The sequence below is a fragment of the Xiphophorus maculatus genome, chromosome 10, assembly GCF_002775205.1.
Source record: "Xiphophorus maculatus strain JP 163 A chromosome 10, X_maculatus-5.0-male, whole genome shotgun sequence".
Classification (NCBI taxonomy): domain Eukaryota; kingdom Metazoa; phylum Chordata; class Actinopteri; order Cyprinodontiformes; family Poeciliidae; genus Xiphophorus; species Xiphophorus maculatus.
The window spans coordinates 17,418,283-17,468,845 of record NC_036452.1 but is presented as its reverse complement, the minus strand read 5'-3'; the positions used below and the strand labels follow the sequence as shown (position 1 = coordinate 17,468,845).

Genomic DNA, 50,563 nt, shown 5'->3' with positions numbered 1-50,563 from the left:
AATATAATGGCCATTTTAACACTGGATATGGATTTCTAAAAAAATAAACAATATTATTTTTGTAGGAGGGAACCCCTGGAAACGGAGGAAGGGCTACTTATGTCGGCCTGTTTATTTAGATCCCCAATCTTTAAACTTAATTAATTTTACAAGTGTACATTTCTGCTGTTGGCTATATGTGGGAGTATGAAGGTAGTACTGATGGGGTGTCAGACTAGCTGCCTTTGTGATTGTGAAAAATTGTGGAGCTCAAAGGAATTTTGTTTGATTTACTACAATTAACATTTTGGTAATTTACAAATGCTATTGGAAACATATATTTTTAAACTTTGATACTTTTAAATATTAAAATTGTGTAAGCAGTGATTTAAGTGTAATAATTATGAATGGATAACATGTCTTATCCCTGGCTATTGTTAAGAATGATAAATTGTACCTCAGCATCAAAGATTTGTGAGGATGGGTTGTTATATAAGGGTAAACTGAGTAACTTGTTGCAGTTTTATTTTATTCACACTAATGGAATAATATTAGATTACAGGTGTTTCATTAGCTATTAAGACATCCTAAACACACTTTATAGCTCTTTAATTTATGTTTCCAAATGTTTAAGAGTTTATGGTTAGGGGTGAATTACCAATAAGTCTAAATTTGATTTGTTGTCTCTAATGATTGATTGGTACCAAGGTGAAGCTGCAAGTTCATTTGTCTGAGTGACGATGGTCCATACATGTTTGATCATTGAGTTTTAGAGTTTATTGTTGTGGTTTTTATGTAAAATTGTATTTTTTGCTGTTTTTTGTGACTAACGATAAGCTATATTTGTTTTATCTCTTAAATCCCGTCCTTATTGTATAATCATACACAATGGCATAGCAATAATATTGTTCATTAAATATATTCAAGGAAAACAAACACATTCACAAACCTGGGTTATTGTATTGTTGGTATTTCAGTGTTGTCTCTAAACATTGCTTTGGACTTTTGTGAAGGTCTGGATACTGAATTGTAGCTTTTTTTGCTTTGTTTCTTTCCTTCACAGCCCATACCATGGCGCTTCCAGCAGATGGATCCCCAATGTTGGAGGGACATCCAGATAATGGTAAGGATCACGGTAAGGTGTGGTCAAATGAAGCCGAGGAAGACGAGGTAGGTAATGCCGGTACTGCCGGCTCCAGTTGTAGCTCTTCTGCTAGCTCTAGTGGTAACTCTTCTACCAGCTCAAGTGACGACGAGGCTGATATTGAAGACCAGGATGACTTTAAATCCCGGCTTTGTTTTGTCAAGGTCCTTGTAGGAAAGCTTCATCTGTCATTGAAACATCACAATTCGACGGTTGATCAGCGGGGCGCCGCTAAGAGTAGTTCAACAGTGGACCGTGCAGGTGCTGCGTCACAGCTGCTTGAGATTCTTCCCCAAAATTTCAAATACAAACAAGACATTGGGGTAGCTCAGAAGCCTCAAGAAGACAAGGCTCCCTGTACTTCACTTGAATTCGCATCTGGACTTGACAAACAGGAAGAGCCCATTTTGCGTCCAGAGAACCCCAGACCTATCGGTACCTCGCAACATCATCAGGTAGGTTTGGAAGAGGGCGGGGCTTCTTTGACTTCCGGCCGCACCAGGAGCACTACACAGACGGTGGATGATGTGAAGGAGGATGACCCACCATCAAAGCCTAGTTTTGGTACAGCGTTTCCTTCCAGCTTTAAATTCACATCTGAACTTGACAAACCAGAAGAGCCCATTTTGCGTCCAGAGGACTCCATTTCTATCAGTGCCTCGCCACAACCGCTGGCAGGTTGGAGAAATTTAGTGGCTTCTTGTACTTCCGGCCGTGCCAGGAGAACTACAAAGAAGGTGGATGATGTGAAGGAGGATGACCCACCATCAAAGCCTAGTGATCAGGTAGGTTTGAAAGAAGACGTGGCTCATGCGACATCTGTGACTGGCATAAACGGAAAGAGGACAAAGGACAGTGATGCTGAAGAGCAGCCCCCAGCCAAGAGGAGTAAGGATACTCTTGCTGAAAAGGAGCTCACTGCCAAGAAGACCGGGAACAGTGTTGCTGAAGTGAAACTCCCTGCCAAGAGGACCAGGAATAGTGACGATGCTGAACAGGAACCCTCTGCCAAGAGGATCAGGGAGAATCAAACTGAAGATGTGCTCCCCTCCAAGAAGACCAGGGACAGTGTTGCTGAAGAGAAGCCTCCAGCCAAGAGGACCAGAGACACTGTTGCTGAAGAGGAGCTCCCAGCCAACACAACCAAGTATAGTGATGATGCCGGATGGGACGAGATCGTTCAAAGAATCGGCAGAAGGATGGCATGGAGATATGGTAAAGAATGGGAGAACCAGCCCATTCCGTCAACCCCTCTGTTCATTCCCTACCAATAGACAGACCATGAAGATCCCGTTCTGTGATCCCCTGTCCTCAGTCCCTCACCAAGGACGTCGTGTGAGGATCCTGGTCTGTCATCCCCTGTCCTCAGTCCCTCGTATAGAATGGCGTGTAAACTTCCTGTTTTGTTATCCCCTGTCCTCAGTCCCTCACCAAGGACATCGTGTGAGGATACTAGTCTGTCATCTCCCGTCCTCAGTCCCTCTTGTAAAATGCCGCATAAATGTCCTGTTTCGTCGTCCCCTGTCCTCAGTCCCTTACAAGGGACGATGCATGAGGATCCTTTTCTCTCATCCCCTGACGTCAGTTCCTCACCATTGACGCACTGTGAAGATCACGTTTTGTCACCCCGTGTTTTCAGTCTTTCACCATCAACACACCGTGAAAATCCAACTTTGTCATCCCCTGACTTCCGTTTCTGGATTGAGACTGAAAAGGACATAGAAGAGGAACCAACACCTTCAACATCTGGTGGAACGACAGCAAGAGTTCCAGACACGTGGTTTAGACCTTGCCACGTTTTAAGTGACTCTGATTAGATTGGGATCCATAAAAACTGAAGACCTATTTGGGAAGTCACATTAGGACATCATCATTTCTCCGTTTTTTTGTTTTTTTTAAATTAAAGCCAATGGGTTTCTAGCAAGCCTGTGGAAGCGTTAGGCAGCGCCTTGCACCGGGGCTGTTCTTTATCCCGCTGCTAGATGTAGCATTTTAGATGGTGAGGATCCTGGCAGGTCTGAGGAAGCCTTAGGTAGCGCCTTGCACCGGAGTTTTCTTCATCTTTGCGAATTCTTCTCAACTCCCCCATGTTTCAGGGTGAAATAGCGGTTCTTCCCCACGCTGTGCTCTCCGATATAGTAAATTGTTCTATCCTGTTCCTCCACTAATCCAGTCTCCAAGTTTTTAATCTTTCAGGTTTTAGCTGCTCATCGCTGGATCCTTTCATCGTCGTCCATGTGGTTCCTGTCCTTCTGGACCCCTTGTTTTTCACGCTGCTCGTAAGTTTTTCCACATTCACATGATACTGCTTGCCTCCTGCTGGTGGTGGGGACCATCAGCTTTACTAAATAAAAGTAGAAATAGAAATTCACCATTAGTAATTTAGAAACTGTTCAACCATGTAGAGTTAAAGTTTACATTAAGTAAGGAATGCTTGCCTGACAACATGTTGTATTAGAAACCAAACTAAAGCATCAGGACAATAAGAAATTAGAAGACAAAGGAGAACATAGACAGAATTTATGATTGAAGGATTTAATTAAAAGTTTTTATTCAGAGAGACACTAGAGAACAGGATCGGAGGAAAGGAAATGGAGAGCATGTGGAGTAAAGTTTTATGTAGATAAACTATTAATCTCATGAAACAAATAGTTTATATGGCTAACAGCATGTTCATGTGTTGCAACACAGCAGAATCACAAAAGATGAATAGACATTAAAAAAATACCCGAACTAGTCTCTGGTCCAGGTTCAGACTTCTCAGATCTCTGATTGTCTGATCGTCCCAGGTTGGATCTCCTCCGCCTGTAATCCTCCACCTTCAGCACAATCAGTCAGGAGGAGGAAGATAAGAGAACCCAGTTGACAAAAAAAGTAAGAAACTTATTTTCATTTTAAATATGGAAGAAATTGAGGTCAAATTTCAAAATTGTTCTTCCTTCTGTCCACGTATATTCTATTTGTTAACCCTGTTGTCTTTTCTCTGGATTTCATTTCTACATCAACTCATGTCACATGACATGAGTTGACCAACAATTAAAGCAGAAGACCAGCTCCGCCTGTAATCCTCCTCCTTCAACACCACCAGTCAGGTGGAGGAAGATAAGAGAACCCAGTTGACAAAAAAAGTAAGAACATTTATATCTACACAACATGACTAATCATTTCAAATATAGCTGCGGAGGGCTGAGCTGAAAGTTAGAAACTGTCTGCTGTCCATGCATATTTTCCTCCTTAACTTTATCTTCTCTCTTTATTTCATTTCTCTGTGAACTCATGTGATGACTGGAGTTGACCAACAATTAAAGCAGAAGACCTGCTCCACCTGCTGATCTACTGGTTGTAACAGCTTGTGGGAAAGGTGAGGACATGATGATGACTTTGATCAGAAAATCTCTTTCAATAATCTGTCATTTAGAGAGAGATTAAGGAATGTGTGTCTGATCATGTGATGATTCCCCAGCATCACTGGACCAATCAGGGGAGAGAAGACAGAGAGGACTGAGGACTGAAACGAAAATACTCTGCCTGCCAAAAAAGGCAGACGATCCAGTGGCCCCAGGTTTACACACCATCTGTTGGTACTAAATACATTTTTTACAACCTTAACTTTTCTATAGTTGAGATTATTTTCTTAATTATTCAAGAATTGAAACCTTGGTTTTCCTTCCTGTTAGATCATATAAGCAAATAAAAGAAACAAATTTTAATGTGCAAAAAGTTTATTTACAGTGAGCAACGCTAAAACACTTTTATACATACAGTGCAGTAAACAATTCTCATTAAATTCCCCCCCGTTGTGACAGGTTTGAGGCAGACAAACCGCTGGGGAGATGGACCTCAGCTGACACCATTACTCTGGATGTAACAGGTAGGTGAGCAGAAACTGAAGCTGCTGAGACATCTCAGAAAAGTTTCAGCATTTCATAACGTGCGTTGGACTTTGTGTTTCTCAAGTTTGTTCTTCTGTTTCCTCAGCTCGACTCTGCTGTCAAAACATCAATGACTCGAGAAGCGGACAGCGAGATTTCTGGTGCCTGGCTGGAGACGAGATTCTGATTATTCAAGAGCCAAAACAAAATGTCAGAATAAATAGTTAGAAGGCAGATTTGTTTTCTATTTGTTGTTGTTTTCATTATTAATGGTCCACGACACAAAATGTATCACTGCTGTAACTCTTGACTTTAATAAAATGTTCTTCTTTCAATCTGTTATTTCTGAAGTCTTTTTTTTTTTTTTACCATAATCATTTTTGGAAACATTATATATTAAAGGAACGCCCACATTTTTAATAGAACTTCATAACTGATCAAAGCACAAACTGGAGAACAGGATTCAAAGAAATGTATTTGTTTTAGTAAGTGTTAATTAATTTGTAGTTACATAAATACAAAATTCACATCTTAAAAACTAACACAAGCCAGTCACACTGAAGAAGTTTCCTGATGTTGACCTTCGACCCTTAGCTTCAACTGATTCACTGTAAGGTTGCGTAGAAATGTTACCCAGAGAACACTCTTTTTCCTTCGTGGATTACACATTTTTCAATTTCCCAGAGGAAAATCCATGTCTTTGTGCAACAGATTTATTTATTTATTTATTTGTTTTTTGACTCGTTTAGTTTTTAAATTGAAACTTTTATAACAAGTGGGTTGTTTCAAGGACAAACAACCCACACAACAAAACGGGTTCTCGTTTTTTTGTGTGTTTAAATGTTATGTAAGGCAGCACACGCGTGTCACCCAATTACTTTGTGTGGCTCTAATTACATACAGGTACAGCAAGAAGGATGTGAGGCTTTAGGTTCAGTGCAGAATTCAGTTTTATTTGAAAGTACGAGCTTTTGACCAAAACAGCTCTGGATATGAAGACTAAATAGAAACAAAAGGGAAAAAATTATTTAAAAACCTGGATGTTATTCAGAATTAGATTTTTTTTAAATCAACAACATATTTTTCTGTTTTTTTGTTTGTTTTTTTCAAATGTTTTTGCAAACTATTTTTCTGAAGCTGATTATGTAATTTGGATCAATAAAGTATTTTTGAATTTAATTTTTCTTCCAATCCATGTTTTGCGACAGAGAGAAGTTTTCTCATTTATAGGTCCGAAACTGACAAAGTTAAGAATGACAGCAGAAATATAATGTCACACCAGCCGTGTAAGTTTTAAAAATGTCATTGGGGCGTGCTGTGGTGGCGCAGGGGTTAAGCACAACCCACATATACAGGCCTTATTGAAATTAATATAGTAATGTTCGAGGTGGGAACTTCGGAATAAGCGTCTACTCCATCTTGCGGTCCAACCGGAAGTCCATGTTCCTGTCTTTTGACCTAATGAACACCGCAGATGTTTTCAAGTCTTTGCTATTGATAGCCTACATGAGGTACTGTAGTTTCCTGCTCTTGCTGCACCTTTGGTAACCAACGTGGCAAATGTACCGTCTCAGAGCTGAAGTCTTCCATCTGTCGGCCTCACTTTAAAAATGACCATCTACGTACAAGCAGCACGTTTTACTTGGATCTATTTGCTCAGATGGGATTTCAAAGCCTGGTGTAATGGTAAATTAAGACTTCTTGGTAATGTTGGAGCTTTTCATGCAGCAAAAACCAAGTGAAAAATCCTTTATAAATTTGATGGGTCCTTGTTATAGGAGCTTACATTTAGGCACTGACATGTCTGTTTGCATCCAGCTTCGTCTTCACTCAACAATAACTGCACGTGCACTAATTGTCCCCATAAAAGACTTAAAAAAAAAAAACTTTAACTAAAACCACAAACTCAATATTTAATAATTACACTGGAATGATTTCACTTCATTCTACAGAGGCAGAGACACTGAAAGGTTCTAATTTAAGCTGTAACGACACATTTTTTCACATCTGGACTACATGTAGAATGTAAAAAAAATAAAATTCAATAACATGATCCTATTTCTTCAGTAAACAACAAGTTACTATTTAGCTCACGAATCAAAGTAGTTTTACTGACAGACAGAAGAAATTCAGACAGGTGCAATAGCGACATCTGATGGATGAATGGGGAGACCGCAGCTTTTTACAACTACTGGATTTGCTGAGGCAGGGGATTTGATACGCTGCTGAGTTCCTTCCGAGTTCAGTGACTGAGTGGGACGACTCTGACCGGCTGCACTGCCTCTGACCATTTCTCCAGTATTTGTTTGAGTCCAAACTTTCGCCCCGCCTCTTTCATCACGTCCTGCAGAATTGCTGGAGATCCCTTTCTGGGTTCCTGGAAACTTCTGATGACGCTTCAATCCCATCCCAGTTCACTGTGCTGGACGGATCTTCATGCTGATGGCCTTGAGGGAGTAGCCCCTGCCCTTCCAGGACGTCCACTCCACTCCGATGGCATAAAGAGTGCTGTCGGCCCCCCAGAGGTACACGCCGTTTGGGTTCGCACTGTGACAATCGGAGTACCAGAACCCTGCAAGGAACGATCGGGCGCAGTTGTTCACCCAGGTGTCCTGATCTTTATCGAATGTCGAGAACTTTTGTCCACTGATGTGACTCAGAGAGTCTCCTGAAGAAACAGAAAGTCACATTAGCACATTATTTTCTTAAATTACAAAGTATCTTGCAAAACTGTTTGTTTCTTGGTAAAACAAAAACAGAACATAATACTTTTGGAAATACTCTTCTGATAAGGCGATTATGAATCCAAGCAAATAAAAAGTTGTTCAGTAAGCATGTTTTATTTTTTTTCTTTACAAAATAAATGGTAAAATATTAAACTTGTTGATAGATAAATAAAGTGCCAGGTTTTTTTTCTGCAGGTGTTAAAGCATCATGTGTGCGTAGGGTTTGGCCTCACCTTGGCACTTAGACAACAAATCTGAGTGCCACACTGCAGGACAGGACACATTTAAAAACTACAAAATCTAATAATAAAATAATTTATCTTACCAGAAACAAAACAAAAAAGTCTGTCTTTACCCACCTGCCCCTCCGTTAGTGAATCCAGTCAGGTGAAGTCTGTAGCCGTCAGACTGTGGGCCCACGGAGAACGAGGTGTAACAGGCATACGACTTGTTTCCATCGAAGTCCTCCATGTCGATCAGCAGCTCTGTTCTCCTCTTAGTCAGGTGGAAGACATTTTCCAGACCTTGAACACGACAGAAACATTGGAGAGAGTGATCTCTCGGAAATTTTTACAGCTTCTCTCTAGTCTCTCTAGTCTTCATAACTGCTGCGTTGGCTTCACGTCTCACCGAGCCAGTACTCTCCCGCCGCGTTCCCGAAGCCGAGCTTGTACTGATCCCAGGGCCTGTAGAAGTTCACGGAGCCGTCCATCCTCCTCTGGAAAACCTGCGGGGAGGTGAGAACGGTGATCCAGCTGAGCACAGCTCAGTTTCCCCCTGATGAGCTTTGATGGATTTTGAGTTGGATTTCACAAATGGATGCTAATAACAACATCACCTACAATGAGTTCAAACAGTGTTTAAGTGTTTTTGTTTTGGGGTTCTTGTAAACTCTGACTATAGATGGTGAGACCACAGATACATTTTTTGTTATGAGCTCAAAATTATTTCCAATAGTTTCCCTTTAATGAAACCAGTCGGCTACAGGTAAGAACCCTATCTAAAAAAAAAAAAAGATAGGGATTCAAAATGCGTACAGTTATATTTTAACAGATGACTTTGAATTGAATTCCAAAGGAAGCTTTCGAAACTTCTAAAATAATGAAAAGCAAAAAATAAATTAAACAGCAAAAAGAAACAATCCCTACCGTCCACTTTCCTCCCAGAGAGTCCATGTCGCAGTAAACCTGCAGATACAAACATAGCAGCTGATTGAACCGGCATACTGATTCAGCTGCATATTGAGCCTCTGGTTTCTGATTTTTCGCAAGGAACAAAAAGAAACAAAGCCTGATTGACCTCCTGCTGGACTCTTGAACCAATGCTGTAAAAACAATGAGCCCCATTATGATACCAAGCATCAGAGCTCATAGATTCCTATCAGGTGACATAAATTTGATGTTTGCGATATTTTTTAAATCAGGGTTGTTGTTTAAAAAAAATAAAAGTTTACATATTAAAAATCACCTATCAATATTGAGTGAAAATGTGAACTTTAACATCGGGCATTAAGAATCAGAATGTGATTATTAGTTACTGACATCCCAGGAGGTTTGAGCGTACCTGGACTGCCGACGTGGTTCCGATGGGATAGATGGTGTAAACTCCGCTGGGTCGGCTGGTGTCTTGGATGTAGACGTCATTGCAGTCCAGAGGAAGGCTGAGAGCTGAGCAGCTGGTCGCCACGGGAACCAGAAGGAGAAGAAACAGCTGCAGCAGAGGAACAGCTTATTCACGACAACTCTGTAGAGTTAGAACTTTTCTCAAATCAAGCAAATGAGGAACATTCAAGAGTCCTGCGTTAACATCATAAACTCACCTTAATGGTCATTGCTCTTCTGTACGGACATAACATATGATGCCTGTCAGGTGGAGTTCTGCAGCAGTGGAGTCTCACCTGCTTTTATAACCGGCACAATGAGTTACTAATTCATGAAAGTCCCCTATTTGGAAATCAGAGAGTTTTTCTTTCGAATGTGTTGCGCAACTGATCTGGTAAAGTCACAGCAGTACACCTCTCTACTTCTCCTTTTTTTATTTTAAAACACAGTTTCCTCAAACCTCAATTCAGCTGTTGCTACTGAACTTCATGTGTTTAGTAAATTTAGCCAGTTCATTTTACTAACTGTAACTACCTGTTTGTGTTCCTTATTTACCTGTCCTATATCTGGCCACTACCTGAACTATACTGTTGACATCAAATCTTTATTAAATCTACATGCAATGATTTTCCTTTTCATTGAAAGGACTCTGGACCATTGTTTTAGGATGTTTTTGCCCCTTTTTTTACTTGTTAATGAAATCACAAACATATTTATATATAATGTAAGCCGCAACTCAAAAACATGGGGCTGCCAGCATACAAAGTTCTTTAAATCTTATGCTACATTATGTTACAAAGATTATAGGCCAAATCTTTTAGTCATTTAGTAATTAAATACACTGTATTCATTGGAGACAACAAAAAATCAGAAAATCAATGCAACAAAATTGTATTGTGGAGTTGCAGAAAAATCAGGAGAACAAGTCTAATATTTAGGAGAGAACAAAGCAGCTTTATTTTAATATCTGCGCAGATGGGAGAACAGCTACAGTGGGTTCCGCTCTTCGACTTAGAGCTGAACGTCCTCTCATTATATAGGATACATCGCACATTACATGATTACACCCCCTGGCTCAGAGTGAGACAAAAAAATCTATAAATTGCTTATATGTGAGTTTTGCTTGAGCAGGTTTGCATGCACATTCACACCTCAACTACAGAAATAGGCTCTGTGTTTACTGTGGACAAGATGCCCTTAGGTCTTAGCAAAACATAGTAGATTGACCTTTGGATAACTTCTGCTTTCTTTCTGTACCATGATAGGTTGCCTTAGCAATGTCTTACATCTCTAACCACTGAACATCCTATTCTAACTTATTTGCAGAGGCTCAGAAGAGCATATTTCCTGTTGAGCGGCAACTGAGTGCAAACCTTTAATAAAAACATAAAGTGTACATTTTAAAATGATTAAACATTGTTAACTAATTTTTACTTCACAGCATTCTTTTTATTAAATTTCAAAACATTAGACTACAAGCATTAGAACAGTAGCATGAATGAAGTAATAATATAACTTTTTAAATTCAAAAGCAATCATGTTGTTCAAAACTAGTCAAACATACACATTACGTGTGTAGGAAATTAATAAAGAACGCATAACTGTTAATCATTAAGAATCAGTAATAACAAAAGTACAGGAAAAACTGAATATCAAACACCACAAAAACTACAAACCCCCACCAAAGCTGTAAAATAGTAAAAAAAAAAAAAAGAAATCATAACATGAAATCCATAACTACGGCAACATCATATGTTTTTCCAAGCACCACAAAAACTATAAACCCCAACCAAAGCTGTAAAATAGTAAAAAAATAAATAAATCATAACATGAAATCTATAATTATGGCAACATCATATATTTTTCCAATGTCAATCATATATAAAATCATGGAAGGTCACAATTATGTTTGACAATACACTGTTATCTATCCCATAGATGTGGTAAGTGAACAAAAAAGCATTTAAAACATGAAGATCATCCAATTGTAAGCAAAAAGATGCAAGAAGTTCTTTATTGCAAAAATAGTAATTGTTTTAAAGTTGTACAGTTAATGATAAAGGAGACATATTATCGAAAATGTTCTTTTTTGCCTGTTTTTGTCCTTTCATTTGGGTATCTACTGCTTACAGAAACAATCCAAGAGCAAAAAAACAAAACAAAAAAAAAAAAACAGCCATTATTTGGCAATTGGTAAATGTTTTACTGGTGTCTGAACCGTTTCAGAAACATCTGCAGTACAAATTCCATTATTGATAGCAACTCCAGGCCTTGCCAAGTCCCTCACCTGAAAACCCAACTGGGGTTCCATCCACTTCATTACAAGAAGAATTATTGTATGTTTCTCTGAGAGAAAAGTCACCAAAAAAGAATGACTTTCTTTAGATTTATTACTTGCTTTATGGCAAGGAGAGAATGCATTCAGTTACACAGACTGCAGGTCAGAACCTGTCTGCTGGAGAGAAAAAGATTTTCTCACCTTCACTTACTTATTCTCAGCTTTTAGTCAAACAGGCCTTTTTAAAATGGTCACACTTTAACATGACAGTAAAAAAACTACTGAGGAGGGACAAATAAAACTCTAACTACTGTTTCTATGGAAACAGTAGTTATTCTTATTCTATTTCAACATGAGGGTCAAACATAAATTATGATCAAAACTCAAAAAAGAGATGTGAAGTCTGGAACTGATTGATTGATTGATTGATTGATTGATTGATTGATTGATTGATTGATTGTTGTAAATTACCTAGTAAACTTTTGCTTTCTTTACTCACACCTCTGTTTAAGCCATGTTTTTCTGTTTCAAACTGAACCAAATGTCTTTACAGACGCAGTTTCAAGTAGCCGTTTTTCTTGCAAATTTTCAGACATGGGTAAACGGGCTCAGAGAAATTGAGAAACTCGAAAGTGTGAATGTGATCCACTTTGTCACCTCTGACTACATAATACGACAAAGAACCAGTATGACAATTCAGATACACGCCAACACAGGACAAGCCGGTGTTGGGAATAGGTTTTTTCGTGCAGGTTCCATTATGCTCTATATAGAATTTGGGTTGTCCTCTGTGGTTTTTCCACCTCCAGCCCAAAGACCAGCTCATTGTATTTTGACCAAAGGCAGTCCATTTACTATAACCTCCTTTCCTGTGTATTCCTTTGTAAGAAATACCAACAGCGCTATCTATACCTTTGACAATGTTCAGTTCCACCTCCCAGTAGTGGAGCTTTGTCAGACTTTCTTTGAACATGAGCTGGTAGACTTTGTTAAATCTCAGGTGGTTATCGGGATATGACTGCCTGTCTCCGTGTGTCACACTCTTGGTTCCATCGAGAATGAGGTTTGGGTGTGCTGTGTCTGGATCCATATTGAGGCTGCTGGCATCTGAGGGGGAGAAAAACAAACCTGATCAAGGTTCAAAAAAGGTCTGTAGAGTTTTTATTTGATGTGTAACCTCATACTTTACACATCTGCTCAGGGACAATATCTAAATATTTATTTTCTAAGTAATCTTCAGTGCAAGAAGTGAAGTATCCATTTGGCTTTCATGTACACTGTTGCTAAATAACAGCAAATTCAAGTGGATGCTCAACATTGTCACAAGACCCAAACACTCTGGGTCTTGTGTTCAATGTTCAATGTTCGAGGTGTCACGTGACAAGGCTAACCAGGCTAACAAGGCTAATATATGTCATATATATTTTTATGTTGTTATATGTTACACGTTTTGTTAAATGCCACGTCTCTTTCTTCTCTTTGTAAGGCAGTCCGCTGCTCCTCTGCCATATCAGATATAAATCCCTAGCTCTATTCTGAGAAAACTTGTGACGCTCAGATAAATTTGATTTTACATTGGTCTGGGAAAAAATTAAAACAATGAACAGTGACTTACACCACAGGAGATCTCCTCTTCTTGTTATTTCTTTTATTTTTTCTAAACCAACTAAATTGAGTCTTTTAAAATCTTCCGTGATCAGTCTGTCGTTCCTGTAGTGGTAGATGGTTGCTCCTTTGTACATCTTGTTTTCCTTGGCTGTTACTACAAATCTGTATTTTGCTTCGTTCTTCAGACCTGCCGCAAGTTCACGGATCTCTGTGGATTTTTCTCTTATTCTTGTTAATTCTTTTTCCTCAGTGGCTGGACTGACATTCCCTGTGGCCTTGATGTCCATTGTCTCCATGTACTCTGCCATTTTCTGAAGATAAGGATCTGACTTTTCCAGAGAGGTAAAAACGAAGCAGAGGACATCCTCTACTTTGGGGCACAGAAGCTCCTCAACAACGTCAGACTCTTTTGGGAGGATCTTTGTTCCATCCATTGCCTTAATACAGGACTTGATCACATTTACTTCTTTTTCCATGTTTGCCATCCATTTATTTAATTTGTCTGAATTGAACGGAGACTGTTCTTTCTCATCCAAGATTCTCAACAGCTCATTCTCGTCTTCCTTTCCTGCCCTGATGCCTGGAATCTTCTTTGCAATTAGATCTTGAAGCATCCCTTCGTACGTGCTACACTTTTGCTTGAAACTTAACAAAATTGTGGAAATCTGCGGGAATTGATAGCTGTCTGCCAAGCAATCATTGCATCTCATTTTCAAGTTCTGAAGCTCTACCATGGCATTTTGAGCCTTTTCCAAAAGCCCAGTACTCAGTTCCATTTTCACCTCGGAAGCTGATGGATCAAAATTCTTCAGAGGCATCAACCAGACCTTCAGTGGAACACTGTGCTCTTTCTTTGCACCTAGTAGAGTTGGGAGATTGACGTAAGTCAGCAGTGCATCCTGGAATGATGTAGGGTTTTTTTCTGGAATCAGGTCTCCATAGAATGTGCAGGAAAATGCGTCAGCCACAGCTTGTTCTTCATTAGACAGTTTGATGTCAACTTCTCCACTCACGCTTATTCTGGGGAACTTGTTTATAGTAGCTTGGAGGTTGCCCTCAATCTTCTGAAGGGTTTTCGTGTCCATCTTGTTACTGTCCAACACAAAGAATGCATTTGCACCGTAAAGGATACCAGTGACAACATGAGTGGCCAAACACTTCATGTCATCAGCAATCTTCAGCTGCTTCTTCATTTCATCAGCCGATATGTTCAGCTGCTTGAAAGTGGTGGTGGCTTTGTACTGGAAGGTTATGCGGCTTTGATTGTGGGATTTCTTCTTGTCATTCAGATACTTTGCAGATCCTCCGACTTCAATCAGACCGCCCAGAAAACTGGCTTTTAGAGAGGCATTCACATCCAGCAGATTAGACTTCATGTCCAAGGAATCGGAGGAGGTGATTTTAAAATCACTGCTATGCTGGGAATTTTCCATAATCATGTGTTGTAGGGTCGATTCATCCCACAGAGTGACACCTTTAAAACATGATATCAGAAAACAAATTAGAAGGAAACACAGTTAAGGTATTTAAGCAAGACAAAAACATATTCTTGCTTCTCTGTTGGGTTATATGGTTTTCCAACTATAAATTGTTTCTTAGGGAAACAATATAACTTTTTTTATATATATATAATTTGTCCACTTCTGAGCTTTGAAGAAAATATGTTGTTTTGGGGGGGAAGGGGTCTCTGGAAACTTTAAACAGACTTTTCGGTTAGCTGTATATATTTTAAGGCACTTTTTAAAAAATCAAACACATGTAGCCTATAGGCGTAACCTCAAGCTGTGAGACTCTCTTCAGCCTACCGGCATCATCAATTACCACGCAACTAGCCCCAGCCGATCACCACAAGAGCTCGACGACTGTTTTAACTAACATTATCTGCATCCAACAGCTTTACTTAACACAGTCGGTTAGTTTGGCGGAAAAAACTGTGTAAAGTTCTTTACGTTTTGCTAGTTTGCTGTCATGATTCTAAAACACCGGAGCAGCTCTGCACAGCAGCAGCTCCTTCGCTGCTGCACAGGTGTAAACCCAGCACGAGCATTTTAGCGCAATGCCCCCTAATGCCCGCCCATGCCCCCTGGTTGTCACCATGTTGGTGTTGAGCTTTCATCTTCCTGCAACTACAGCAATATCTCTCCAAACCCAGCACAGTTTGCATTACTTTACCAAAAAAATGAGCAAGATGTTTTTCATTAAAAAAAACCAAACAAACAAAAGAAACACTTTATTTGGGACACAGAGTAATAAGCACTTCCAATTCTAGTGTCTACTGATTTTATTTAAATGGTCAAGAATTAGTAGTCATAACTGGCTACCTCCAGCTTCTCAATGTTTTGGAATGGCTGTCACATATACAGTATCTTGGTCCTTCCATTCTGCGGACAACATTTGCAGAAACTTTTTTGCCCGTTTCATAAAACTTGGTAGCCCTGAATCTTGTGCCAAGCGTCGAGCTATTCTTATTTTTTACGATGAAGACATTGGTGTTTCAGGGTTTTTTCACCATGGTTTATTCTGTCTGTGTGAATAGGAGAAATGGGCAAATCAATCCAAAAATATCCATATTACCAATATCAGTATTAGTGTCAGAGCAATACTAGCATAAGATTGATATATTAGTTTCAGATTCCCTCTTAAAACGTATTTTATTTTTGTATTGTAGTTTCTCAACTGGACTGTTAAAAGATGCATCCTTTGATTAGCTTTCAAATTATATTTTTGCACTTTAGAAATCAATGCACACAAATTTGTTGTTTTTTCCTATTGATTCTGTTTATCATGCAAATATGATAAACATATTTTATATAGATAAAATATTTGTAGACATCTATAAACTTTTTCAAAATTTGTTATGACAAAATAAGTCAAAGGAAAAACCACAACACAGGCTAAAGGTCAGAAGTTTGATAACATTTCATACTTACGTAATAAGTATTGATATTGGTATTGGCAATAATGGCTCTGAATTTACTTGGTATAGCATCATTTCTAAAATATGCAGTGTTGCACACTTCTAGTGGAAAAGTAGAGTTGAATGTTTGCATCAGCTACATGCAAAACAAGCAAACAAAAAAAAGTCTGTAATTTATGGTAAAATGCTGGCAGCTCTGGTTGCCAATATTTACAATATAAATTTATATTGAGTAAAATTCTATTGCTAGTAGAGAAGTGTTTTTTAAGTGTATAAATTGACAGCATTCAATCTGCATAATGATTCATGTGGTTATCTGAAACAAAAATTGTTTGATGAAAATTTCTAAATGATTTCTAGATTTTCTGAAAAAAAGATATTTCTGTCTGTCAGTAAATTTCTACTTTATTGCTAAGCAGCTCACACTGATACCAGTGTTGAATGTTTTAGAAATGCATGGAACTCTTTGTAAGAGGTATTTTCATGTTTATATATAGTATATATATACAGTATATATATATATATATATATACTGTATATATACTGTATATATATATATATATATATATATATATATATATATATATATATATATATATATATATATATATATATATATACAGTACAGACCAAACGTTTGGACACACTTTCTCATAGAATTAAATGAATTCAATATATGTATATATACAGTATATATATTTATTTATTTATTTTTTCCTTTCTTTTTTTACCAGTGCTTTTTGGCTCAGGCGGCTTTTGGTTTGAGAGTAGTTAGACAAGGGTAGTGAAAGAGGGGGAAGACATGTGGTAAAGCTCAAAGGTCAACAGGCCAGGAATTGAACCTGCGATGGCCATGTCGAGGACTAAGGTGTCCTTTTGTGAGTTGTTCTCTACTCCTGCACCACCACAACACCCTGACTGGTACAGTGTCTGTCTCTAGTGAAGCTTGTGTCATGACATCAGATGTAGGATATGAACACGGCATTTCAAGTAAAGCCAAAATAAAAAGTTCTTTAAGTTAAGTTAATTCAACACAAAAAAGTAAGTTGTCATCGCTAAACCCAAAGAATTAAGTGAGATTAATGTAAATATAAGGCCATAACATAAACAACAGCCCAAGTACACTTTTTAGAGTGTGATTCACATATTTGTAGCAACAGTTCTACAAATAGTAGGTATAGTAGGAGTATATTTTACGTTAATTTTTTTAATTAGAGATTTGAAAAGATTAGGCAACAGTGTTCTCTTTGTTCAAAAATATAAAGGCTAATGGACATACAGAAGTTCATTCTTACCTGGGATGATTTGATCTTTGCTAGCATCATAAAGCATGCCTAAGGTAAAAGGCCGACCAAGAGCAGCAACTTGAGTAACACCTTTGTCCATGTTTCCTGCATGAAAAAAACATTAAATAACATGACTTAAATCTGTCCATGTGTTGTGAAATAATAATGTTATTTGTTAATCAACATGTTGCTTGTGTAGTTTTGGTCAGTGTAATGTTCCAGGTCATTCATATCTGGAAAGAATATATTTACATGATCTAGCAACTGGCCTGAAGAGTCAAGAAGGAATGTAAAAAAAATTCAAAAGCTAAGTGAGCAGTTATGGAGCTAAGTCTTGGAAAGTTCCAAGAAGGAGGGAGAATTAGTGATTGAGGGGACTCATTATTGTTGGAGGAGGATGATGAGAGACGTGACCAGGGACAGGTTGAGGAAGAGTTCAGATTAGCTACTGCTTCCTGGTAGGAAGGAGAGGAAATGTTCATGAAGAAGGAACGTTTCATGCAGGCAGAAGGACAGGCGTGTGTGAATCTGGGAGGGGGAAGCTAGCACTAAGCTAGCAGGGAGTCAGACAAACACTGGGAGTTGGAATAATGGTGGCCCGTGGAATTAAGAATGAACACGTTCTGAGAAGTTTCAGTAATAAGAATAATTATGAATTTCAATAGAAAGCATGGCAAGTATGGGAAAAGAAATAGAACATTGGAAAACAGCTATTAATAGAATTTAAAATGTTTAAAAAATGACTAGACACATCTTCAGTATATGCTATCTAGGGGAGTTGTAGCCAAAATGTTCAACATAGATCGATTGCAAGAATGTTAGGGTTGTGTGGGTAAAGTAATTGAAGTAACTGCTGTTAGTAATTACTTCAAGTGAACTTATTGCACCACACCTCTGTTAAGGTATCCATCCTTTGTTATATTAAATTAGTTTGTATACGTACATATATATGGTAAACTTATTGTCAGTAAATAAGTTTTCATAGAGTTAAGAATAAATCACATGTTTTATATAATTTACTTGTACTGCTAGCAGGGGCGCTGCCAGGAATCTTGGGCCCCCTGACAAAAAATTTAATTGGGGCCCCCCCATGCAGCTCCTGTTACAATTTCTTGAGTCTATTTGACCCATCAAAGGCGTCACAGTTTTAAAGGCTTGCGACTGCTTTGCATTCTTTGGTCCAACACTGATAACTAGCACAATATTTACTGCTCATGAATGTTACATCCAACAGTCCACATACAGTATGGAAGTAGGTTATTTAAATTATTTTCTGTTAGTTTTAGATTACTGAAATGTCTCTCCCCACGAGCAACAGTCATAGGCAACATGCAAAATACACATAAAGCAATCCAGACTTGGTCCAAAACATTGCAAATTAGTAGTAAATGAGTTGAATCAACCTTAAAAGTTATGACGAGCCAACACATTTGCTTTAAATTGGAATAACAGAATTACATAGAATGTAAGGAAAGGAATGTTTAGCCTGCAGCGAGATCATTATAAAGTCTTGGACTAAGTGTGCCGAGTTTAATTTGGAAGTTTATTGAATCTTCATGAATTTAGGTTTCTCCTAAAATATGTGAAATAATGTTGAAATGGGGACATGTCATTTTATGTATCCATTTAAATGGGTTGAAGAGATTTCGCTCATGTTCCTTAAGTTCACAGCACTTTACCTTCCTATTATTGATACATTTATGTTCTTTGTCAACCACTTGTCCATCTGTGAAAATTTTTCAAAGCTTAATATTAATATTTTTGTGACTCTGTATGCTGTGTGGACAGTGGATTCAATAAAATTATTGGCTTATTTGTCTGCAGAGGGAGTCCTGACTCCTTCAATGTCTTCATTCTGTAGTTTTAGTTCAGTGAAACAACTTCAAATAATGTTTGGGAAGTTTTCTTTAGGTCTAATCCTCTTCTGACGGACTGTTATATGGTTTAGTTATTGCTGGTAAAGCACATCTTGCCCGCAAATACAGAACTTCCCCTTCAAGTTCCGTATTTTTGTGACTGAGACAGAAAATAAAATTACATGAAAGCATAAAGTGCAACAGATGTGGAAAGGATCACACAGGAATCAAGCTCTGCGTTGGTTTATTCCTATAAAACAGTGTGGGACACACTCAGCACCGGGTATGATACACACAATCACCGTCACAGTCCTGCAGCCCAACAAACACATTTTGGAAGGAAACTTTATACAAACTTAATAAACGTAACAAATTAACTTTAACCAACACCAAAGCTTTTTTTAAAAAACACTTACACAGTCAACATTATATTTTTATGCAGAACAAAAGCTGTGAAAACTATTGTTAACAATATAAACATTATTAAAAGTGAGAGGTAGCTTCAGAGCGCATCTTACCAGCAGCTCAGTCAGGCAGCTTCTGCCTGGCTGCTGCAGCATCTACGTCACTGAACGTTGCTTTGTGCAACATTAATAACGTCCCTCCAAAAAACAATATTTACATTAGGAACCAAAAATAAAAGCAGTATAAAACAGAAATAGCCATGTCAGCAGACATGTTAATTTGACAAAACAGAAATAAAAATGTCTTGACAAGGTTCATAAAATAATAAATAAATAAATAAATGAAATTAACTCAGCTACAGAAGCAACAATAAAATACACATTTTCAGAAAAATAAAGTGTGAAAATTGCTGACAAAGGACAAAAGGGAACGGTCCCATGTTTTTTTTGTTGTTGTTGTTTTTACCTTAGATCTGAAACAGAATGAGGGGGGAAATGGAGAGGGAGATCCACAGACAGATCCCCCTGCTAACTTGAAGAAAGGAAGAGTTAAGAGGGATTTCATTTTTTTCTACGTAATGACACCTGTTCTCTGAGCTACTGCTGTTTCTCGGCGTAACACCGGCACCGTGCCCCCCTCCCCCTTCTCCCGGACTGGACGCTGTTCGTTGTTTTTACCTTAGAACGGTCAACTCTCCATTATTCCTATTTCTATTTGATATAATAGGGATTTCCGCTCTTCCGTGTCATGTCTCCTGTCTCTCATCTGCAGTTCAACAGTTTAATCCGTCAACACGTCGTCACCCATTTTTCCGAGCTGCCTCCAAATGCAACATGTGCGCTACGAGGCTCATGCTGGCCGGGTTTACGCCGTGCGGCAGCGTAGGAGAGCTGCTGCTGTTGTGAGCTGCACAGGCATCATGGCAACTATAGCAAAACGCTAAGAACTTCGCACTGGATTTGCTGAGGAAGGGGATTTGATACGCTGCTGAGTTCCTTCCGAGTTCAGTGACTGAGTGGGACGACTCTGACCGGCTGCTCTGCCTCTGACCATTTCTCCAGTATTTGTTTGAGTCCAATCTTTCGCGCCGCTTCTTTCATCACGTCCTGCAGAATTGCTGGAGACTCCAGGTTCCTGGAAACTTCTGATGACGCTTCAATCCCATCCCAGTTCACTATGCTGGACGGATCTTCATGCTGATGGCCTTGAGGGAGTAGCCCCTGCCCTTCCAGGACGTCCACTCCACTCCGATGGCATAAAGAGTGCTGTCGGCCCCCCAGAGGTACACGCCGTTTGGGTTCGCACTGTGACAATCGGAGTACCAGAACCCTGCAAGGAACGATCGGGCGCAGTTGTTCACCCAGGTGTCCTGATCTTTATCGAATGTCGAGAACTTTTGTCCACTGATGTGACTCAGAGAGTCTCCTGAAGAAACAGAAAGTCACATTAGCACATTATTTTCTTAAATTACAAAGTATCTTGCAAAACTGTTTGTTTCTTGGTAAAACAAAAACAGAACATAATACTTTTGGAAATACTCTTCTGATAAGGCGATTATGAATCCAAGCAAATAAAAAGTTGTTCAGTAAGCATGTTTTATTTTTTTTTCTTTACGAAATAAATGGTAAAATATTAAACTTGTTGATAGATAAATAAAGTGCCAGTTTTTTTTCTGCAGGTGTTAAACAAGAGGGGAGCAGGATTAGGAAAAGCTTGTTGCTTAAGGTGCAAACAGAACTCATGACAACTGCAACAATAAATGAAGTCAATAATATAACAAACTGCATTTGCATGATACGTTTGTTTTGTATGTTTTTTTTAACAAGCTCAATCACACAAATAGTAAATTAGCCAATTATGTGGCAACGACAAAATTAATACTTGTATTATTAAAGTTACTTTCTACAAACTCCTCTGAATATCCCTGAACATTTTAAAAGAACGTGTCCTTTTTTATTTATTCTTTTTTTATTTTATTTCATTGTTTAATCATTTTTTCATCACACTTGAAATGAAGCCAAAATGATTTCTAATGAATTTTCATGCAGCAAGTGAAGCATCATGTGTGCGTAGGGTTTGGCCTCACCTTGGCACTTAGACAACAAATCTGAGTGCCACACTGCAGGACAGGACACATTTAAAAACTACAAAATCTAATAATAATAATAATAAAAGAATTTATCTTACCAGAAACAAAACAAAAAAGTCTGTCTTTACCCACCTGCCCCTCCGTTAGTGAATCCAGTCAGGTGAAGTCTGTAGCCGTCAGACTGTGGGCCCACGGAGAACGAGGTGTAACAGGCATACGACTTGTTTCCATCGAAGTCCTCCATGTCGATCAGCAGCTCTGTTCTCCTCTTAGTCAGGTGGAAGACATTTTCCAGACCTTGAACACGACAGAAACATTGGAGAGAGTGATCTCTCGGAACTTTTTACAGGGTTTCTCTCTAGTCTTCATAACTGCTGCGTTGGCTTCACGTCTCACCGAGCCAGTACTCTCCCGCCGCGTTCCCGAAGCCGAACTTGTACTGATCCCAGGGCCTGTAGAAGTTCACGGAGCCGTCCATCCTCCTCTGGAAAACCTGCGGGGAGGTGAGGACGGTGATCCAGCTGAGCACGGCTCAGGTTTCCCCCCTGATGAGCTTTGATGGATATTTCACAAATGGATGCTAATAACAACATCACCTACAATGAGTTCAAACTGTGTTTAAGTGTTTTTGCTTTGGGGTTCTTGTAAACTCTGACTATAGATGGTGAGACCACAGATACATTTTTTGTTGTGAACTCAAAATTATTTCCAATAGTTTCCCTTTAATGAAACCAGTCGGCTACAGGTAAGAACCCTATCTAAAAAAAAAAAAAGATAGGGATTCAAAATGCGTACAATTACAGTTATACTTTAACAGATGACTTTGAATTGAATTCCAAAGGAAGCTTTCGAAACTTCTAAAATAATGAAAAGCAAAAAATAAATTAAACAGCAGAAAGAAACCATCCCTACCGTCCACTTTCCTCCCAGAGAGTCCATGTCGCAGTAAACCTGCAGACAAACATAGCAGCTGATTGAACCGGCATACTGATTCAGCTGCATATTGAGCCTCTGGTTTCTGATTTTTCGCAAGGAACAAAAAGAAACCAAGCCTGATTGACCTCCTTCTGGACTCTTGAACCAATGCTGTAAAAACAGTGAGCCCCATTATGATACCAAGCATCAGAGCTCATAGATTCCTATCAGGTGACATAAATTTGATGTTTGCCATATTTTTTAAATCAGGGTTGTTGTTTAAAAAAAAAAAGTTTACATATTAAAAATCACCTATCAATATTGAGTGAAAATGTAAACTTTAACATCGGGCATTAAGAATCAGAATGTGATTATTAGTTACTGACATCCCAGGAGGTTTGAGCGTACCTGGACGGCCGATGTGGTTCCGATGGGATAGATGGTGTAAACTCCGCTGGGTCGGCTGGTGTCTTGGACGTAGACATCATTGCAGTCCAGAGGGAGGCTGAGAGCTGAGCAGCTGGTCGCCACGGGAACCAGAAGGAGAAGAAACAGCTGCAGCAGAGGAACAGCTTATTCATGACAAGTCTGTAGAGTTAGAACTTTTCTCAAATCAAGCAAATGAGGAACATTCAAGAGTCCTGCGTTAACATCATAAACTCACCTTAATGGTCATTGCTCTTCTGTAAGGATCTAACATGTGATGTCTGTCAGGTGGAGTTCTGCAGCAGTGGAGTCTCACCTGCTTTTATAACCGGCACAATGAGTTACTAATTCATGAAAGTCCCCTATTTGGAAATCAGAGAGTTTTTCTTTCGAATGTGTTGCGCAACTGATCTGGTAAAGTCACAGCAGTACACCTCTCTACTTCTCCTTTTTTTAAAATATTATTATTATTTTAAACATAGTTTTCCTCAAACCTCAATTCAGCTGTTGCTACTTAACTTCATGTTTTGTAAATTTAGCCAGTTCATTTTACTAACTGTAACTACCTGTTTGTGTTCCTTATTTACCTGTCCTATACCTGGCCACTACCTGAACTATACTGTTCACATCAAATCTTTATTAAACCTACATGCTCTGATTTTCCTTTTCATTGAAAGGACTTTGGACCATTGTTTTAGGAATTTTTTTGCCCCTTTTTTTACTTGTTAATGAAATCACAAAAATATTTATATATAATGTAAGCTGCAACTCAAAAACATGGGGCTGCCAGCATACAGAGTTCTTTAAATCTTATGCCACATTATGTTACAAAGATTAGAGGCCAACATTTTTAGTCATTTAGTAATTAAATACACTGTATTCATTGGAGACAACAAAAAATCAGAAAATCAATTCAACAAAACTGTATTGTGGAGTTGCAGAAAAATCAGGAGACCAAGTCTAATATTTAGGAGAGAACAAAGCAGCTTTATTTTAATATCTGCGCAGATGGGAGAACAGCTACAGTGGGTTCCGCTCTTCGACTTAGAGCTGAACGTCCTCTCATTATATAGGATGCATCGCACGTTACATGATTACACCCCCTGGCTCAGAGTCAGACAAAAAGAATCTATAAATTGCTTATATGTGAGTTTTGGTTGAGCAGGTTTGCATGCACATTCACACCTCAACTACAGAAATATGCTCTGTGTTTACTGTGGACAAGATGCCCTTAGGTCTTAGCAAAACATAGTAGATTGACCTTTGGATAACTTCTGCTTTCTTTCTGTACCATGATAGGTTGCCTTAGCAATGTCTTACATCTCTAACCACTGAACATCCTGTTCTAACTTATTTGCAGAGGCTCAGAAGAGCATATTTCCTGTTGAGCTGCAACTGAGTGCAAACCTTTAATAAAAACATAAAGTGTACATTTTAAAATGATTAAACATTGTTAACTAATTTTTACTTCACAGCATTCTTTTTATTAAATTTCAAAACATTAGTCTACAAGCATTAGAACAGTAGCATGAATGAAGTAATAATATAACTTTTTAAATTCAAAAGCAATCATGTTGTTCAAAACTAGTCAAACATACACATTATGTGGCAGGAAATTAATAAAGAAACCATAACTGTTAATCATTAAGAATCAATAATAACATGAGTACAGGAAAAACTGAATATCAAACACCACAAAAGCTCTAAACCCCCACCAAAGCTGTAAAATAATAATAATCAAAAAATCGTAACATGAAATCTATAACTACGACAACATCATATATTTTTCCAATGTCAATCATATATAAAATCATGGAAGGTCACAATTATGTTTGACAATACACTGTTATCTATCCCATAGATGTGATAAGTGAACAAAAAAGCATTTAAAACATGAAGATCATCCAATTGTAAGCAAAAAGATGCAAGAAGTCCTTTCTTACAAAAAAAGTAATTGTTTTAAAGTTGTACAGTTAATGATAAAGGAGAAATATTATCGAAAATGTTCTTTTTTGCCTGTTTTTGTCCTTTCATTTGGGTATCTACTGCTTACAGAAACAATCCAAGAGCAAAAAAACAAAACAAAACAAAAAAACAGCCATTATTTGGCAATTGGTAAATGTTTTACTGGTGTCTGAACCGTTTCAGAAACATCTGCAGTACAAATTCCATTATTGATAGCAACTCCAGGCCTTGCCAAGTCCCTCACCTGAAAACTGGGGTTCCATCCACTTCATTACAAGAAGAATTACTGTATGTTTCTCTGAGAGAAAAGTCACCAAAAAAGAATGACTTTCTTTAGATTTATTACTTGCTTTATGGCAAGGAGAGAATGCATTCAGTTACACAGACTGCAGGTCAGAACCTGTCTGCTGGAGAGAAAAAGATTTTCTCACCTTCACTTACTTATTCTCAGCTTTTAGTCAAACAGGCCTTTTTAAAATGGTCACACTTTAACATGACAGTAAAAAAACTACTGAGGAGGGACAAATAAAACTCTAACTACTGTTTCTATGAAAACAGTAGTTATTCTTATTCTATTTCAACATGAGGGTCAAACATAAATTATGATCAAAACTCATAAAAAGAGATGTGAAGTCTGGAACTGATTGATTGATTGATTGATTGATTGATTGATTGATTGATTGATTGATTGATTGATTGATTGATTGATTGATTGATTGATTGATTGATTGATTGATTGATTGTAGTAAATTTTTTTGTTTCAAACTGAACCAAATGTCTTTACAGACACAGTTTCAAGTAACCATTTTCTCCCCACATTTTCAGACATGGGTAAACTGGCTCAACGAAACTGCAAGGGAAACTGTGAATGTGATCCACTTTGTCACCTCTGACTACATAATACGACAAAGAACCAGCGGGCCAATCCAGATACAACCCAACACGGGATAAGCCGGTCGTGGGAATAGGTTTGTCCGTGCAGATTTTATTATGCTCTATGTAGAACATGGGTTGTACGTTTGGCCACCTCCAGCCCAAAGACCAACTCATTGTATTTTGACCAAAGTCAATCCATTCACTACAACGTCCTTTCCTGTGTATTCCTTTGTAAGAAATACCAACAGCGCTATCTATACCTTTGGCAATATTCAGTTCCATCTCCCAGTAGTGGCGTTTCGTCAGACTTTCTTTGAACATGAGCTGGGAGGTTTTGTCAAATCTCCAGGGGTTATCGGGATATGACTGCTCGTCTCCGTGTGTCACACTCTTGGTTCCATCGAGAATGAGGTTTGGGTGTGCTGTGTCTGGATCCATATTGAGGCTGCTGGCATCTGAGGGGGAGAAAAATAGATACCCTGATCAAGGTCACGATTTCAAAAAAGGTCTGTAGAGTTTTTATTTAATGTGTAACCTTGTACTTTACACATCTGCTCAGGGACAATATCTAAATATTTATTTTCTAAGTAATCTTCAGTGCAAGAAGTGAAGTATCCATTTGGCTTTCATGTACACTGTTGCTACATAACAACAAATTCAAGTGGATGCTCAACATTGTCACAAGACCCAAACACTTTGGTTCAATGTTCGAGGTGTCACGTGACAAGGCTAACCAGGCTAACAAGGCTAATATATGTCATATATATTTTTATGTTGTTATATGTTACACATTTTGTTAAATGCCACGTCTCTTTCTTCTCTTTGTAAGGCAGTCCGCTCCTCCTCTGCCATATCAGATATAAATCCCTAGCTCTATTCTGAGAAAACTTGTGACGCTCAGATAAATTAGATTTTACATTGGTCTGGGAAAAAATTAAAACAATGAACAGTGACTTACACCACAGGAGATCTCTTCTTTCTTTTATTTTTTCTAAACCAACTAAATTGGGTCTTTTAAAATCTTCCGTGATCAGTTTGTTGTTCCTGTAGTGGTAGATGGTTGCTCCTTTGTATTTCTTGTTTACCTTGGCTGTTACTACAAATCTGTATTTTGCTTCCTTCTTAAGACCTGCCGCAAGTTCACCAATCTCTGCGGCTTTTTCTCTTATTCTTGTTAATTCTTTTTCTGAGAAGTACCACAGGTCCTCAGTGGCTGGACTGACATTCCCTGTGGCCTTGAAGTCCATTGTCTCCATGTACTCTGCCATTTTCTGAAGATAAGGATCTGACTTTTCCAGAGAGGTAAAAACGAAGCAGAGGACATCCTCTACTTTGGGGCACAGAAGCTCCTCAACAACGTCAGAGTCTTGTGGGAGGATCTTTGCTCCGTCCATTGCCTCAACACAGGACTTGATCACATTGACTTCTCTTTCCATGTTTGCCATCCATTTATTTAATTTGTCTGAACTGAACGGAGACTGTTCTTTCTCATCCAAGAATCTCAACAGCTCATTCTCGTCTTCCTTTCCTGCCCTGATGCCTGGAATCTTCTTTGCAATTAGATCTTGAAGCATCCCTTCGTACGTGCTACACTTTTGCTTGAAACTTAACAAAATTGTGGAAATCTGCGGGAATTGATAGCTGTCTGCCAAGCAATCATTGCATCTCATTTTCAAGTTCTGAAGCTCTACCAGGGCATTTTGAGTCTTTCCCAAAAGCCGCGTACTCAGTTCCATTTTCACCTCGGAAGCTGATGGATCAAAATTCTTCAGAGGCATCAACCAGACCTTCAGTGGGACACTGTGCTCTTTCTTTGCACCTAGTAGCGTTGGGAGATTGACGTAAGTCAGCAGTGCATCCTGGAATGATGTAGGGTTTTTTTCTGGAATCAGGTCTCCATAGAATGTGCAGGAAAATGCGTCAGCCACAGCTTGTTCTTCATTAGACAGTTTGATGTCAACTTCTCCACTCACGCTTATTCTGGGGAACTTGTTTATAGTAGCTTGGAGGTTGCCCTCAATCTTCTGAAGGGTTTTCGTGTCCATCTTGTTACTGTCCAACACAAAGAATGCATTTGCACCGTAAAGGATACCAGTGACAACATGAGTGGCCAAACACTTCATGTCATCAGCAATCTTCAGCTGCTTCTTCATTTCATCAGCCGATATGTTCAGCTGCTTGAAAGTGGTGGTGGCTTTGTACTGGAAGGTTATGCGGCTTTGATTGTGGGATTTCTTCTCGTCATTCAGATACTTTGCAGATCCTCCGACTTCAATCAGACCGCCCAGAAAACTGGCTTTTAGAGAGGCATTCACATCCAGCAGATTAGACCTCATGTCCAAGGAATCGGAGGAGGTGATTTTAAAATCACTGCTATGCTGGGAATTTTCCATAATCATGTGTTGTAGGGTCGATTCATCCCACAGAGTGACACCTTTAAAACATGATATCAGAAAACAAATTAGAAGGAAACACAGTTAAGGTATTTAAGCAAGACAAAAACATATTCTTGCTTTTCTGTTGGGTTATATGTCTTGCCACCTATAAATTGTTTCTTAGGGAAACAATATAACTTTTTTTATATAAATTTGTTCACTTCTGAGCTTTGAAGAAAATAAGTTGTTTTGGGGGGCATGGGGGTCTGTGGAAACTTTAAACAGACTTTTGTAGGATTAGCTGCATATATTTTCAAGCAATTTTTAAAAAAATCAAACATGTAGCCTATAGGCGTAAATTCAAGCTGTGAGACTCTCTTCAGCCTACCGGCATCATTAATTACCACACCTCCGCCTCAGGCAACCAGCACCAGATTGTTTGCCCAATCACCACGCAAGAGCTCAAACACTGTTTTAGCAAACATTACCTGCATCCAACAGCTTTATTCAACACAGTCGGTTAGTTTGGCGGAAAAACTGTGCAAAGTTCTTCACGTTTTGCTAGTTTGTTGTCATGATTCTAAAACACCAGAGCAGCTCTGCACAGCAGCAGCAGTGCTCCTTCGCTGCTGCACAGCAACTACAGCAAACCCAGCACAGTTTTCATTACTTCACCATAAAAATGAAAAAAAAAAAAATTATTAAAAAAAAACCAAACGTTTTATTTGGGACACAGAGTAATAAGCACTTCCAATTCTAGTGTCTACTGATTTTATTTAAATGGGCAAGAATTAGTAGTCATAACTGGCTACCTCCAGCTTCTCAATGTTTCTGAATGGCTGTCACATATACAGTATCTTGGTCCTTCCATTCAACCATCTGCCGACAAAATTTGCAGAAACTTTTTTGCCCGTTTCATAAAACTTGGTAGCCCTGAATCTTGTGCCAAGCGTTGAGCTATTCTTATTCTTTACGATGAAGACATTGGTGTTTCAGGGTTTTTTCACAATGATTTATTATGTTTGTGTGAATGGGAGAAATGGGCAAATCAATCCAAAAATATCCATATTATCAATACCAAGTCAGTATTAGTATCAGATACTAATTATTTAGCATGATAAGATTGATACATTAGTTTCAGATACCTTCTTAAAATGTATTTTATTTTTGTATTGTAGTTTCTCAACTGGACTGTAAAAAGATGAATCCTTTGATTTGTTTTCAAATTATATTTTTGCCCTTTAGACATCAATACACACAAATTTGTTGTTTTTTCCTATTGATTCTGTTTATCATGTAAATATGTCATTAACGTATTTTATCGACATCTATAAACCTTTTCTAATTTTCTGTCTGTCTAAAGTTTTAACAAAATATGTCAAAGGAAAAACCATAACACAGGCTAAAGGTCAGAAGTTTGATAATATTTCATACTTAAGTAATAAGTATTGATATTGGTATTGGCAATAATGGCTCTGAATTTACTTGGTGTAGCATCATTTCTAAAATATGCAGTGTTGCACACTTCTAGTGGAAAAGTAGAGTTGAATGTTTGCATCAGCTACATTGTAAAAGACAAACAAACCAAAAAAAAGTCTGTAATTTATGGTAAAATACTGTCAGTTCTGGTTGCCAATATTTACAATATAAATTTATATTGAGTAAAATTCTATTGCTGGTAGAGAAGTGTTTTTTTTAAGTGTATAAATTGACAGCATTCAATCTGCATAATGATTCATGTGGTTATCTGAAACAAAAATTGTTCGATGAAAATTTCTAAATGATTTCTAGATTTTCTGAAAAAAAGATATTTCTGTCTGTCAGTAAATTTCTACTTTATTGCTAAGCAGCTCACACTTACACCAGTGTTAAATGTTTTAGAAATGCATGGAACTCTTTGTAAGAGGTATTTCAACAGCGCCAAATTTTCCTGTTTATATATAGCATATACTGTATATATATATATATATATATATATATATATATATATATATATATATATATATATATATATATATATATATATATTGAATTCAATGAGAAAGTGTGTCCAAACTTTTGGTCTGTACTGTATATATATATATATATGTATGTATATATATACAGTATATACACTGCTCAAAAAAATAAAGGGAACACTTAAACAGGTGTTTAACACTTAAAGTGTTCCCTTTATTTTTTTGAGCAGTATATACAGTATATATATATATATTTTTTTTCCTTTCTTTTTTTACCAGTGTTTTTTGGCTCAGGTGGCTTTTGGTTTGAGAGTAGTTAGACAGGGTAGTGAAACTGGGGGAAGACATGTGGTAAAGCTCAAAGGTCAACAGGCCAGGAATTGAACCTGCGATGGCCATGTCGAGGACTAAGGTGTCCTTTTGTGAGTTGTTCTCTACTCCTGCACCACCACAACACCCTGACTGGTACAGTGTCTGTCTCTAGTGAAGCTTGTGTCATGACATCAGACGTAGGATATGAACACGGCATTTCAAGTAAAGCCAAAATAAAAAGTTCTTTAAGTTAAAAGTTTTAACTTTTAAGTGATAGATAACTTATAGACATAAGTTGGTTCACTTAAACACATAGACATTATGTCTATGTCACTTATAGACATAAGTGAACAACACGTCTATAAGTTGGTTCACTTATTGACATAAAGAAGTTCATTCTTACCTGGGATGATTTGATCTTTGCTAGCATCATAAAGCATGCCTAAGGTAAAAGGCCGACCAAGAGCAGCAACTTGAGTAACACCTTTGTCCATGTTTCCTGCATGAAAAAAACATTAAATAACATGACTTAAATGTGTTGTGAAATAATAATGTTATTTGTTAATCGATATGTTGCTTGTGTAGTTTTGGTCAGTGTAATGTTCCAGGTCATTCATATCTGGAAAGAATATATTTACATGATCTAGCAACTGGCCTGAAGAGTCATGAAGGAATGTAAAAAAAATTCAAAAGCTAAGTGAGCAGTTATGGAGCTAAGTCTTGGAAAGTTCCAAGAAGGAGGGAGAATTAGTGATTGAGGGGACTCATTATTGTTGGAGGAGGATAATTAGAGACGTGACCAGGGACAGATTGAGGAAGAGTTCAGATTAGCTACTGCTTCCTGGTAAGAAGGAGAGGAAATGTTCATGAAGAAGGAGCGTTTCCTGCAGGCAGAAGGGCAGGCATGTGTGTGAATCTGGGAGGGGGAAGCTAGCACTAAGCTAGCAGGGAGTCAGACAAACACTGGGAGTTGGAATAATGGTGGCCCGTGGAATTAAGAATGAACACGTTCTGAGAAGTTTCAGTAATAAGAATAATTATGAATGTCAATAGAAAGCATGGTAAGTATGGGAAAAGAAATAGAACATTGGAAAACAGCTATTAATAGAATGTAAAATGTTTAAAAAATGACTAGACACATCTTCAGTATATGCTATCTAGGGGAGTTGTAGCCAAAATGTTCAACATAGATTTATTGCAAGAATGTTAGGGTTGTGTGGGTAAAGTAATTGAAGTAACTGCTGTTAGTAATTACTTCAAGTGAACTTATTGCACCACACCTCTGTTAAGGTATCCCTCCTTTGTTATATTAAATTAGTTTGTATACATACATAATTATAGTAAACTTATTGTCAATAAATAGGTTTTCATAGAGTTAAGAATAAATCATATGTTTTATATAATTTGCCTGTACTGGTAGCAGGGGCGCTGCCAGGAATCTTGGGCCCCCTGACAAAAAATTTAATTGCCCCCCCTAACTAGCACAATATTTACTGCTCATGAATTTTACATCCAACAGTCTGCATACAGTATGCAAGGAGGTTGCTTACATTTTTTCTATTAGTTTTAGATTACTGAAATGTTTCTCCCCATGAGCAACAGTCATAGGCAACATGCAAAATATACATGAAGCAGGAAAAATGAATTGGAAAGACATAAACAGAAATTCCACATGTGACAAGTGCAAAAAACTGGGTGATTAGGAACACAAGTTTCAGAACAAAACAGCTACAAAATAAGCAATGAAGATAGTATAAGGACGTGGAAGAAGTTACCATGTGATGGAGCACAACAAAGGCACAATTGTTGTGAAAGTAGCATATATTTATCTTTAGATGTGCAATAATTCCTTACCTGGTGAAGTTGAGTTATGAAGATAACTGACACGGTAATATTCTTGGCTTCTGACAAGTGTGTCTAGGAGCTTTTTTACTGCTCAGCTCACAGAGCTATTTATACTGAATCGAAGCCCCGCCCCTTAGGTGCTTCATCTCAGAGCACGTTCATCCCCTGGCACTACATCACTGTAGTGCTTGGGGATATGATTCTGATATGATTGCTTACAATGTGTAATTATTATTTTAAGTACATTTGAATTGTTGAAATGTTTTTAATTTTTCTTAGTAAGTGTATCAACTGACTTTTGATTAAGTTGTCTTTGAATTTAATTTTCTCAGTCAGTGGCAAAGGTATGTTGAGTATATATAAAATTATAAATTTTATACATACTTATATAAGGTTGTATTTTTGTTTTGTCCTAGTTCTTCTAGTTTCTTCAACTACATTTGCTTCAAGGGATTCAACTTGTGTATTGAGTTTACTAATGTGACAGTGTTGCACAATAAATTTTTGACATGTTTGTTATTTCCATAAGCCCCAATAAACTTTGTTGATGCTTCACATGTGTTTGAACCATTCTTCATTTTGGATTTTCAATTTTTCAATGTCAGAGTGCAATCAACTGTTGATTTCTTTTGGATTTGGTCTTTTTTCTGCTACTTCAGCCATGCATATTATTTCAGACTTATTTGGTTTTCAAATATGTAAAATCAGCATATCTTGGTTGAAAATAAAAGAAAAAAACATTTGTAAAATTGCTTACAGCTGGTGTTTATACTAAGAGTTCACAGACTACACAACAATAACGTTGCACTCTGAAAAATGTATTTGGGCTATAGTTCATTTTATGGTCTTATTTACACAAGCTTCACCAGGGACAGATCCTGTACCAACCAGGATGCTTTGGTGGAGCACAACTCACATAAGGAGACCTTAATCCTCTACGCGGCCATCGCAGGTTCGATTCCCGGCCTGATGAACTTTATCACAGGTATTTTCCTTCTGTCCTTATCCACCTTCCTGTCTAACTACTCTAATAAAAAGGTTGCCTTAGCCAAAAAAAACCTTTGAAAAAAGAGATTCTTTGTCAGTTTACTTCTTTATTTGAAGCAAACTAAATGATTTGAGTAAGACTGACTTAAAATAGTCAATTTAAACATACTTAATGAAATAAAGTGAAAAAAACACTTAATAAATTGAGTCTGAACTTAGTAAATGGAGTTGAATATACATAATATACTGAGGTGGTTAAACTTATTAAATTCAATTGGATAAACATAATTGAATTTCGTGTGACCAATTGAAGCAATTCAGTTAAGTTGGTTGAAATAATTTCTGTTTTCAATGTGTGGCTTCTTGTCTTTAACTGAATAAAGGTGAAGCATCTGTTTTTCTAATGGCTTCACACTGGAAAGTTATGTGAACAGGATTAAACCAGCAAGTTGGCAGAGGAACAAGTTCCAACCTGCAACGGCAAGATGAAACAGCTGCATAGAAATTCCTGTGAAAAACCCTGAAGATTTTCCAGTTACTGACACAATAACACATTCTAAACAAACAGGTTGTACAACTGAGAACATTTTCAAAACCTTTTCCGGGTCTGGTCTTTGTATTTGATGCAAGAGGGTTGATTATATCACTCAGTGTGAATATGGACAGACAGAATCGACCTAAAATCTGGAGGCGCACACTAGCAATGTGACAAAAATGATGAAAACCGATTGCAGCTGCAGCACCCAGTTAGCTTTTTAAACTGTTACACCGATAAAAAAAACAGAAGCTGGAGCTGGAGAACAGGAATTACTCTTTAAAAGGTGTATTTGGGCTGTAGTTCATTTTATGGATGTATTTTCATTAATCTCACTCAATTTGTTGTTTGTTTGTTTGTTTTTTTGCCTTAGAGATGAAAACTTACTTTTTGTGTTCAATTAACTTTACAAAGTTACAAATATTGAACTTAAAGGAACATTTAACTTTGACTTTATCTGAAATAATTGAGTTGAATGACAATTTTGTGTCCTATGTCTTTCCAGCTCAATATACTGTGATAATCCAACCCAATTCATAATGTTTATCAATCTATATTTACTAAGTTTTTATAACTTAATTCATTAAGTTTAACATGACAAATTTAAGTCTCTCTTACTCAAATCTTTTATTTTCTGATAAATAACTCAAATCTCTTTCACTTACTTCAACAGAAAGCCAAGTCAAACTTTTAAGTTATTCCAAACTAAAAAGCTAAAATATCCAAAATGACATTATCACTCACACTGTTTTTAAAACACAACTTCAATTAAAATTATTTAAAATGTATGTTTACCATGTTATTTTAGCTTTTCAAACATCCTGTACACTGAAAAAAGAAAATAGTTGAACCAACTTAAATGAATTGCTTCAATTGGTAACAAGTAGTTCAATTAAGTTCATCAAAATTATTGATTAAGTTTCCTACATCTGAAGTCATGATGCAAGCTTCACCAGGGACAGATCCTGTACCAACCAGGATGCTTTGGTGGAGCACAACTCACATAAGGAGACCTTAATCCTCTACGCGGCCATCGCAGGTTCGATTCCCGGCCTGATGAACTTTATCACAGGTATTTTCCTTCTGTCCTTATCCACCTTCCTGTCTAACTACTCTAATAAAAAGGTTGCCTTAGCCAAAAAAAACCTTTGAAAAAAGAGATTCTTTGTCAGTTTACTTCTTTATTTGAAGCAAACTAAATGATTTGAGTAAGACTGACTTAAAATAGTCAATTTAAACATACTTAATGAAATAAAGTGAAAAAAACACTTAATAAATTGAGTCTGAACTTAGTAAATGGAGTTGAATATACATAATATACTGAGGTGGTTAAACTTATTAAATTCAATTGGATAAACATAATTGAATTTCGTGTGACCAATTGAAGCAATTCAGTTAAGTTGGTTGAAATAATTTCTGTTTTCAATGTGTGGCTTCTTGTCTTTAACTGAATAAAGGTGAAGCATCTGTTTTTCTAATGGCTTCACACTGGAAAGTTATGTGAACAGGATTAAACCAGCAAGTTGGCAGAGGAACAAGTTCCAACCTGCAACGGCAAGATGAAACAGCTGCATAGAAATTCCTGTGAAAAACCCTGAAGATTTTCCAGTTACTGACACAATAACACATTCTAAACAAACAGGTTGTACAACTGAGAACATTTTCAAAACCTTTTCCGGGTCTGGTCTTTGTATTTGATGCAAGAGGGTTGATTATATCACTCAGTGTGAATATGGACAGACAGAATCGACCTAAAATCTGGAGGCGCACACTAGCAATGTGACAAAAATGATGAAAACCGATTGCAGCTGCAGCACCCAGTTAGCTTTTTAAACTGTTACACCGATAAAAAAAACAGAAGCTGGAGCTGGAGAACAGGAATTACTCTTTAAAAGGTGTATTTGGGCTGTAGTTCATTTTATGGATGTATTTTCATTAATCTCACTCAATTTGTTGTTTGTTTGTTTGTTTTTTTGCCTTAGAGATGAAAACTTACTTTTTGTGTTCAATTAACTTTACAAAGTTACAAATATTGAACTTAAAGGAACATTTAACTTTGACTTTATCTGAAATAATTGAGTTGAATGACAATTTTGTGTCCTATGTCTTTCCAGCTCAATATACTGTGATAATCCAACCCAATTCATAATGTTTATCAATCTATATTTACTAAGTTTTTATAACTTAATTCATTAAGTTTAACATGACAAATTTAAGTCTCTCTTACTCAAATCTTTTATTTTCTGATAAATAACTCAAATCTCTTTCACTTACTTCTACAGAAAGCCAAGTCAAACTTTTAAGTTATTCCAAACTAAAAAGCTAAAATATCCAAAATGACATTATCACTCACACTGTTTTTAAAACACAACTTCAATTAAAATTATTTAAAATGTATGTTTACCATGTTATTTTAGCTTTTCAAACATCCTGTACACTGAAAAAAGAAAATAGTTGAACCAACTTAAATGAATTGCTTCAATTGGTAACAAGTAGTTCAATTAAGTTCATCAAAATTATTGATTAAGTTTCCTACATCTGAAGTCATGATGCAAGCTTCACCAGGGACAGATCCTGTACCAACCAGGATGCTTTGGTGGAGCACAACTCACATAAGGAGACCTTAATCCTCTACGCGGCCATCGCAGGTTCGATTCCCGGCCTGATGAACTTTATCACAGGTATTTTCCTTCTGTCCTTATCCACCTTCCTGTCTAACTACTCTAATAAAAAGGTTGCCTTAGCCAAAAAAAAACCTTTGAAAAAAGAGATTCTTTGTCAGTTTACTTCTTTATTTGAAGCAAACTAAATGATTTGAGTAAGACTGACTTAAAATAGTCAATTTAAACATACTTAATGAAATAAAGTGAAAAAAACACTTAATAAATTGAGTCTGAACTTAGTAAATGGAGTTGAATATACATAATATACTGAGGTGGTTAAACTTATTAAATTCAATTGGATAAACATAATTGAATTTCGTGTGACCAATTGAAGCAATTCAGTTAAGTTGGTTGAAATAATTTCTGTTTTCAATGTGTGGCTTCTTGTCTTTAACTGAATAAAGGTGAAGCATCTGTTTTTCTAATGGCTTCACACTGGAAAGTTATGTGAACAGGATTAAACCAGCAAGTTGGCAGAGGAACAAGTTCCAACCTGCAACGGCAAGATGAAACAGCTGCATAGAAATTCCTGTGAAAAACCCTGAAGATTTTCCAGTTACTGACAGTGGCGGAGCTAGACTTTTATTTCTGGGGGGGCGAATGGGGGGCCAGGGCTATCTGTAAGGGGTCCACTGACTATGACAATGACAATACAGTAAAAGTACTTTCATTCACATACTATATATAAATAAAGACTCATGAAATGAGATTTGCTCATGTAATTTGCAGTTTATTATCAATGCATGCCACACAAAGCATAAGTGGACATTAACCTCTAAATGACACCATTGTAACAAGACAAGACTTACAATGAGAATGCAGTGTCACACAGTTCACAATTACAATATCTCAAAAAAGAAGGTTGTATGTTATGGAAACTGTTATTTAATAGATGCTACATGTGCATTTTATTTTCGAACTTAATGCAGCTATGACCAAATGTACTGACTCCTAAACTATCATTGGTACAAGTACCAGTCGGTGAAGACCCAAATCATGACGAGAAACACAAGACTTCTTCATGCACTCATAAAAGTAAAATCCTTCGGTTGTTGTGAGATGAAGCAAAATATGTTACAAAGTCATCCATGTTGAGGCCCCGTGCCCTCCTTGACTCTATGCTAAGTGTTCCAATGTGACTTAGCCTGGCATCAGGAAAAGCAAAAGGAGTGCTGGACACTGCTGAGAAGAGATCAGTGGTATCTCCTGCAATTGCCCCTTCTGGCTCATCATCATCCTGGTCAGGCGCAGAGCTTTCTGTGTTTTCAGACTCCTCCTTTGATGGAACTACGTTGTAAAAACAGTACATTAACATAATTGAACCAACAATTAAAGAAACACATTAGCAGAAGCCAGCAAGTAAAAATAACCTAAAACGGGGCAGGAATTTGACTGTTTCTGTAGATACTCTGACCTGGTGATGGTGGATTGGTGTTTGCCAGACTTTCTTTCTCGTGACTGTTCTCAGGACATGAGCTACCAGGACTGCTGATGTCAGAGCTGAACCCTGTTTGATCTGTGCCTGATTTGCTTCTTTTTATAAAGAAGCTGTCTATCCTGCCTCCCTGTCTTTTCATTCTCAACTGACCCTAGGAAAAAAAACAAGCCAGTCATGTTATGCCAAGTATCACTTCCTATTACTTAGTGTTAATAGATCCCCACTTCCAGTGTGTAGGTCAGGGGAAACAGACTGTGGCTGTATGTTCAGCATTCAAACTTCTCAGCTACTGGACCGACTAACCTGTTTTTGTTCATGATCATTATCGACTTTATTTATAAAGCACTTTAACAGCAGCCAGAGCTGAAATAAAGTGCTAAACATCAGCGATAAGATAAAAGAAAACATAAAAGAAAATGACAAAGCTAAACACATAAGAATTTAAATTCTTATTTAAATTCTTTAAATAAGAATTTAAATAAATTAAACATTTCATGGAAAACATAATAAAGCAAAAAGAGTAACAGATTAAATTGTCACAAGTTCATGCCCTTTCCTAGGGGAAACGGAACCTCTAACAAAGTGTTGCCGTTTCATAGAAAATGTTTAGAAAAGAATTAGTAAAAATAGCAAATGTCAGTGGGGAACTTGTGTGGAGTTTTTTCACTCATTTTATAGTACAAGCTGGCTCCATTAGCATTACCTTTCACAGGTAAGAAAGAAAGAACACAATTTTATGAACAGAATTTCTTGACTTTGTGGCCAAACGACAGCTTCTGAGCCAATAAATATTTCCCATGTAATTATATTGGCCAGAAGTAACTACTCTGATTTTTATTTTCTTAGTATAGCTAACATTTTTCATTCTGTATAGTTTTATTTAATGCGAGAGCTAATAAGAAATCGCTGTTAGAAAGAAAGAGCATTACAGACCAGAGGATTTTGGCAGGTCATATAATCAGGAATGTCGTGATCCATTCTGTCTGATAACACATGCACCACGTTGGATACTTTTTTTTTTACTTCCCGTATTTATCCTCCCGACATTGTTCAGGCAGACGTGAGTGGTAAACACACTGAAACACGTCAGCGTCTTTACAATACTTTTTGCTTCTGCGTGCATTACGAGTCTGACTGGCAGACGTGACGTATCATAGGAACTGGCCGACTCGCTCACTAAGTCGGCGTCTACGTATGTCTATAGCTGTAGCATTGTTAGCTTGATGCTCGCAACTTATAGTAGTAACTCAACTACCAGAAACTATTTCCTGGCTGAGCACAAAATGTTTTTAACGGGGTTTTTTTTATTGGTAGTAGTAAACCATTGTAAAACTTACCTTTGAAATCAGATTATCCGTCTTGGAGTCAAATCGACTGTATTCCTCTTAGCTGTACAATATTTCTCTATCGTCTCTTCGCGGTTCTCCTTCTCTTCTTCTGTTGGGTCAACTCTGTTGTGTCCAAATGGTGTATCACAATAAACGTAAATGGTGCATATCGCCCCCTGCTGCTTTTGAGCAGTCACAACAGTCACAAGTGTCACAACCCATTGTGGTACATAGTGCTACCTACTGTGAAGGAATGACTGGGTGTCGTGACATGTCGATCATTTGGGGGGGCCGCTGGGGGGGCCAATCAGATGGCTGGGGGGGCACTGGCCCCCCCGGCCCCCCCTCTAGCTCCGCCTCTGGTTACTGACACAATAACACATTCTAAACAAACAGGTTGTACAACTGAGAACATTTTCAAAACCTTTTCCGGGTCTGGTCTTTGTATTTGATGCAAGAGGGTTGATTATATCACTCAGTGTGAATATGGACAGACAGAATCGACCTAAAATCTGGAGGCGCACACTAGCAATGTGACAAAAATGATGAAAACCGATTGCAGCTGTAGCACCCAGTTAGCTTTTTAAACTGTTACACCGATAAAAAAACAGAAGCTGGAGCTGGAGAACAGGAATTACTCTTTAAAAGGTGTATTTGGGCTGTAGTTCATTTTATGGATGTATTTTCATTAATCTTACTCAATTTATTTATTTTTTGCTTTAGGAATGAAAACTTACTTTTTGTATTCAATTAGCTTTAGAAAAAAAAAACATTTGAAGAGTCAAATCAATTATCAGCCCTATACTAAAATAATAGTATAGCATTAGTATCATTATCTGAGCCAACACTGAAGCACCACTTCACAGAAACCATTTCTCCCACCACGTGGCTCCATGTTGTGCTTTTAAAATGAAGACCTTCTGAAGTGATACAAACTCAGTTTTGGAAGGGTTCTAAAGTTCATCTTATTCTTTCATTTTTAACATCAACTTGCATCCATCAATGGTGCACTACTGCCATCTCCTGGATTTTACTTCACATCATTTTCTCTCTTCAAATTCTCTTAATATTTCCCAAAGAACCAAAATGTCTTTCCTTTCCCCAAGTCATTTTTCAACCTACTAATCACATTTTCAAACTTCCAACTAGTTTCCACACTCAATATTTTTCTTTGAATCACATATTTTCTGCAAATAACAAAAACATGTTCTATTATTTCTGTAGTATTGAACCACTTACATAAACCAATAAGATGTTTCCCCCATCTTAAAAAGAGAGCCATTCAAAACATTATGACCAGTTCTGATTCTATTTATAATAATCTCCTCCCCCTACTTATCCACTAACTCTTGTAACATCAACTGTATTTTGTGTCTCCCACTGTCTCATTATCCCACCTGGTTTTCTTGATCTCTTTCCAAAGTATTTTTCAGATTTAGATCACTATCTGCATATCAACATCTACTTACTACAGAATTAAAAGAACATGATGAGTTTAATTAGAACAAGCTGAGCTGTCAATATAAAGCTGCAGCCACCAGCCCTTCACACCACAAAGCTTTGAGTTCCACAGGCTTTCTGTCTGGTACAGGTGTAATGTGGTCTCAGAGGACAGCGTGATGCTTCAGGGTGTTTTCAGGTGAGTTTGGGGGTTAAGGATTTTTTTCCCCTCCCTCCATTCTAGCTTTTTGTTGACTTTACTAAAAATATATATCTGTACAGGTGTTCCTGGATTTGTTTGCTGCTCTTCAACATTGAAGAGCAGCAAACCACATTTTGCTATAATTTAAGGACATACTGTATATGTCCTTAAACTATTTATCTTGGCTCCCTAAGGTGCCAAGTCAAAATCTTACTTGTGCTGGAGAGTGGAGGGGGTTTTGACTAGATGTGTCAAATGTTCTTGTTTGCCTGGTTAAACATTGCTCTATGCTGGGAGGGGGTGGAAAAAAAAATATCAATGACTGGTTCTGGGTGCCCTTGGCGCAAGGGTACAACTAGAACGCTGCATACTTTAAGGATTATAATGGGGCACTCCTTGCTCTTACTAACTCAAGTACATTAACCTGGGCTCTACATTGCCAGTTTTATTTGACACTTCTCTCTTTAAGGTCAAACTGATGAAGGCTATTACTCCAGAGGTTCTGGGTATAGAAGGGGCAGTTCTGGAGGCATCTCCAGTTTCGGAGATGGATCAGGCGGCGGTGTTGGCTCTGGTTCTTCCACCAGCTTCTCTGGTGTCGGTGCTGACTACTCAGCCACCCAAGAAGCAGAGATTGCTGAAATGGTGGCCAGCCTGCTAGGCCTGAGTCCCGATGGTAGTCGTCCTCTCCTGTAGGGTCACTGGAGCGCTCGCCATGTTCCTCTGGGAATGGTTGTGACCCGCCCTGTGTACCCTTCATCCCTCGTCGTCCTCACTTGTCTGCTTGTGGATGGCGGCGAGGTCTGCTTGTATTAGAGAAATGGAATTATATCAACTTATTGAACTTGTTAATTTCAGGATGTGGAACTCTAAACAGAAATGGCCATTCAAAAATGTAGAAAGCAAGGAACTTTGAGAAACCCTCCCAGAAGTGGCTGACTGACCAAATTACTCCAGAGAGCATTCTTCTGTCAAAAGACCAAAAAATATCAAAGACTGGAGGCTTTAGTTAAGGTCTGTGCCTCTGGACAATGTCTCATAAGATGCAGTGTAGCCAGTTTATGACCTTAAGCTCAAGCCCACTTGCATAGAGAATGAACCCGATTTCCACACACACTACTCCAAAGAAATGTGGTATTCCTTACTTGGTTGGAAGAACAGGCAGAGAGAAACCAACATGCGAGCCGAGTAGTCCGAGTATTTCAAGGAAATGTCCTGACCCAGTCAGACAGCAGCTGGCTGAAATAGTTGTCGCTAAAGTGGAGATTTGAACATGCATGAATTAACACTGAAACCGATCTGAAGAGCTTCTTGATGCTCCAGCATAAATAAACGTCCACTCGAGCAATCAGAGATATTCCACGAGTGTGAACGATGTGCGGTGGCCGTCCTTAAAGCTGATGGCGGCAGAGATCAAGAGGAGCTGCAGATGGACTCATCGGTTCTTCAGTTTCCTCAATAACTGGATCTGGAGGCGTTAAGATGTCTCGTTCCAAATGACTACGGCTAAATTTGAACAATGATATCAAAAAGCACATCATTGTTCAGCATGTGTTTTCTGAGGCTTTTATAGGTGATTTATCTTTAAACAGAAAGATGAGACCACATTTGGGTCAAAGTGGTGGGGAAAATCAGTCCCTACAAATGAAATAAATGTTGCACTCATCAACTAAAGGTTCTGGTTATGGAAATGCAGCCATGACTTTTACAGCATTCTAATACATTTTGTAGAGTGGTTGTGCTAACAAAATGGACACACCCTTCTGTGGCCACCTGAACCCACTGTTATTCCCAGCTTCCTAATAAACTTTGGGGGAAAAAAACAGAGAAAGGAAACCCAACCCTGATTTACTGAGACTGTTGTTCACCGCTGAAGGATTGGCTCAATCTATTTTGTGAAATCTGAAATCTGACATTTTCATTAAAACCCTTTTCATTTTTTTTTCTTAAAAAGACTTAAATCTAAAAAAACATAAGCTATTCACATAAAGATGTGTAGGTTTTAGCGTTAGGTTTATCTTAAATGGATTTCACAAACACACACACACATATGTATATATATCCATACAAATGTACTGTACTGTGGATGAGCCTTGTTGAATATTAGATTATTGAAGTTTGTACGTTATTCTTCTGTCTTCTACACTTTAGGCTCACACTGAACAATATGCTTCAAAATATAGGCCCCCAGGTATCCTTTGATCTAGATTTTTAAAAAACTTGCTGCTTATGAGAAAGTTGAAAAACAAAAGAAATCTCAGCCGGCTTAAAACTCTTGCACATTGTTATATTTCTCCTGGCTATGAAACCAGGAGTGTTTTCTGAGATCTTTTAATTCCCACTTGGCTTTCTAACACCAAAGTAACATTAGAAGACCACTTATGCTCAGCATTTTAGTTTATGACTCTATCTTCCATACGAAGAAAAAAAGGAATTATTTACAGTTTATTTCATGCAATGCAATTTGTCCCCATAAGGTTCCAAGACCTTCAGAAGTGAGTCTGAAGGACCGTGACGGGTGTGGAGCTTCGGGGCTCCAGCTGAACAAGATGAAGGTAATTAAAGCAGCTGAGTCATCAGTATAAATACAGGTGCAATCACCACTTTCCTTTCAGAGGTCATCAGCTTGGTCCAACAGGATGGTTCAGGTGAGTGGTTGCTTAATTTTAAGTGCCTTGGGTGATTGGTTATGCATTTACTGACTCCCTTTGTGAAACAGGAGTTCCTGGATTTGTCTGTTGCTCTTCAGCTTTGGCGCATGTGCTCCTATTCAGAAAAGCAAGTATCCATGTTATCTACACTTGCTCAACAATGCAGAACACGACACCCATTCTTTCTCTAATTTGAGTTTATTTTGTGGTTGGGTCAAACTGGTGCCGGTTACCACTCCAGAGGTTCTGTCTGCCGCCCAAGACGCAAGAATCACTCAAATGATCGCCAACAAGCTGTGCCTGAACCCTTACGGTAGCCGTCCTGCACTTTCACTGGAGCGCTCCCCAGGTTCCTCTGGCAATGGTTGAGACCATTATTACCAGCGAGCACGAGACATCCGCTCTGACTCGAAGTACACCCAGGACACATTTGACCACATCCTTGTACCTAAAACCCCACAGAACCCAGGGAGAGGGTCTAAAGAACACCAAATGGACCAGTGAGCTAAATGCAAAGCACTATCTGAATGACAGAACTTTTGGTCATATGCTGTTTTGTCGTTTCCTGCAGGTGATGGTAGTTGAAGACTGAGCCTCTGGAAGTGAATCTCTGTAAATATTTTCTAAATAAACCAATGTGTTAAACATCATTCTTTAACTGGGGGGTACGACTGGATGGGGGGCCTCTAACTTGCGCAGTGTAAGACTCCAACTTTTGTACCATCTATGTTGTGGAAGATTGGCACCTCAATCGACCGGAAGTCCTTCTCTGACAAATCGGCCAGAAACTAATAACTTGAAGTAAAGGGTAGGAATGGTATCAAAAAGCAGTCGTTGTCTTAGGCCTACGTCCTGGAACTTTTGGCTGTAACCTACACATGACTGGCTAAACTGCCTCACTAGCAGCCGGTTATTTAATGGAGAAGTCTGAAGCAACCAAGTTGCAGGCTGCCATGACCTTGAGGAGCAGAAGACTATAGTTTCATGTGACAATGACTAGGACTTGAACTTTGTCTCTCACTGCTGAAGAGTTGATTTAACTGACAACTTGGGGCTTCTAACTTGGGGTGTGGTGCCTTCAAGGACCTGGCTCTTTAATGGTTGGGGAAAACTTAATGGACTGTTACTGGTAAGGGTTGTAGGCTATCTCATGCTAAAATATATTCTGGTAGCTTTTTTTTTCTGAGGTCTAGTCTTGACCTACAAGAAACTCCACAAACTTGTATAATAAACCAATGCCGTCTAGACTGGATTAGGTGCCAAACCACAAAATTGATCCAATTCATCCAACATGCAGTGCCTGCTGTTTTTACAAGTTAAGTTGATTTATGAAACAATTTTAACATCAATAGGAGCTACTGTACTTTTAGTCTTTGGGAATATGGGCCTTGATGGCTGTTTAGCATATTAAGCTTAATTTCAGTTGAAATAAAGACTGTTGAAACCTAACTATTCAATGTACATTTTTGGGGGGGAGCATACAACTATCTCATCTGTCAAATAAGCAAAAAGTACCGGGAGAGTCGGCTCATGTCGAAACAATGCCGGCTTTCTTCTGCTGAAACTGGAAGCAGCAGCACCTCCTGTGTGTGTGTGTGTGTGTGTGTGTGTGTGTGTGTGTGTGCGGTTTGTTTCTCTGACAACACATTTAGCCAAGTGGGACAAAAGCTTCAAACGGTACTCGCACCTGCACTCTGTTGAGACCAGAGATCATTGCCCCAGTGTGGAGTGTTAGACCAGTGCACACAGCCTCTGAGTTCAGCACTGAACAAGGACATCCAGAGACACCTCACCAGTAAGGCAAGGCCTTTGTGTTGCTCCTGTGTTTAGTGGCTCCAGCTCACTGATTCACAGGTAAAGAAAAATCAGAATGTGATCTTGTATTCTGATGTTCCAGATTCCCTTTTTTTACTGAACCAATTAAAATAACCAAAAATGTAGTTAAGGATTAAGTATTTTGTTTTAATCTTTCCTGTACGTTTTGACTTTTTTTCTGAATTAAAATCAATCTAATATCATTCCTTAATTGATCATGCAAGTTCAACTTTTTCTGCATCGGAAAGAATTCAGCAAAGCAGGTCCCAAGCTTTCTTAGTGTTTCCATCTCTCAATTACAGCTGTTTCATTTATTAATCTAGTTTCTAATGTGTGTGCACACATAAATACTTTCTGGCATTTTCACTGTTTTAATGTTTCATTTTCTTTCTTTGATAAACCCCTCTGGCTAAGTATTTGGAGTGAGTTTTATTAAAGAGTTTTTGTTTCTGTACAAATTAAGCTAATGGGACTTCAACTCTTACTCGGCCACTGCGTCCTTTCAGCAACAAAGCTGATGGTCTGTAGATTTCATTTTACTTTGCGCAAAAACACCCCTTCTGGAAAGCGAATTTGTTTACAGATTTACATGAGAAATGGAGGATGTAGAGAAGCAGTTAGATCCGAGTGAGGCTTCTCCTCGGCAACAAAAACAATGAAACGTTCAGATTCTCAGTTATAGCCAAAACCACAGATCTACTTCATTCTAATTCAGTTCCTCAGGCATGAGATGGCCGACCCGAAGCCCCGACAATTACATGAAGAGGCAATCAGCCTTAAAAATTAATGATGTAATTGCTGCCAATTATCCTTCCATCTAAGAGACGTCTTTAACATATCAAAGACGGCGACACTCACATCAAACAACATGATATAAGTTGGAAGAGCATCACTTACACAGACAGCCTCTCGGGGGTTTTGTGCATTAATCTGTTGGCATAAAACTAATTTTTGGGGACTTTGCTTTCAATTGGCAACAATAAGCTTGTAGATTTAAAATTATTTACAGTCGGTATTGAAATGCATCAGCTGCTGTATCATTATAAATTTCATGAAATAATGAAATGTTGCGGGTGTCTAAAATAAGAAATGTACAATTCTGACATTATTATCAGTAGTTTTTCAATGGCAGACTTTCTGAGCCTCATTCAGAAAGAGAAAGGCGTAAGAAAGTTGTTATAAAGTGTCTAAGAAGGGTTTTGAAGAGCCAGTTTGAAATATGAGCATAAAACAAAAATTGAGAGAGGATGTCAAGGCGATGCTATGATCATCAAAAGTAACAGAAGTTTCACACAAACTTTGAATTACAGTGTGTAATATATCTATTTTGAGTGTTTACTTTTGACTTTGGTGGCTTACCTTCCATCACTGTCAAGGCCATGTGTGTGTAAGTCATAATCATGACAAAAAACACCTGGGATATTTCATTGTGTGTGAGGGTGAGTTTATGAAATTAATTTTTTGAAAGTAATAATTAAACCAAATGATTATTTTTACTATTCTACCTGATTGAGATGTGTTCACTTAAGTAAATGACTTTGCAGAAGAGCCAGATGAAATAAAAAAAAAGGGGGACGATAATACATCTTCTAAAAAAACAATCTGATATATTTCCAGGTAATAGTTCATCTTGGCCAGGTTTCTGAAAACCCTCAGAGGTCCTGGATCTGACCCGGAATAACACAGCAGTCGTTGTGCTCTGAGGAGCTAAAGGGCATCATGTCTAAGGAGATCTCTGGCTCGCACTCAAACTGCAGGAGGGCAGGGAGCAGCAGATTCCGCTGGTACCGGGGATCTTCGGAAAGTTTGTCGAAGTTCTGCTGAAGCTCCCCGGCCGTGTGCGCCGGGACGAGTCTCTGCGGCCCGAGCCCCGTCGTCACCTGCTCCTTCTGCAGCGTGGTGTCGTGGTGATAGGACACCAGCTCGTTGCTGAAGTCCACCGTCTCCACCGCCGAGGCGGAGCAGCATCGGTTGCAGCCCAGGATGGTGGAGAAGGCCTTCCGGAAGTCCGCGTTGAACGCATAAATGACCGGGTTCAGGGACGAGTTGGCCCAGCCGAACCACACGAAGATGCTGAAAGTGGTGTCGCTCACGCACGGCGCGGCTCCCGGCTGGTCCGCGTTGCAGAACGGCACCACGCAGTTCAGGACAAAGAACGGCAGCCAGCAAAACACAAACACCCCCATGATGATGGACAGCGTCTTTAGGACCTTAGTTTCCCGCTTGAAGGTCGTTTTCAGCGTGCTTTCGTTGTGCGTCGAGGTGGAGAGCCGCTGCGTCTGCGCGCGGGCTTCTGGAGCCTTCTCCAAAGAGGAGATGCGTCTTATCTGGGTCTGCGCGATGCGGAAGATCCGCGTGTACGTGCCCACCATGATGACCACGGGGATGTAGAAGCTGATGAGCGAGGAGGAGATGGCGTAGGTCCGGTTCAGGCTGGCGTTGCAGTCGCCCGGGCCGGCGCGGCTGGAGTTGTGCGCGCGGTGCCAGCTGAGCTGCACCGGGATGAACGAGATGAGCACCGAGAGCGTCCAGGCGACGCCGATCATCAGGAAGGCGAACCTGCGCGTCATCCTGCGCTCGTACCTGAACGGGCTGGAGATGGCCCAGTAGCGGTCCATGCTGATGATGCACAGGTTGAGGATGGACGCGGTGGAGCACATGATGTCGAAAGCCACCCAGGTGTCGCAGAAGCGCCCGAAGAGCCAGACGCCGGCCACCTCGGAGACCGCGCGCCACGGCATCACCAGCACGGCCACGAACAAGTCGGAGACCGCCAGCGACACCACGAAGGAGTTGGTGACTTTGGAGCGCAGGTGACGGAACCTAATGACGGCGGCGCAGACCAGCGTGTTGCCCAGCAGAGTGGAGACGATCAGGACGCACAGGACGCAGCCGGTCAGCGCGCGGACGCCGAGGACCCGGTCCGGTCCACGTATGTCGTCTCCGGCCGCCTCCACCTGCGGCTGGCTCAGGTGGCCTCGGATTTTACTTTTATTTAAAAACGTCCCCATGAATAGAAACAAAAAAGAGTCACCCTCAGCACGCCCTGTCCGTCTCACCGAACGCGTCCATCCTATCCGTGTTTCAGATGGAACTCAGCAGAAGAGATGCGCTCCGGTCAGAATCCGGGGACTGAATCTGGAGAGTCTCAGCGCATCAGACTCAGTCATCCCAAGATGTTTCACTTCTCCATTACCTCAGATTCACTTTAAATCCATATCAACACATTCACCATGGTTATTTTATTTTACTGAACTGGATGTAACTGAGATTACGCTGAAGACGATGACAACAAGAATTAATGATAAAAAAAAATTGTTAGAAACGGACTTGCTTTGGTATGATTCAATGAATTCAGTTCACCACTTTTATAAGTAGGCCTAATTAAATAAACTCTGTGGTCAAAGGACTTTAGTTTAGTGCAGTATAGTAACAGAATGTGTATTTTTAATTTCTAATATAGAAATATTGAGGGGGGCCGTCAGAAATCTTGGGCCCCATGACAAAAAATTTAATTGCCCCCTTTCCCCCCCACGCAGCTCCTGCTACAATTTTCTATCTGACCCATCAAAAGCGTCACAATTTTAAAGGCTTGCAAATGCCTTGCTTTCTTTGGTCCAATACTGAAAACTAGCACAATATTTACTGCTCATGAATTTTACATGCAACAGTCCGCATACAGTATGCAAGTAGTTTGCTTACATTTTTTCTTTTAGTTTTAGATTACTGAAATGTCTCTCCCCATGAGCAACAGTCATAGGCGACATGCAAAATATACATAAAACAATCCAGACTTCTCAAAAAATGCTATGTAGTTGCATTTTATTCAAGCTGCAGCATAGAACTTTAATTTTAAAAATGTTTTCTCCATATTTGTTAAAGCTATCACCATGTCTTATGAGACAGATAATCTGTGAAAACAATCAATCTCCTCCACCTGCTCCCTGAGCTACTATTGCTGGCTAAAGTAATGCAACATTCCGGCCAAAACAACCAATCAGAACCAGTAGGAGGGTCTTAGTGCTGTCAATCAACTTCATTCACTCACTGCTAAATGTTGCTAATGGTGGAGAAACAACTTATGATTACAGGAAAATCGTTTATCTGCCGTCATTGGTAGCTATGCTAACTAGACTGAGCATTCACAACAGGCTATGCTAGCTGCAGCATAGGGATGAGCAGCCACATGAGATTGTGATTGACAGCACTAAAACTCTCCTGTCTCTCATTAGCTGTTTCTAGCACTGGGAGAAGGCAGAGGAAATAGATTTTTCACAGATTATCTCTCATACCATACTGTCACAACATAATGACAGTTTTAACAAATATGTGAAATTTATTTTTTAAAATAAAAGTTACATACTGCAGCTTTAGGAGAGGACGGGTCAGGAGGGACGTGGGTTAGAGCTGTTGCTGACTGACTCACCTGTTGTTAAGTGGTAAAAGGTTTAGGGACATGTTCAATATATGAATATGTTGGTAATTTCTTTCCTTAATTCATTAAATGCTAGGGAAATGGAGGCAAACAGTATTCTGTAGCTAAGCTAACTATGCTGAATGGTTAATAATCTCACACAGTCTACCCACCTCTCGGAGAAAAACTGGGTTACAAATTGACACTTTTACCTTTTTCTCTCTCTGTCTCTCTATTTTCTGAAAACCTAACTTTATTACTTTCACAGTTGTTCTTGTCTTCCACTGACTGCTGCTGAACACCGTCACCGTCAAGCGCTCCAAGCAGGAACCAACCATTTCATGCAGATCCAGGGAGATGTGTGCTTTTTGGTCAGGGAGTGGTAACATTAAATTTTTACTGCTAAAAACAATTTTAGAAAACATAATATGATTAATTTTGTAATTGACAGGGCCCCATTTTTTAAAATTTCTATGAAAAAAAAAATTGTGGAGGGCCCCTATTGGTCAGGGGCCCTTGGAGTTGGGATAACTTTCGCCCCTATACGGCGCCCCTGGGTGGCGAATCTAGATACAGCAGGAGAAGGATTTGAAAGTGTGAAGCCCAGAAAACAAAAAAAGATAAACTCTGCCCTCTGCTGGAAACACACTGTTAGAA

General features: G+C 38.7%; 5 protein-coding genes and 2 long non-coding RNA genes across 7 annotated transcripts; 1 reads left to right on the top strand and 6 right to left on the bottom strand.

Moving 5' to 3' along the window:
* Positions 1 to 6,888: 6,888 nt before the first annotated feature.
* Positions 6,889 to 9,646, bottom strand: LOC111609866 (microfibril-associated glycoprotein 4-like). The gene is made up of 6 exons (XM_023340717.1): positions 9,541 to 9,646; positions 9,285 to 9,431; positions 8,870 to 8,908; positions 8,352 to 8,448; positions 8,081 to 8,245; positions 6,889 to 7,663 (listed from the first exon to the last, which is right to left on the bottom strand). The coding sequence occupies exons 1-6, from the start codon at positions 9,574 to 9,576 to the stop codon at positions 7,410 to 7,412; spliced, it is 738 nt and encodes a 245-aa protein (XP_023196485.1). The 5' UTR covers positions 9,577 to 9,646; the 3' UTR covers positions 6,889 to 7,409.
* LOC111609867 lies at positions 7,685 to 21,711 on the top strand. The gene is made up of 2 exons (XR_002753379.1): positions 7,685 to 7,901; positions 21,337 to 21,711. It is a non-coding gene; the product is annotated as an uncharacterized LOC111609867 (long non-coding RNA).
* On the bottom strand, positions 10,750 to 17,515 carry LOC102237747 (stonustoxin subunit beta-like). Its single transcript, XM_023340716.1, has 3 exons — positions 17,421 to 17,515; positions 13,216 to 14,682; positions 10,750 to 12,707 (listed from the first exon to the last, which is right to left on the bottom strand). Exons 1-3 carry the CDS (start codon positions 17,509 to 17,511, stop codon positions 12,148 to 12,150), a joined length of 2,118 nt encoding a protein of 705 aa, XP_023196484.1. The 5' UTR covers positions 17,512 to 17,515; the 3' UTR covers positions 10,750 to 12,147.
* Positions 19,495 to 23,441, bottom strand: LOC102238004 (microfibril-associated glycoprotein 4-like). The gene is made up of 6 exons (XM_023340718.1): positions 23,341 to 23,441; positions 23,085 to 23,231; positions 22,674 to 22,712; positions 22,158 to 22,254; positions 21,894 to 22,058; positions 19,495 to 21,097 (listed from the first exon to the last, which is right to left on the bottom strand). The coding sequence occupies exons 1-6, from the start codon at positions 23,374 to 23,376 to the stop codon at positions 20,847 to 20,849; spliced, it is 735 nt and encodes a 244-aa protein (XP_023196486.1). The 5' UTR covers positions 23,377 to 23,441; the 3' UTR covers positions 19,495 to 20,846.
* Positions 23,442 to 23,899: 458 nt separating this feature from the next.
* LOC102238265 (neoverrucotoxin subunit alpha-like) lies at positions 23,900 to 32,522 on the bottom strand. Its single transcript, XM_023340715.1, has 4 exons — positions 32,443 to 32,522; positions 30,992 to 31,087; positions 26,902 to 28,377; positions 23,900 to 26,398 (listed from the first exon to the last, which is right to left on the bottom strand). Exons 2-4 carry the CDS (start codon positions 31,080 to 31,082, stop codon positions 25,848 to 25,850), a joined length of 2,118 nt encoding a protein of 705 aa, XP_023196483.1. The 5' UTR covers positions 31,083 to 31,087; positions 32,443 to 32,522; the 3' UTR covers positions 23,900 to 25,847.
* Positions 32,523 to 37,327: 4,805 nt separating this feature from the next.
* On the bottom strand, positions 37,328 to 39,747 carry LOC111609848. The gene is made up of 2 exons (XR_002753368.1): positions 39,394 to 39,747; positions 37,328 to 37,905 (listed from the first exon to the last, which is right to left on the bottom strand). It is a non-coding gene; the product is annotated as an uncharacterized LOC111609848 (long non-coding RNA).
* Positions 39,748 to 47,144: 7,397 nt separating this feature from the next.
* Positions 47,145 to 48,503, bottom strand: LOC102216466 (D(5)-like dopamine receptor). The gene has a single exon (XM_005816565.1). It carries the CDS (start codon positions 48,501 to 48,503, stop codon positions 47,145 to 47,147), a length of 1,359 nt encoding a protein of 452 aa, XP_005816622.1.
* Positions 48,504 to 50,563: the final 2,060 nt, after the last annotated feature.

Excerpts from the sequence above, each read along its gene's own strand:
- LOC111609866 (XM_023340717.1), bottom strand. The coding sequence starts at position 9,576 with ATGTTATGTCCGTACAGAAGAGCAATGACCATTAAG. Across the intron at positions 8,909-9,284 it reads GAACCACGTCGGCAGTCCAG|GTTTACTGCGACATGGACTC; the intron begins GTACGCTCAAAC and ends TTGTATCTGCAG. Across the intron at positions 7,664-8,080 it reads ATTCACTAACGGAGGGGCAG|GAGACTCTCTGAGTCACATC; the intron begins GTGGGTAAAGAC and ends CTGTTTCTTCAG.
- LOC102237747 (XM_023340716.1), bottom strand. The coding sequence starts at position 17,511 with ATGGACAAAGGTGTTACTCAAGTTGCTGCTCTTGGTCGGCCTTTTACC. Across the intron at positions 14,683-17,420 it reads CAAAGATCAAATCATCCCAG|GTGTCACTCTGTGGGATGAA; the intron begins GTAAGAATGAAC and ends CATGTTTTAAAG. Across the intron at positions 12,708-13,215 it reads AAGAGGAGATCTCCTGTGGT|ATGCCAGCAGCCTCAATATG; the intron begins GTAAGTCACTGT and ends TCTCCCCCTCAG.
- LOC102238004 (XM_023340718.1), bottom strand. The coding sequence starts at position 23,376 with ATGTTAGATCCTTACAGAAGAGCAATGACCATTAAG. Across the intron at positions 23,232-23,340 it reads GAAGAGCAATGACCATTAAG|CTGTTTCTTCTCCTTCTGGT; the intron begins GTGAGTTTATGA and ends CCTCTGCTGCAG. Across the intron at positions 21,098-21,893 it reads ATTCACTAACGGAGGGGCAG|GAGACTCTCTGAGTCACATC; the intron begins GTGGGTAAAGAC and ends CTGTTTCTTCAG.
- LOC102238265 (XM_023340715.1), bottom strand. The coding sequence starts at position 31,082 with ATGGACAAAGGTGTTACTCAAGTTGCTGCTCTTGGTCGGCCTTTTACC. Across the intron at positions 28,378-30,991 it reads CAAAGATCAAATCATCCCAG|GTGTCACTCTGTGGGATGAA; the intron begins GTAAGAATGAAC and ends CATGTTTTAAAG. Across the intron at positions 26,399-26,901 it reads AAGAAGAGATCTCCTGTGGT|ATGCCAGCAGCCTCAATATG; the intron begins GTAAGTCACTGT and ends TCTCCCCCTCAG.
- LOC102216466 (XM_005816565.1), bottom strand. The coding sequence starts at position 48,503 with ATGGGGACGTTTTTAAATAAAAGTAAAATCCGAGGCCACCTGAGCCAG.